This window comes from Bufo bufo, chromosome 1, assembly GCF_905171765.1.
Source record: "Bufo bufo chromosome 1, aBufBuf1.1, whole genome shotgun sequence".
Taxonomy (NCBI): domain Eukaryota; kingdom Metazoa; phylum Chordata; class Amphibia; order Anura; family Bufonidae; genus Bufo; species Bufo bufo.
Window position 1 is genome coordinate 237,318,575 of NC_053389.1, and position 72,089 is coordinate 237,390,663.

Consider the following 72,089-nt stretch of genomic DNA (forward strand, 5'->3'; position numbering starts at 1 on the left):
AGACTTCTCTGACCTGATGTGAGGTGGATGCTGGACGTGTCCGATCATCATTTCATCTGATGAGAGTTTTAGTTTTAGCTGGTGGCACTGAGGTGGCAGCTGATGGCACTGGGGTGGCAGCTGGTGGCACTGAGAGTGCAGCTGATGGCACTGGGGGAGCCTAATGGCACTGGGATGGCAGCTGGTGGCACTGGGGGGGGGCAGCTAATGGCACTGGGGGGGGCAGCTGGTGGCACTGGGGGGGGCAGCTGGTGGCACGGAGGGGAAGCTGGTGGCACTGAGGGATAGTGGAGCTGATGGTACTGGGGGGAACTGATGCACTTGGGCTGATCGCACAGTGGGGAACGAAGGGTGTTGGGGACTGATGGCAGGGGGTCTGGTGAGTTTTTTTTAAAGGAAAACAGTCTATTAATTCATTTTTTTCTTATTAAATTACTCGATTAATTGTAAAAATAATTGGTAGAATACTCGATTACTAAAATAATCGTTTACTGCAGCCCTAGTATGATGAGGAGGACTGTTTACATACAAATTCTAATTGAACCAGGAGATTTATTGGGGGATTCATGGATCAAACACCCGTTGTGAATTTTGGCATTAAGGTCCTTGTTAGAGAACAGCAAGTTGTGCAAAAAACTACTGAAACATTGAACAGTTGGACATGTGCACTCAGAAGTTTAGAGAAGGTCACATTAAGTTCACCTGTAAAAGTTAGAGAGCAATTTAGGTTCATCTTGAAATTTCACCCACAAGCCAAATATCTCTAACTTTTTGTTAGTAGTGTATATATTCTATATAATGCAGAACTCCAATACCTCCAATATAATGTAGGACTCCTATATAAAGAATTACTCCTAGATCCTGTGTATAATGTAGGACTCGTATCTCGTACATATAAAGCAGGGCTCCCATATTCCCCATATAATATAGGATTCCTATATCCCCTATATCAGGGATGGCCAACCTGAGGCTCTCCAGCTGTTGCAAAACTACAAATCCCAGCATGCCCAGACTTCCTACAGCTATCAGCCTACAGCAGGGCATGGTGGGAGTTGTAGTTTTACAACAGCTGGAGAGCCGCAGGTTAGCCATGCCTGCCCTATACAGTATAATGCAGGTTTCCTTTATAATTTCAAAATCTTTTATTCTCCCCTATATAACACAGACCTCTTATATCATTCAGGAGATCCACTATATGATGATGCTCCTCTGATACCTGTGAGGAGCACATGTCAATCAGCTCTTATTTTTGGTGACTTTGCCTTCGGTATCTGGGCCTTTGGCAGCAAGAAACTCTGTGTCCTCCTTGTCTGCCAGGAGAAGATGGACAGATGGTCAGCTCTGCGTCCGACTGCTGAATCTGCTTTATCACTTGGCTATTAAGGAGAATGCGAACAGAAGGGCAGCTGAACTCCCTGCGCCCGGAAGACATTAGCCCGCTGGCCCAGGGATCCGGAGCCCACGTTAACGTCTGTTCCTGGTCTCTGGAGCGGCCGCCGTGACACAACTCACTGGGCCACAAGGTCATACGCTAAATGCTGACATAAACTGCAGCCATATCTCTGCCAGTCTAATGACTGTCATTAAGACGCCTCGTAAAATACAAAATGGTTTAATTAAACTGGAAAAGTCTCAAGAAAAAGAGAAGATCCAATCCTGATATTCCACATGTGAGATGAAATATTTACCCCCTCGGGACGGTTCTGGTTTTACAGAAATACAGCGCTCCTGATATATTCTAGCCAATACCACATTTTTGCAGCTCTACATTGTGTTATTCCTCCTGGAAATATATAAAAAAAACTGACAACTGGGTATTAGAGTTGTCAATGAGGAGGATTACTGCAGAGTCTGACACTGTCCAGTTAGCGCTAAGAATATTGCCCTGTGTAGAGACACACCCTACTGGCAAAAAGGGGGATGGGTAACACCCAGCTGTTAATTTATGTATGCATTTCCAGGAGTAATAACAGAGCACATGCACAACAGAGAATTCTAAAATGTTCCCCAGTTATTATTTAGTGGCAAATGGAAGTGCAAAACCAAACAGCAGAGATGACAGAAACTGTTTACTCGCTGTATAATGAAAGGTTCTGCAACTTCCATATACACTGTATTTTGTGTTTCAACTTCTCACCATTTTCAAGACCTCTGCATATTGCCAATGAATGGAAACACCATAGAGCCTAGAAACTAGTCTAGCTGCACAAAGCTCCCTCCTTTGCTGTATCAGTGCAGGTAAAATGTATAGTCCAGGGTGTTAAGCTCCCAAAAGATTTTCTAGGTTGAAGACAATCTTTTTTAAAAAATCGCTTCATTGAACACATAAAGTCAAATACAATGTCTTTCAGGTTCGAATATAACCTTATAATGTACATCAGCATAATAAAAATAAGTTGTATAAGAGAAAATAAACAGGAAATAAATAAAAAAAACATTCAACACCTGTGCCGTGTGGGGAGATTCATTCCCATCTCTAGAGGGAAGGACCATATGGCAAGAATAGTGGTAGCAATGATAACAGAGGTGGAACATCTAGATCTGTTGATTCCTATCTCTTCTATCCTGTTAAACATTACAAGTGTCTAGTCTGTTCCGCTTGCAATGCCTCTGTCAATCTGCGAGCAGAGTAAAGTGTTTGTGTAGATGAGCACCATACACCCCACACCTTTTGGAATTTAGGTATACAGCCTCTGTTTTTGAACACTATATTCTCATACGGGATCACAGTGTTGGCCAATAGTTTCCATTGTGTTAGTGTGGGTGCTCTGTCTCCTATCCATCTAATGGCTATCGCCTTTCGTGCCAAAAATAGGGTTTCTCTCAAAAATACCCTGGTATGATGGGAGTATAGGATCTCGTCCAGAATACCAAAGAGGCAAACCTTGGGATGAAGTGGTACTGTACACCTCAACAGGTCTGTGAGTAGAGTCACCACCTCCTCCCAAATTTTTTTTACATATGGGCAAGCCCATATAAGATGCCCAAAATCTTCATTTTCTGATGCACATCTATGGCACCTGGAGTGGGCAAGCCTGCCCATCCGGTGCAGCCTCAGTGGGGATAAATAGCTTCGATGTATTATGCATAGTTGTATGAATTTATTGTTTATGGCTGGCGATACTAGTGTAGGAGATTCTAGAATTTCCTCATTGTCTTCATCAGACAAATCTGGGATTACTATCCTCCATTTTGACAGTGCCTGCATCGGGTTACCTCTTAGTTTGACACATAGGAGATGGGTGTAAAGTGCCGATATAAAGCCACGCGGGCCTTGAGAGCGTATGACTCCAATCATCGGAAATGTGGACAATAGGACTGGGGTATCACGATAGTGTGTTTGCATAGCATGTCGAATTTGCAGAAACCTAGAAAATGCATTCCTGGGTAACTCGTTTCTGCGACTCAGAGACTCAAAATCATTAAAGACGTTATCATTGTACAAGTCCCCCACGCTCCTTCCAAAATGCACCATCCTGCAGTAACATCAGATCAGGAAACATGGGGTTATCCCAGACCGGGGTCTCCACCAGATCAGACCCAACTTTATGTAAGTGTTTACACGCCGACCATACTTGAACAGCCACCCTGTGAATAGGTAGCAGCCTACGGGGAAACAATTTAGGTTGTTCTAGAACTGGCCATAGAGTAGTGAGATCTAAGTATTTAGCAAGATGACGCTCTTGTCTGCACAGAGTGCCAGTTGGTAATAACCAGGACTTTATATTTCTCAGTTGCCCAGTTAGGTAATATAGGTATATATCTGCTAAAGACATGCCACCTTCCTTCTTAGGATGCGTCAAGTTTAGTATAGACAACTTCGGTCTATTTGTACCCCAAATGAAAGGTGACATTAAGGATGCGAGTTTCTGAAAGAATGTCTTTGGGACCACATAGGGGGCGTGTTGCAATATATACAGGCATTTGGGTAGGATAATAAATTTTATTAAATTAATTCTCCCAGATACTGAGAGTGGTAGCCCTCTCCATACCCTAATATGTGGAAGGAGGCGGCATCCTTGGTTATATATATACCCAGGTATTTATAGCTAGGCACCACGGGTAGTTCTCCCTGGGGGAATGCATCGTCTAGTGAGTATAGGGGACACAAGGTCGATTTGGACCAGTTAATCCTCAGTCCAGAATACTGGCTAAATGCTTCAATTATAGAGATTGCTCTGGGGAGTGTGGATTCTGTCTGAGACATAAATAACACCATGTCATCAGCATATAAGCCGACCCTATCCTCCTGCTCTCCTATGCATATTCCATGAAATTGTGGGTCTATTCTGATTCGCATAGCCAACGGCTCTATGGCCAAGGCGAACAGTAGCAGCGACAGAGGACATCCCTGTCACGTACCTCGCCCTAAGCTGAAGCTATCGGACATCAACCCATTGACCAATATACCTACCTTGGGATGTTTGTATAACATAGCTATCCATTGGATAAAATTTGGGCCAAATCCAAATTTTTGAAGAACCTGAAATAGATAGGGCCACTCAACGGAGTTGAACGCCTTTGCGGTGTCGAGAGATGCTAATGCCCAGCGTTCCCCTTTCTGTAATCCAATTTGATTTACTACCTGTACCCGTCTGATATTATCAGTGGTAGATCTACCGGGCAAGAATCCAGACTGATCCGATTGAACCAACATGCTAGCCACTTTTCCAAGGCGCATGGCCAGAATCTTTGCTATGATTTTATAATCGATATTCAATAAAGATATCGGTCGATGCGATCCACACTCATCTGGATCCTTGCCCGGTTTAAGGAGAATCACTATAGTGGCGTCATAAAGAGATGGTGGCAAGCAGCCTTTATGAAACGCGTCCTCATACATACGGATTAGTAATGGGTTGATGTGAGCAGCATATTTAACATAAACCTCTAGAGGCAGTCCGTCAGGACCGGGTGATTTACCCCTAGCTAGTTGTGTTATAGCATCCGCTAATTCCTGAGTGGATATAGGGGCTTCTAAGCCACCTACCGCCTCCTGTGGCAGTGTGGGGAATACCAGATCATCAAGATACTGTGTGACCTCATCTATCTCGTAATTTACTTTAGTCTCATATATATCTTTATAGTACTCTTGAAACCTACCAGCTATAGGTTCAGGGTCTGATAACATCTGACCATCTGAGGCCTTGATACGTAGTACCGTCGGGGATGCCTGATTTTGTCTGACTATATGAGCGAGCAATTTACTAGATTGATTGCCCATTTCGAAGTATCTTTGTTTTGTGAAGAACATTTTACGTTGGGCTTTCTCTTTAAGCAGGGTCAGGTACTGACTCCCCAGGGATAACCAAGATTCCCTATTCAAATCAGTGGGGTCAGCAATATATGCTGCTTCTAGTCTAGAGCATTCCGCTGCCAGTCATTCTTCCTGTCTAGCTGCCGATTTTCTTGATGAAAGATATGGTGTATCTCAGGCATCCCCTAAGGTATGCTTTCATAGTCTCCCAAAGTAATGAGTAGTCTGTGACATCTCCATGCCCCTCTATAAAGACTTTCAACTGGTCAGAAATGCGATCAGAAGGTCTAAACATGGACAGCCAGAAAGGATTTATCCGTGTTGAGCGTCTGATCCCATCTCCTCCCATCCGCAACACCAGTTGTATTCGGGAATGATCGGATATGCCCCTCGGTCCATATTCTATACAATATGTCAGTGAGCACATAGGTGAATTACCAAAGGCGTAATCTATTCGTGCATTGTGGCTAGTCGAGTGGCACGAATATTGTTCAGTGTCTAGTGTCAGGGTATTTAAGTCGCCACATGTCCATCCATCCCACCTCCCCCATCAATGCGGCCAGAGACTTAGCACTACTAAGGCGGTTATCGGAGGCCTCAGCCAAGTGGAATCTATCAAAGTCCTTGACTAAGGTCATATTAAAGTCAGGTTGAAGACAATCTTAAGAAACCTCAGCTGTGAGAACGATTGAGACTGTAGCAGAGTTATTAGAGGTCAACTGCTAAAATAAAAGGTGTAATTTAGTCCTTCTCAGTGACATCTAATATACAGTTGCAAGAAAAAGTATGTGAACCCTTTGGAATGATATGGATTTCTGCACAAATTGGTCAAAAAATGTGATCTAATCTTCATCTAAGTCACAATAATAGACAATCACAGTCTGCTTAAACTAATAACACACAAAGAATTAAATGTTACCATGTTTTTATTGAACACACCATGTAAACATTCACAGTGCAGATGGAAAAAGTATGTGAACCCTTGGATTTAATAACTAGTTGAACCTCCTTTGGCAGCAATAACTTCAACCAAACGTTTCCTGTAGTTGCAGATCAGACGTGCACAACGGTCAGGAGTAATTCTTGACCATTCCTCTTTACAGAACTGTTTCAGCAATATTTTTGGGATGTCTGGTGTGAATCGCTTTCTTGAGGTCATGCCACAACATCTCAATCGGGTTGAGGTCAGGACTCTGACTGGGCCACTCCAGAAGGCATATTTTCTTCTGTTTAAGCCATTCTTTTGTTGATTTACTTCTATGCTTTGGGTAGTTGTCCTGTTGCAACATCCATCTTCTGTTTAGCTTCAGCTGGTGGACAGATGGCCTTAAGTTCTCCTGCAAAATCTCTTGATAAACTTGGGAATTCATTTTTCCTTCGATGATAGCAATCCAAAGCAGCCCCAATCCATGATGCCCCCACCACCATACTTCACAGTTGGGATGAGGTTTTGATGTTGGTGTGCTGTGCCTCTTTTTCTCCACACATAGTGTTGTGTGTTTCTTCCAAACAACTCAACTTTAGTTTCATCTGTCCACAGAATATTTTGCCAGTACGTCGTTTTAGCCTATAGAGCTGCGGACATGCACGGCTAGATCGCCGCTAGCATGTCCGCAATATACCTGTCCCATAGCGCTGTGTGCTTTTATTGTGTTTAAAAAATGATTTTATAGTTATGTAAATGAGCCTGGTAAGGAGCCCAAGGGGCTGTACGAACCTTCTTGGAGCTCAGCCACGCCTCTCGCATCGCGAGATTACGGCGTGGCTGGGCTCCAAGAAGGTTTACATAACTATAAAATCATTTTTTAAACACAATAAAAGCACACAGCGCTATGGGACAGGTATATTGCGGACATGCTAGCGACGATCTAGCTGTGCATGTCCGCAGCTCTATAGGCTAAAACAAGGTGACAGAATCCCTTTAAAGGAACTCTGTCACCAGGATAATTGCTATTTAAGTAAAGCCATGGCCTAATAGCACTTAGTACATCATTTCTAGATGTGCCTTTGTTCCAGCAATAGATGTTTTTATCCTCTGAAAATCCAGTTTATTTGGTATGCAAATGAGCCAGTAAGGTGCCCAGGGGGGCATCACTCTTGCAGGAAGGAGCCCAGACACGCCCCCAGCCACAATGTGTCCACCCTCAAAAGACTTAAAACCCCGCCCCCAGGTCCCGCTAAGCCATGCCCCTGATCTGTGTAGGCCACACACGCTCCCACTCCTCATCCGACGCGGATTGAAAAAATGAAGGTAAAAATCAACTTCTGTCAGCTGCAGGGGTGGGAGGGAGGGAGATTTTCTCCCTGCAGCTTACACTCAGACAGCACAGTGCTGCTGTCTTAGGCTCCATTCAGACATCCGTAGTGCATTGCAGATCTGCAAGTTGCGTATCCGCAATACACCCGGCCGGCACCCCCATAGAAATGCCTATTCTTTTCTGCACTTGCGAACAAGAATAGGACATGCTCTATTTTTTTCCGGAGCTGCGGACCAGAAGATCGGGGCCACGCTCCGGAAATGCGGATGAGGACAGCACACTGTGTGCTGTCTGCATCTCTTCCGTCCCCATAGAGAATAAATGGGTCTGCACCTGTTCATAATTGCGGAACGGATGCGGATCCATTCTACAGACGTGTGAATGGATCCTTAAAGTGAGCTGTTCAAAAGAACACGCCCCCGATCAGGTTAGGCCATGCCCCCTTCCACTCATCAACCGACTGAGATTGAAAAAATGAAGTTAAAAATCAACTTCTAGGTCGCGCTAAGCCACGTCCATATCTGGTTAGGCCATGCCCCCTCCACTCCACAGCCAACAGGGATTGAAAAAATGAAGGTAAAAATCAACTTCTGTCAGCTGCAGGGCTGGGAGGGACGGTGACTTTCTCCCTGCAGCTCACGCTCAGACAGCATGGTGCTGCTGTCTTAGAGTGAGCTGTTTAAAAGGACACGCTCCCGATCCAGTAAAAGCCACTGTTAAGGGGTGGGCCCCTGTGGAGGTCACTGTCAAGGGGGTGGTATGCTCTGAAAGTCACTGTTAAAGTGGAAGGCTGCTGTAAAGGTCAAAGTTAAGGGGGTGGCCTGATGTGGAGGTCCAATTTTAAGTGACGGGCCACTGTGGGGGGTGGGGGGGTCAGTGTCTACGGGTGGGGGGCTGTGGAGGTCACTGTTTTGGTGGTGGGGTGCTGTAGATGTCATTATTATAGTGGATAGTGTTGATAACTTTTAACGACACAAACAAACATTAAATGAAATAGATTAAATACACCCGAGCGAACCTGGGTCCTTCTGCTAATTATACATAAATGCTGCAGTGGCTTGAGTCGTTGGATGGGTTGCGTTGGCTGAATGGCGCCACCATGTGCTGTTGTGGGGAAACCACTATCCCTGCAGCATAGTCTCAGTTCAACAATATGCCACTATTTCTCATCTGCTCTCTCATCTGACCATTCTGTCATTATTCCTGTCCACCTGATTTAATCAATGATACAGTGCACATGACGGGGACGCATGGTGGCTTCTATAAAATAGTCCATGGATGACACCACATGACTTGGTTTGTGATGTTCTGGCTCAGCGCCTGCAGGTGCGGCTGATAATGGCTGACAGGAGAGAGCGATGTTGTGACATAATTCTGCTATCAGAGCAGCGCACCTGCATGTCTCCAACCTCTCACTGTCCTGAGCGTGAGATGTCTGAGCCATTATTTCCATCCTCTGCTCCTGGAATTTACTTTCCTAAAATAATTCAAATTATTTCCGAGCCATCGCTGTGATGACTTCTTCATTGTGTAGACAGATCTAAGAGGAACAATAGAAGCAAAAGTGAAATTTAAAGGTAATTTTGCAAAATTCTGTTTGATCTTAGCTTTAAAAAACGTTTCCTCTGAAAGGCAATGCAATCCTTCATTTATGTTTATGTGGTATATCCTCAGGGGTGGTACATCAGAACCTCACTCATTTGCCCTCACTTAGCTCCACCTCTTATGCCCTGCCCATGACTAGCAGATACGGCACCACACAGTCCAGGCCCTACACAATATACAAAAGGGAAAGCTTCTTCAAGGTGATCTCAAATATTATTTTGTTAACCTTACTAGAACTAAAAAGGGTTTCCAGACTCAACAAAACAAGACTACCCCCTTCCAACAACAGTACCACAACTTGTCCACAGGATATCTTTTGGGGTACAGCTCTGCCCTATTCACTTCAATGGAACTGAGCAGAGATACCAGACACAACTCATGGACAGGTGTGGTGCGTTTTTTTTAAAGCCATGTTTATGTGATCCTGGGCAACCCATTTAAATCCTTCTCATGGGCCTGCAGTCAGCTAAGTCTGTATAGTTATTTCCCAGCATTTCTTTTAAACCTCTGACACCCAGTGTGGCATTTCATGGACTGTATATGCCCATCCAAATTCTTTTCACTATGGATCCTCAGGGGCGGGGCTTGACGTTTTGTCACAGTGCATGTCTTTTTAGAAGCTTTAGATGCTAAAAGTAGTTAGTTAAATCAATGCGTGGGGAATCTCTGTGACTACACCTGTAGGAGCTGTGACACAGATTTCCAAGAAACAGGATAGGGTAAGGGCGGGTTCACATCAGCGTTATGCCTTTCCGTTATAACATAGTTATAATGGAAAATAACGGAATCCATAACACTGAATGGAGGCATTCCGTTTTGATCCCTCATAATACAAATCTATGGGCAGCATAACGGATCCATTATGCAGAAGTCCAGTCCTGAATAACGGAAACCAGGACGGATCCGTTATGCTACCTATAGACTTGTATTATAACGGAATGCAAAACGGAAGCTTTTAAAAGGCATTCCGTTTTGCTTTCTGTCATAATAGAAGTCTATGGGAATCATAACGGATCTGTCCGCTTCCCGTTATGCAGAACGGACAAAAAAGTCCTGTCCACAGGACTTTGTTTTCCGTCTTGCTTAACGGGAACCAGACAGATCCGTTATGATTCTCATAGACTTCTATTATGAACACCTATAGAAGAATACCAGACCGCATGATATAAATATTATATTTTATTAAACATATAGAAATAAATAACAATAAAAGCAAGTGCAGGGAAAAGGCGACATCACGGAGGGGTGCACAATGGTGCTAATTCATGCTGCTACAATATTAATATAAAAATATGTAAAGTGCAAGTGCTAACAAGACCAGTGCTAAGATTACCAAGCAGTCCATTACCCATACGGTGCCCTCCTCCATGATGTCACCTTTTCCCTGCTCCTGCTTCTATGTTTAATAAAATATAATATTTATATCATGCTGTCCGGTATTCTTCTATAGACGTTTGTGTTCGATTTTGGACCATAGGCATGCGTATGATTGATTATATTTGATAGTTATTCTCTTGCGGTATTGTGCCTTTATTTTATTTTCTTTTGGTATAGACTCCTATTATGGCAGATCAAAACGGAATGCCTCTTAGGGTCCATTCACACGTCCGCACATTGCTCGCACTATAATAGCAATTGCGGACAAGAATAGGACATGTTCTATTTTTTTGCGGAAAAGGAAGCAGACGGATGCGGACCCATTTTGCGGACGTGTGAATGGACCCTTAAAGGCTTCCGTTTTGACTTCCGTCTTATGGACTCTGTTATTTTCCGTTATAACCATGTTATATAACGGAAAGCCATAACGGAATACATAACGCTGATGTAAACCCACCCTGCTTAGACAGTACTGAGATCTGTATGCAGATCAGATTTTTTTTTTTAGGGAGAGCTGAAAGGGAGCAGTTCAACAAAATTAACAGCTGAACGAGCAAAGTATGAGCTCAAACTGTGAACAACTGGCAGCGAGCGGAGCCTGGGCCCCAGCACCTGCAAGATATACATTATACAGTGAGGAATGAAGCATTAACATACCCCATTATACAAAAGCTGAGATCTGTGTCAGCCATTCATTACTTGTCCCTACGTACGACAGACCTGGATATTAGGTAGGTATGAAATTATGATTCGCAGCAAATAAATCAGCAGTGATGGCTGACAATAACATCGGCCAATCAGAGAGTGAGAAACAAGAAATGCCCATTTGCTGATTGGCTCAGAGTGTCTGGCAGAGGTGACCTGGGTCATTCTCACTATATTGTGAGAATGTCTAGGGGGGGTCACCTGCAGGATGTTCCACTCCTGCAGGCTTCCTCCTCCCATGGCGACATCAGGGGACCCGCACTACAACAGCGGAGATGACCTCCATCCATTATCTCGAATGTCGGTCTCCATTTGTTTCTTTCATCTAGTACTGTTGCAACACTGAACTCAAATCTCTCTGCTCAGACTTTAAACTGCTGTCTGATTGCATCTCATCCACTCGGCGGCATCATGTCAGCCCCGCGCAACGTGAATCTCTGCCGGCAACGCCAAGGGTTAATCCGTCCTGCCGTCAGGAACAATAGAAGGAAGACAGCTTTAAATGAATTCAGCTGAATATTTCATGGGCCACTCTCAGCCGCCCGCTCCAGTTGTCTCACTTGCTAAAAGGAAAGCTTAATCCAAAGTGACAACAACATCAGTTTCTATGTGTTCCAGTCACACGGAGCATGACTTCTTTATCATAAACACCATTTACATGGGCTGTCTGGCCAAGCGGAGCACCGGGGGAGCGTGACCGGGCCACGGCAACCATGAATACAGCACATGGCAGAATTAACCAGCAAATGAGAAACCTGACCCTGCCAGGGCCACGCCAATACAATGTTAAGTAAGAGAGTTCTGAGATGGTGAAGGCTCTTATATCACCGTCTGGAGAGCAAACCAGGGCAGTGCTGTTGATCGTACCAGGCAGGCTAGCAATTTACTTGCCTACTCTTCCAGATTGTCATTGAAATAGGATGTAACTCACAGAACCCACATAGGCTGCAGTGAGCCACCAAATGAGGAGGCTAGTTGGATATATAATCATCCTGCTTAGACTGGCATCAATAAGAGCTACATATGCAGCAGGCCCCTGAGGAGTCAATGCAGAGAATGGGAGAGGTAGTGGCCCTGATGAAGTGCTGTGTCACGGTGTCCTGCCTCATGCCGTTGCTCCCTGGGGTTTGGTGTAGTGAAAATGTAGATTGAAGAATCAGGCCAGAAGTAAACGTATAACAATCTCTCTTTACTTATGTGACACAGTGGGGGGTTGTGTCTGGCAAGGCAGGTATTTTCCTCCCAGCATGTGCGGCTGGGCTGGTTTCCAGCCAGGTGAGGTCAAATACCAGGCCGGAGTTTAAGTGCCAGTCCTGGTTTTGGCAGCAGCTGGCTGTCCTTAAATAGGCAGCTGGGCTCAGCAGAGATGTCTCTGTTTTTGGGATCTGAGGCTTGGTGCTGTGCTGGAGGGCTGAGAGCCGCACGCTAGGGAAACAGGCCCCCTAAAGCCTTCTGTGGACTACTGGAGGCAGAACTGCCAGCAAGGTGACTTGTGTTATATAAACTTTTCATTGTGCGTGAATTAACACCAAGACTGCAAAGTTAAGTGCTGTTTTGTGCAATTGCCTAAAGTGTGAATAAACACTGACGTTTTGAGTTAAGAACTTGTATTTTGCCTCTGTATTGCACCCGCTTACCCTATCTACCAGAGCGCAACCCCACACTTAGTGCAAAATATAACCTGTGGCACATCCAGCTGTAATAAGTATAAAGTGCAGTTTCTGGCATTAGTAAAGGAGGTGTGGTGGCTGGTTGGATGGCAGTAGATTGACACTAGCAAGCACTTGTGGATTTAGGTGTCCACTTTAGTACAAGTATAGAGAAATGGAGAACCGCACTCTAGAGGTGTTTCTGGTGCCAACAAGGGCTGGGTTAGCCACGATACATATAATAAGAATTGAGGCACTCAGATTGTTTAGCTTTGCATTTTCAGAAAATGTTTATTATTACAAGGGTTTTTCTATTCCAGTTGCCCAAATATCACATCACACTCAGAAAGCAAAAATTGACCGAACGTTTCGGTCCCAACGGACCTTCCTCAGTGGTCAAATTATCTGTGAGGCATGTGAAATGGATGGCAGGGCGCTGGATATATCATATCCAGCGCCCTGCCATCCATTTCACATGCCTCACAGATCATTTAACCACTGAGGAAGGTCCGTTGGGACCGAAACGTTCGGTCAATTTTTGCTTTCTGAGTGTGATGTAACATTTGGGCAACTGGAATAGAAAACCCTTGTATCAATAAACTTTTTCTGAAAATGCGAAGCTAAACAATCTGAGTGCCTCAATTCTCATTATATCCACTCTAGTACAGGCTTAAAGGGTTTCTGTCACCCTGCAAAACTCATTTTTTTTTTGGATAGTTAGATTGCTCATAGTGCGATATAGCAGAATATAATGCTCTTACTTACATTCATGCGGCCGATTCTTTATAAAACGAACTTTTATAATATGTAAATTCGGGCTCTACCAGCAAGTAGGGCGTCTACTTGCTGGTAGCTGCTGCAGAAATCCGCCCCCTCGCCGTGTTGATTGACAGGGCCAGCCGTGATCTCCTCCTCCGGCCGGCCCTGTCAGTAATTCAAAAATCGCGCGCCTCGCGTCATTCGGCGCAGGCGCTCTGAGATGAGGAGGCTCGTCTCCTCAGCACTCCCTCAGTACGCCTGCGCCGATGACGTCTTCTCTTTCGGTGATGTCATCGGCGCAGGCGCACTGAGGGAGTGCTGAGGATACGAGCCTCCTCATCTCAGAGCGCCTGCGCCGAATGACGCGAGGCGCGCGATTTTTGAATTACTGACAGGGCCGGCCGGAGGAGGAGATCACGGCTGGCCCTGTCAATCAACACGGCGAGGGGGCGGATTTCTGCAGCAGCTACCAGCAAGTAGACGCCCTACTTGCTGGTAGAGCCCGAATTTACATATTATAAAAGTTCGTTTTATAAAGAATCGGCCGCATGAATGTAAGTAAGAGCATTATATTCTGCTATATCGCACTATGAGCAATCTAACTATCCAAAAAAAAAAAAAATTAGTTTTGCAGGGTGACAGAAACCCTTTAAGGTCTGTCTGGCCTTGCAATGATTTAGGTAGGTGGTGGTGTGTGAACTGTAATCCCTCACCTTGCAGCAGTATCTTTAATGCTGATTATACCGTAGCTGTTCACTCGGCTGTCTTTCCTCTCAAGGATTTAAACGAGGCTGTTATTAGCTGTTATTTTTGCAGGTGAAGGATATCTGGTTCTTGAACTTCCCTCACAGGGGGAAAAAAATACGGTTCATGGCAGTGGGAGCTCAGCATGTGCCTCCACACTCCTCTACTATAAGAATAGGAACACTATGTACTTTCCTCTCTCTCTGTCTCTAGCTAGATTAGCACTCCTTCTCCTGGCAGACAGTACCAGCCCACTCCTACCAAGGGGGGAGGCACAGGGTGGTTAGCCCTGTTCCTGCCAACCATTCCTCCTCAGCTGGATTAAATGGCAAATAAATGAAAACGACATAACAGTACATATAAAACATTAACAATTGCAGATGCCTCCAGGTCTGGGGTACTGCTAATACACCTGTATATGACAGCTCCCCTTGTGGTAACTGCAAGAGTTCTATCAGTTCTATGGCTATAGGAAGGAAAGCACTCTGCCCACAGTATTGTTTACAGAAGTATACTACTAGCACTACTTAGGAGGGAACACTCTGCTAGCTCTGGTTCTAAAAAGGGCACTCTGCTTGTACTGTTTATGTGGAACACTCTGCTGATGCTGTATTAAGGAACCCTGTTGAAGCTGTTTATGGGACACTCATCTAGCACTGTTTAAGCAGAACCTTCAACTGGCACAGTTTTTGGTGCATTCTGCTGACAGTATTGTTTATTGGGGCACTCTGCTGACATTGTTTATGATGGGGCACTTAGCTTCTACTCAGGGCCAGAACAAAGGGTAGGCAATGGTAGACGACTGTAGGGAGCCTCCTTGCAGAAAAGAGTAATACAAGGATGTATTGCCCATCACATGTTCAATGTGTTTTGCTATAAATTGGCAAAACTACAATTAAACTGAGATGTACCTTTTACTGTTGAAGGACCTGTGGTCACATAAACATTCTGTGAAGGTCCTGAGCATAAACTGCTCTGTGTGTACAGGTTCTTCATTTGCTTAGAGCAGTGTTCCGGCCCGCAAAGCTGTGTCATGCGGCCCGTGCGACTCCCTGGAAAAAGTCTAAGGCGTACCAATAGCCTTATACTTTTTCCCCACATTCATCAGCGCAGTGAGCACTGTGAACAGCACAGGCAGCGTAGCGTTGCTGCCTGTGCCTGAAATAACCAATAACAAGTCTCCTTACAGCAAGGAGCTTTGTTATTGGTTGGTATGAGCATGCCAGAGCAATACAAGTTGGGTCAGGTTGGGGAAGCCGGCAGGAGCTGGATAGAGGAGGGGCCGGCTCCCGTGGTGGCTGTAGTAAGCAGAGCGGACTACGCTGCCCGAGGACCTTGGGCAACATGACAGGGCTGCTGGAGAAGTAAGGAGCGTGGACTCATGTGACTCCCTGTGACCCTGCTCCCCCCTCCTACTATCACCCCACTAGTGACCCTGCTCCTGCAATAGAGCCGGATTGAGGGTATGCACTCTGACGCCAATAATATGCAATGGCTAGGTCAGGTGTAAATGATAGTTAATAGTTTTGTTCGTGACACCAATTGCAGCGTGCGCCAGGTACTAACACAGGGCCCTTGACATTCCTAACTCACGTACCAGGTTAGGAATGTCAAAGTGGTGTAATGTCTCTGTATGGTATTAGTAATAGTGTCAAAGGTGTCTCCTACCTGGGTACGGCTGGACTCCTGGATCCTGGCTCACTTGCAATAAAATGAGTGTTGTGCTAGTAGGAGTAATTGAGTAACTTGCAGCAGTAATTGAGATCCAGACTTTGAATAAAGTTGAAACTTGTCTTTACTAGATGCAGCTTTCATCCAAGTGAGATACAGCATTAGTCTGAAGTCCCAGCAGGTATTGGCAATGTGTGGCAGGAATCTATCTTCTGCTCTATCATGTGCCTGGAGCTTTTGCAGGAAAGGGACATCTGCTTGTTGCTCTGTAATGTGGCAGGAATTTATCTTCTGCACTGACTATGTTCTGCTGTCTTGGGGACTGACATGCTGAGGAGGATTATGGCTTCTACTAGGGTCTCTGGAAGTTACTCACAGTTAACTTCACAGGGTATGCTTCTTCCTGGAATACTGGCGGTGGCTGCTTGCTTCTACCAGCTGAGGCTGCAAGGCTCAGGCTGGGGATGATGATCAATTGTCTCAGCCGAGACAAGATCCTGGCTTTGGATCCCTATATCTGTGAGCTCCTACACGCACATCCTTCCCCTAGCCGGGGTGGCTGGCACACTAACTCTAACTTCCTTCCCTCTCCATGAAGCAGGATATGGGCGCAGCCCATTTCTGCTCACAGAAGGTGGAGTTGAACTGGAATGTACTATTCCAGTTCAGAAACACTAAACTGTAGCTAAGTCCCTGCAAACACATTGCTGCTACCTGCTGGTGAACATAGAAATTACAGCAATATACATTTAGCAAGGCTTTTAATGCACATTTGTGAGAATATGATGTAAAATTACATTAGATGACCAGGTACAGTAAATACACTTAACAGGTTGTAGCGGGGTAAAAGAGTTTCGTAACACAACTCTGGGGTGCTACATTCCCGCTTACTTAGAGTTAAGCCGCCCTCGGCTTATGCTTAGGAGGGAGAGGAACCAGCTCTGGGGTACCCATATAAAATACAGAGTGCTGCATGTATTACACATATGAAGACATACATAGACAAGCATATAATGGCTATCCCAAGGTTCCTGCCCGCATGAGTAGGGTGTCCTAAGTAACAGTTTCCCTCTCTAGGTATAACCAGTGAACCAAGTAGTGCACTAAGCAAACATTACTCACTGACTTTGAAGTGTTCTGGCCTTTAAACACCAAAGAAAGCATGGGGGTGTCTTTACTCTGTAGTCCCACCATTATGTAATGCAATGCCCGCAAATGAAAGGGTGGCTTTATCCTGTATTCCCTTCCCTGCACCAAATTCTGAAAAATATGGCTTATAGCACGATCACTATGGTGACTATGAGTAGCTAAATTGTGGCTCTAAGGTTTGAGGCGCCATACCTTAGGCAAAGGCTCAGAAGGGGAGGTATTTAGCGTTTCCATACACTTTTGGCAATGTCACAGAAGGAGGGTAGTATAATCCCATGGAACTCCTGGAATAAACACGTCAGGATGGGAGCAATCCTGAACATATAACAAGCGGGAAGGAGGGGTCTATGACTTCTAACCATTCCTGAAGCAGCGGGGTTACCCGTGTAGTTACTAGACCTGCCTGGACTGACCACTTGATCCTACCTGGGTACCCGGGATATATGACTCCAGATGTAGGCCATTAGTATTAAGCGTCCACATAAAGGCAGTCCGTTTAAAGAGGTGAGAGAATAAGAGCTGTAAATTAAGGCATACTTGAGTAAGTTGCTACATTTCTGGTTAAGTGCAATGTTAGGTGCAATTATTACAAATAGTGCAGGAAGGTCACATTGCGGCACCTGGAAAAGAATACACACAATGGGCATGTAATACTTGAACGTTACATAACTTGTAAACTGGTACAATTAGTGCAAAATTATCACATAGAAATCACAAAGAGCTCAGGTATACGTTTGAGACTTTTCTTTGGGTGCAAGCTTTTTACGTTGCAGTAAACATTTTGAAAAATAGTGCAAATTTATTAATGCAAGGATAGGCTCAAATAAGGCTTGAGTCCTTTTGCTTGAAGTAGAATCCTCTGGAAACGGTAAAAAGTCAATTGTAATCCACAGGAATAAGAGAGTTAATTGTAATCCAATGGGAAATATAAAATGTCATAAAAAAGCACATAAAAGCAGCATAAATTTAGAACCGTATTTCCATAAGGTTATCAAGTAACCTGAGAAAGGGGGTAAAACGATGAGAACTTGGATGCAAGGGGTTAAATGATGATGGAGGGAGTCCTTACTATACATGACCATCAGGGTGAGGACGAAATAGGGCAACCTGTAAAGAGAAACCATTAAAACAATGCCAACGGGTCCTCACCCGTCAGGAACAGTCCACGACAAGGCTCCCAATAGTCCTTATTTTAAAAAAGGATGCATTTAGAGAAGGACATCCATGTCCTCCTCGCTGCTAGAGCTACTAAAGCGCATCAGGGGGCGCTCTTGCCTCTGGTAGCTCAGGGTTGCAGCAGTAGTGGTACGCCACTGCCCTCTAGTGGTGTCTTTTGTATTTGGCTGAGCAGACAGCCTGGTGAATGCAGCTGTGACATGCAAGCCGGGATCCCTAGCCGGTGCAGAGGCGGTTAATACCTCCGGCTGAAGGGGTTCTGGTAGGCAAACAGAGGGTGCCTGGGGCTGCTCCCAAGGTAACACATATGGCTGCACCCTGGGGTTGAATGTCAGCACTGAATTGTTGATTTGGCCCACCCGTAGTGTTGGTGGTGCAGCCAGGTCAGGGATGAGGGGCTCAGGTTCTGGCTGGAGCTGTTCTCTGAACCTCATCCGGCCGTCTCTCTGGGGTGACTTCAGGGGTTAAAGGTTTGGCTAGCAGGGTCACTCCGGCAGCAAATGGGCCTTGTATGGAGCACAGTCCCACTGCGTCTGGTCAGTTTAGGGTCTCCTGGTTGTGGGTCATCTATGACTTGTTTAACCCATTCTTCCACGGCTGATTTGTATTCCCAGGCCGTCTGGGCATGAGTGGTGATCTCCCATGGGACTTCTGGGTTAAGGCACCCCGCTCTGGCAGTAGTAGCACTGGGCGGCGGAGTGGAGGTTCTGGCCGCCTCCGCCGCACCAGAAGGTGTCCTTAGCGGAGCTGGCTTGGGCCTATTTGGGGTATCGGGACCCACAAGGAGCGTTGCAGGGGCAGCTACAGACCGGGCCTGGGCTTCAGGGAGCTCCTACCTGATGTCGCGGCCAGGCAGCCGATTCCGGTGCCTCCTGGTGATCATCGTGGGCTTCAGGTGCGTCTGCGGTGCAGGCTGGTCCAAGGCCTGGGCGACTGTGTCGGTTCACCTTGGGTTGGACGGCACTCCTCTTTGTCATTTGGTACGGTGCTCAATGGTAGTGGAAGTAATATAATAAAAGTAGACCACGGCACTCGTATTTGTAATTTTGAATATTATATTTTCATTTCATTTTTGATTTCATTATTTTCAACATCCAGGAGTAATAAATGCAAACTGGCCAACGTTTCGGTCCTAACACGGGACCTTGTCCATGGCCTGGGGTAGAGTAAATATAGTACATCAGGGTTTTTGGTACATAATCAATTCAATACATAATAAATTCAATAATCCTAGAAGTAGTTTGTAGTATTCGCATCAAAAAATATGTCTAAGATTTGTGTCTAACATATAGAGACACAGAGGATATGGAGAGAGTACACAGCAAAGTGGTTGCCATATTACACAGCACCATCTGTAGCAGAGTCACAGAGTGAGAATGCACAGATGTAAATCAGCAAATCAGCCAAAAGCAGCAGTGAGGACATCAGTAAACTTGGCACAGTCCTGTGATATGGAGATAGCATAGGATGCAGAGTAGCACAGGTCGGAGAAGATTCCAAGGGTCGGTTTGAGTGACATAACCTGTAGGGTATAGGGGGCATTGGTTACAATGTTCAACAGTGTTAAAGGGAACCTGTCACCTGGATTTTGGGTATAGAGCTGAGGACACGGCCTGCTAGATGGCCGCTAGCACATCCGCAATACCCAGTCCCTATAGCTCTGTGTGCTTTTATGGTGTAAAAAAAAAACAATTTGATACATATGCAAATGAACCCGAGATGAGTCCTGTCCTTGACTCATCTCACGTACAGGACTCATCTCAGGGTAATTTGCATATGTATCAAATCGTTTTTTTTACACAATAAAAGCACACAGAGCTATGGGGACTTGGTATTGCAGATGTGCTAGCGGCCATCTAGCAGCCCATGTCCTCAGCTCTATACACAAAATCCCGGTGACAGGTTCCCTTTAAGTAACACTTGCACAATATCAAGACCACCAGACACCAGGAGTCAGCATGGAGTATCATGCAGGGGCAGAATCAAAAGCCACTGCCTAATTTAGATCGTAATGCATAAGGATATAAGTAGACATATATATCAAGAAGCAGTCATATATACACATTCAAAGCAGTCTTATCCATAAGAAGTACCCAGCCGGACATGGCGTATTTACCTTAGTTACTTGCAGCATATTGCCTATGGGATGCCGGCAAGTACCGCTAGTGACGCTGTGCGTCATGCGTCACTGCGCCGCCGGCCCGTCATGCGCGTGACGTCACCTCGTCAATGCAAGAGACGTCACCGCGCCGGCGGCGTCGCAGTGCATGCGCAGAAGGCACGCCAGTAAGGAAACTGGCATAGGAGTGCTGGCATAGTGGTATGCAGGATAAAGGGAAGTACTGTGATCGCCATAAATGTAAGCATATATGAAAATATGGCGGCGATAGTACTCCTAAGGCACAATATATCCAGTGAGGTGTGATTAAGGTAATACACCATGTCTAGATATCAACAGGGTCAACATATGGATATTTAGAGCCACCATGTCGGGGGTTCAATGCCCCAAACTTCTACCAAGGGCATGTATATAGAACACTGAATTAAATTCTACCCAGGGCATGTATCCAGAATACTATATTATACGACTATGATATATCTCATACTACCTGGCTGAGACGGACTTTATGAGTCATTTTGTCTGTGGGAGGTAAAGGAGAAACATGATATTAATAAACATATCGACACAGGTTATACAAGTACAGGCATTAATATATAACTGTAGAAATATGAACATTACGATGATGTATTGTCCAATCTTATATATTCTCAAGTACGACAATATCCACCTGAGGTACGCTTATGGTACCATCATGACGTGCAAAAGTCAAAGTCCCTATTCATACCGTGTGGTGACAGGGTATTCAGTTCAAAGATCCAGAAGGATTTGCGTTGTTTAAGACGCGCAATCCATAGAAACATAGAATGTGTCGGCAGATAAGAACCATTTGGCCCATCTAGTCTGCCCAATATACTGAGTACTATGGATAGCCCCTGGCCCTATCTTATATGAAGGATGGCCTTATGCCTATCCCATACATGCTTAAACTCCTCCACTGTATTTGCAGCTGCCACTTCTGCAGGAAGGCTATTCCATGCATCCACTACTCTCTCAGTAAAGTAATACTTCCTGATATTACTTTTAAACCTTTGCCCCTCTAATTTAAAACTATGTCCTCTTGTAGCAGTTTTTCTTCTTTTAAATATTCTTTCCTCTTTTAACTTGTTGATTCCCTTTATGTATTTAAAAGTTTCTATCATATCCCCTCTGTCTCTTCTTTCTTCCAAGCTATACATGTTAAGGTCTTTTAATCTTTCCTGGTAAGTTTTATCCTGCAATCCATGTACCAGTTTAGTAGCTCTTCTCTGAACTCTCTCCAAAGTATCAATATCCTTCTGGAGATATGGTCTCCAGTACTGAGCACAATACTTCAAATGAGGTCTCACTAGTGCTCTGTAGAGCGGCATGAGCACCTCCCTCTTTCTACTGGTAATTCCTCTTGCTATACACCCAAGCATTCTGCTAGCATTTCCTGCTGCTCTGTGACATTGTCTGCCTACCTTTAAGTCTTCTGAATTAATAATCCCTAAATCCCTTTCCTCAGATACTGAGGTTAGGACTGTATCACTGATTTTATATTCTGCTCTTGGGTTTTTACGTCCCAGGTGCATTATCTTGCACTTATCAACATTAAATTTTAGTTGCCAGATTTTTGACCATTCCTCTAGTTTTCCTAAGTCCTTTTCCATTTGGTGTATTCCTCCAGGAACATCAACCCAGTTACAAATCTTTGTGTCATCAGCAAAAAGACACCTTACCATTGAGGCCTTCTGCAATTTCGCTGACAAAAATATTAAACAATATGGGTCCCAGAACAGATCTCTGAGGTACCCCACTGGTAACAAGACCTTGGTCTGAATATACTCCATTGACTACAACCCTCTGTTGCCTGTCCCTCAGCCACTGCCTAATCCATTCAACAATATGGGAGTCCAAGCCCAATGACTACACTTTATTGATAAGCCTTCTATGTGGGACAGTATCAAAAGCCTTACTAAAGTCTAGATAAGCGATGTCTACTGCACCTCCTCCATCTATTATTTTAGTCACCCAATCAAAAAAATCAATAAGATTAGTTTGACATGATCTCCCTGAAGTAAACCCATGCTGTTTTTCATCTTTCAATCCATGGGATTTTAGATGTTCCACAATCCTTTCCTTAAGTATGGTTTCCATTAATTTCCCCACTATTGATGTCAGGCTTACTGGCCTATAGTTGCCCGATTCCTCCCTACTACCTTTCTTGTGAATGGCACAACATTTGCTAATGTCCAATCTTCTGGGACGACTCCTGTTGCCAGTGATTGGTTAAATAAATCTGTTAATGGTTTTGCTAGTTCACCGCTGAGCTCTTTTAATAGCTTTGGGTGTATCCCATCAGGCCCCTGTGACTTATTTGTATTAATTTTAGACAGTTGACTTAGAACCTCTTCCTCCGGTTGCCGCCTCTTCTTCCTGCGGGTATTTGCTCCAAAATTTGAAATCTAAGCTGACTGATCTGGTGTTTTGCATAGATAAAATGATGTGGAATTGGTTGTTCAGTTCTATTGCATCGGATGTCGGATTTGTGTTTGGAGATCCGGTCGCGTACATTTTGGGTTGTTTCGCCCACATATGCTAGCCCGCAGGGACACTTGATTAAGTACACGACAAATGAAGAGTTACAGGTATAAAAACCCTTTGAGTAATATATTTTACCCGAACGGGGATGTGTGATTCGATTTCCTTTAATCACATTCGTGCACTGGGCGCAATGTAGACACGGATATGTACCTGTTTCTTTAGGGGCTAGGGTAGTTTGCTGTAATGTAGGTTTAAGTGGGCCTATGTCAGCATGTACGAGTTTGTCTTTGAGATTACATGGCCTCTTGTAGCACATACGGATAACATAGGTTGTTGGAATTCGGTAACCTCGGGGTAGGATTGTTGGAGGAGGGGCCAGTGCTTTTTGACTATCGATTGGATCTTAGGTACAAGGGGGTGGTAGGTCATCACTAAAGGGACACGTGGTGGAGATATGGTTTTCATTATTATAGGTTCTATGGACGTAGCTAATGAGAGTTCTTTTGTAAGTAGTATGGTGGGGTAACCCCTATCTTGGAATTTTTGAGCCATTTCTGTCAGGCGCTGTTCTATCAGGGTTGGATTTTCCACGACCCTAGTCACTCGTTTAAACTGTGAACGAGGTAAAGTTTTTTTATGTTCTTCGGGTGGCAACTAGAATAGTGTAACAAGGTGTTGCGATCGGTAGGTTTATTGTATAAATCGGTGGTGAGGGTACCTACCTCGGTTTTGAGGACAACCGTGTCCAAGAAGCTGATAGATAGTAGATCAGTGTGGGAGGTGAATGTGAGATCTGAATCCTGACTATTGATATATTCGGTAAATTTGGTGAATGAATTGGCATCTCCGCTCCAGATGCAGAACACGTCGTCGATATAACGATGCCACATTTTGACATGTGTCTGGAAGAGGGAATGTGGGTAGACCCAGTCTTCCTCAAATTTTTCCATAAACGCGTTTGCGTACGGTGGCGCTACGTTGGCCCCCATTGCTGTTCCCCGCTTCTGCATGTAAAAGTCATCACCGAACATGAAGTAATTGTTCTCGAGCACAAATCTTAAAAGCTCTGTGCAGAACATTTGTGTACTTGGAGAGTAATTAGATGTAGTCAGGAGTGCTGAAACGGCCTGGATGCCCTTGTCGTGTGAAATTGACGTGTAAAGGCTATTGACGTCTAATGTTACCAGTAGGTCTTCAGAAGTAATATTAGTGATGTTGAGAATAATGGATAAGAAGTGTGATGTGTCTAGTAGAAAGGAGCGTGTCTTTTTCACTAATGGGGTTAAGATTTTTTCTAGAAGGATTGACAGTGGGGACAGTATGGAATCCGTAGATGCCACGATGGGTCTGCCGGGTGGGTTAGTTAAGTTTTTGTGTATTTTTGGTAATGTGTAGAACACTGGGGTGACCGGATTTTCGTTGGTAAGGAATGTATAGGTAGCTTTGTCGATGGTGCCTATCTGGAGATGATAATAAAGAAAACTACAGATTTCTCTTTTAATACGAAAAAGGGGATTAAGTGTCCCCTTTTCGTATGTGGAGACATCCGCCAATTGTCGTCGGATTTCAGCTATGTAGGCTACAAAAATTGAAGACGGTCGGCACTCCTCTTGCAGAGTCGTGGTGCCCGTGTCCAGGGTATGAAAGCCCACTCACAATATGAAACAAAGGACCGGCACTTCACTGATGAACAAATCTGTGGCTTTATTGAAGCATGGAGGAAACAGCGTTGTTTCCTCCATGCTTCAATAAAGCCACAGATTTGTTCATCAGCTATGTAGGCTGTGGTATCCATTACCACAATGGCTACGCCTTTATCCGCTGGTTTAATGGTTATGGATTTGTCATCCTGGAGAAACCTGAGTGCCATGTGTTCTTCGCTTTTCAAATTCTGGGGAGTATGTATTATAACCTTTCTAAGGTCATTCACGTTCGTATTAATCTCTTGTTGTACGAGATTGATGATGGCCTCTGAAGCATGATAGTGTTTGGGGGGCATGAACTTACTTTTATTTGTGAGGTTTAGAGATTTAATGGAAAGCTCTGTGGTAGTAGTGGGTGCTGGAGTTGGTAGGGGCAGTGGCGACTGTATGGAGAAATGTGCTTTGAGTCTTATGGACCTATAGAATCTTTGAAGTTCTGGGCGACTGTGTCAGCGGCATCTTCTGAGGGAGCAGGCTTAGCATCAGCGGCCATCTTGGGGGATGTCTGGTCCGTGCGCTCGGCCGTCGCTGAGGAATCCATAGCCTCCAGGGTCTGGGGTGTAGTCGCGATGTCCTCCTCCGCAGGAGCGGGTTCGGAAACAGCAGCCTTCTCAGCTGGGTCAGTGACTGTCTCTTCCTTGGTTGCGGCATGCGCAGGCTCTGGGGACACTCCGAATGCACAGGGGCCAGCTCTCTTCACGAGCTGGGAAACCCGGATCTCAGGTACAGTGGGTTTGTAGACGAGTTCTCCCTGGATCGCCATCTGATCCCATTTAGGCGGAGGGAGCGCCATAATGCTTGTGTCTCCCTTCTCACTCAGCGCAGAGCATGAGGGTGGAGCACAGAGGGAGGAGTCTTCACTCCCTTGGCTCGCATTGCAAAGTTCTTGGTGGGCAGGCTTTAGAGTTCCCACTTCTAGGAGGGCGTAGTCATCATTTTCGCGCTCTTGAGAGGGCGTTCCTGATTTTTCCTGCTTCTGGGCATTTTGCAAATATGGCGAATTAACCCTTTGAGTGCTAGTGCGCACGTTTTAACGCTTTCTGGCACAGCAATAAAGTCAATTTTCAGGGTTTTGGCACAATCCTCAGATCTTGCAGTACTGTAAAACATGCAACTTGATCCTGTTGGCACACAATTGGATCCGGTTCTGTTGTAACAAGGATAGGCACACAATTCAATCCGATCCTGTTATGGCACACAATTCAGTTCGTATCCTGTTTGTGACGCCAAAAATGCAGTAGAGCCGGATTGGGGGTATGCACTCTGACGCCAATAATATGCAATGGCTAGGTCAGGTGTAAATGATAAATAATAGTTTTGTTCGTGACGCCAATTGCAGCGTGCGCAGGGTACTAACACAGTGCCCTTTAAGGTGTTGTAACTCACTTACCAGGTTAGGAATGCCAGAGTAGTGTAATGTCTCTGTATGGTAGTAGTAATAGTGTCAACGGTGTCTCCTACCTGGGTACGGTTGGACTCCTGGATCCTGGCTCACTTGCAATAAAATGAGTGTTGTGCTAGTAGGAGTAATTGAGTAACTTGTAGCAGTAATTGAGATCCAGACTTTGAATAAAGTTCAAACTTGTCTTTACTAGATGCAGCTTTCATCCAAGTGAGATACAGCATTAGTCTGAAGTCCCAGCAGGTATTGGCAATGTGTGGCAGGAATCTATCTTCTGCTCGATCATGTGCCTGGAGCTTTTGCAGGAAAGGGACGTCTGTTTAGTAGCTCTGTAATGTGGCAGGAATTTATCTTCTGCACTGACTATCTTCTGCTGTCTTGGGGACTGACTTGCTGAGGCGGATTATGGCTTCTCCTGGGGTCTCTGGACGTTACTCACAGTTAACTTCACAGGGTATGCTTCTTCCTGGAATACTGGAGGTGGCTGCTTGCTTCTACCAGCTGAGGCTGCAAGGCTCAGGCTGGGGATGATGATCAATTGTCTCAGCCGAGACAAGATCCTGGCTTTGGATCCCTATATCTGTGAGCTCCTACACGCACATCCTTCCCCTAGCCGGGGTGGCTGGCACACTAACTCTAACTTCCTTCCCTCTCCATGAGGCAGGATATGGGCGCAGCCCATTTCTGCTCACAGAAGGTGGAGTTGAACTGGAATGTACTATTCCAGTTCAGAAACACTAAACTGTAGCTAAGTCCCTGCAAACACATTGCTGCTACCTGCTGGTGAACATAGAAATTACAGCAATATACATTTAGCAAGGCTTTTAATGCACATTTGTGAGAATATGATGTAAAATTACATTAGATGACCAGGTAAATACACTTAACAGGTTGTAGCGGGGTAAAAGAGTTTCGTAACACAACTCTGGGGTGTTACACTCACCCCTCCTCCTGTCACCCCACTAGTGACCCTGCTTCCCCCTCCTCTTGTCACCCCACTAGTGACCCTGCTCCTTCCTCTTCCTGTCATCTTACTAGTGAACCTCCTTCCCCCTCCTCCTGTCACCCCACTAGTGACTCTGCTCCCCCTCCTCTTGTCACCTCAGTAGTGACCCTGCTCCCCCTCCTACTATCTCCCCACTAGTGTCCCTGCTCCCACCTCCTCCTGTCACCCCACTAGTGACCCTGCTTCCCTTTCTACCTGTCACCCTACTAGTGACCCTGCTTCCCCCTCCTCCTGTCATCTCACTAGTGAACCTTCTTCCTCCTCCTCCTGTCACCCCACTAGTGACCCTGCTCCCCCTTCCTCCTGTCACCTCACTATTGACCCTACTCCCCCCTCCTCCTGTCATCTCACTAGTGACCCTGCTTCCCCCTCCTCTTGTCACCTCACTAGTGACCCTGCTTCCCCCTCCTCTTGTCACCTCACTAGTGACCCTGCTTCCCCCTCCTCCTGTAACCCCACTATTGACCCTGCTCCCACTTCCTCCTGTCACCTCACTAGTGACCCTGCTTCCCCCTCCTTCTGTCACCCCACTAGTGACCCTGCTCCCCCTCCTCCTGTCAGCTCACTAGTGACCATTCTTCCCTCTCCTCCTGTCACCCCACAAGTGACCCTGCTCCCCCCTCCTCCTGTCACCGCACAGGGAAGAAGCTGAACAGAATCCACCAACTATGATGGGAGCTGTTCAGTTTCCGTTCGGGATCCTGTCTTTTTACCGGACAGAATCTGCAACAGAGGCTCCAAATGCAGCCTCCAATGCAGATTGGAAGGCCTACGCATTATGCATTATGCATTTTAGTAATGCTCACACGTGCCTCCTCACAGTGTTTGCATTTCTTTATGGCAAAGCTACCTGGTTCTGCCCCGTGAAATTTATACCATGTCTAGTGCGGCCCTCAGACTGGGCTGGCCACACTGGCTTAGGGTATCTGTATTTAGGAGGTCTAGGTGTGTACTTATTTAGGGGGTCTGAATTGTAAAGCGCTGCATATGGTGGCGCTATATAAGTAAGGATTATTATTATTATGGGGTCTGTATTTAGAGGAATTTGGGGTCTGTATTTACAGTATTTAGGGAATCTGTTCTGGGGTCTTTATTTATATGGTCTGCCATCAGTATTTCACTGGGTGGGGGTCTGTTCTTAGGTCTGTATTTATTTACGGTGTTCTCGGTACTGTATTTAGTAAGGTTGGGTCCATCATTATTTTGAGGGTGTATTTTTTGGAGGGTTTGTATTTTTTCTGGGGTTAATATTTATTTTGGAGACCTGGGGTTCATCTTTGATTAGGAGATCTGATGTCTGCAATTATTTTTAGGGTGTATATTTTGGGGTCAGATATGGAGTGCACATCTGTATTGTATGGTTAAGTCAGAGAAATCTATTTATTCTGAGGTGTATCTTTTTTAGGAGGTCTGGTCTGGGGTCTGTATTTATTTCATGTTCTGATTCTGTATTGTGTGGTGCATTCTGGGGTTCTTCTCAGGTCTGTATTTATTTTGGGTACTGTTTTTACTTGTCTTTTTATTCTGGGATTTGGTCTGGGTTTTTTATTCATTTTGGGGCATAAAGAAAGGTATATGCACTTGTGTTTGGAGTGGAGCTGGTTAGTGATGTTTGGGAGGATGGCCTATGTAAATGGTGGGCATACAGTATGTTTTCGCTGATGCTTATCGCTCTTCTTCTCATTATATTACAACCTGATTTTCCCACTCAAAACTGGCTGTCCATATAGCAGGATCCCTGCACTCTCAATTGTTGCCAGCCTAGTGAACAAGTGATTGGGGCACAGACAGAGATGGAGCCTGAGGAGGTGAGTAAACCACTGGACACCAGGTACATTACTGAAGCCAATGACTCCATCACCAGTCATTTCAAATTAATTTTACAGCTTTAGGATGGACGGGATGTGTACAATTTTCCTCATCTGCCTAGGGCATCAAAATTACGTGTCCTGCTTCCACTGTTTATTTATGGACTCTGCTGACAGGAACGTGGGTCATTCTACTGGCACTGTCTATCATGGGACCCTCCGCTGCCACTATTGTTTTTAAGGGGAACACTTTGCAGGCATCATTGTTTATGTGGGGTGCACTCTGTTGGAACTGTTTATGCAGCTTCCCACATATGTGTGTAAATGGGACACTTCAAACATTTGTAATTGCATTGTATAATATTTCCTATTTTCTGGCTGGCAATGTCATGACATATATTCTCCCCTAGGTGGTGCTGGCACCACATAATATTTAGTGGGGGGTGTCTAGCTTAGAGCAGAGTAGTGTAGAGAATGTAGAGAAGGAAGCTGGAGGAGGAAGAAGCAAGTCCATGGAGGAAGGAGACAGGCCAAATTCACCATGTAGCTGCTTCACTTTTCTCTGGGCCCTGATCAAGCCTAGAGAAGATATCTACAGAAGACAAGCACCAGACAGTGAGTCTATACACCAAGATGCAGAGAGCCTAGCGAGGGTATCAGCTAAAAAAGCTTATGGAACTCATTAGCACAAGCGACCAGGAGTAGCTTTCCGAGTGCCTGGACACAACTGGATGATTAAGGCCATAATTGTTATTATCCACTACACAAGCCTTCCAGGTCATAGTGGAAAAACCTATTTATAAGAGTATCCTGCAAATAATTAAGCAGATGTGTTTGCCTGCCACAAGGGAAATCGCCCTTAAAGGATAGCTCATAGTAACTATATATATCTTAGCATCTTTAGTGCCAGAGTGCTGTAAAGAGTGAATTTTGGGATTACCACCTGTATCCTTGCCTGTAAAGTATCAGCATTAGAAGAATCCCTCCATTGACAACTACCATTGCCTGATAATAGGATTACAAGTGAACTTATTATTACTTATGCAGCCAGCCAGGACCGCAGGGGGAACACGTGAGGTACACGGTGGGCCGATGAGCGGCCAAATAATAACACAGTTTGTCGGTTTACTCACGGTTAGCAGAAAGCCCCCCTGGGCTGGCAGCACGGTGTTGAGGAAGACAGCACCAAATCCTCCGGGACACACTCTGTGGTAGGGAAGCACCAGCCTAGATGGAGGTTGAGGAGCCCTTGGTGGCAGTGGTATTTAGGGCGCTTGTGGCGGCTGGGTCCCTTGGTGTTATTTGTCGTGATGCCAGTACCGTTAATGGTGGTACAACTGCAGCCAGCCAGTAGCGCAGGGGCAACACGTGAGGTGCACGGTGGACCGATGAGGGGTCAAGTAATAACACACAGTTCATCAGTTTACTCACGGTTAGCAGAAAGCCTCCCTGGGCTGGCAGCACAGTGTTGAGGTGGACAGCACGGAATCCTCCGGGGCACACTCTGTGGTAGGAAGCATCAGCCAAGATGGTGGTTGAGGTGCCCTTGATGTTAGGGGTGCTTAGGGTGCTTGTTGCGGCTGAGTCCCTTGATGGTCTTTGTCGTGACGCCAGTATGTTAATGGTGGTACAACCATAGGTAGTAATAATGAGGTAGACAGTGGTAAGATGCAACTCACAACTTTTACTGTTGTTGACTTTGGCTACAGAAGTACAGAATACAGTCTCTTGTTGGTATTAGAGTTAGTCTGCAGATCCACTGTTCCTAGGCTTTCTTAGGCCTTGATTCAGGCTGTGGTTATGGAGTACCTTATTCCTGTTGATGTGCTCAGTCCTATACCTTGTCTTTTCCCTCCAAGCTGAATATTGGGACAGGTAGCTAGTCTGTCTCTCAGAAGTATGGTGTGGCTGCCAGAAGCTATAAGTCCTCCACCATGCGCAAAGGTGTCTGTGGCCCTAAATAATGGCTATTATCACTGATGAATCTTTCTGATGCTTGTTTCTATTCCAGGGAGGCAAATTCTCACCTACTGGTCAGGGATGCAAGTATATAGTCCGGCCACAGAAGAAAAACGCTCTTCTGCGCCTCACACCTTGGTACTACCACATAGCGAAGTTGGCTCCACTCACTAATCTGTGGTGTGAAGTCTTCACTCTGCATTCTCATCTCTGTTTTAATTTGAATCCTCTCCTAATCTGTCTCACTAGGCCTGACCTGTAGGTATATAAAGAACCTAAGTGTTATCCCCATCTAGTGGTGGGATGTATAAATTACACCTAATTTGCCTGGTAACAGTGATTTTGCAGATAAGTTAGTACAAAGTCACATAACATAGCACAATACAATTTTTAGGGTAAAAAGTGCTTTTAAGCAGAGCCCACACAATGTAGTGGGACGCTGAACAACCAATGGTAAGAATGAAGTAGACAGTGGTAGGATACAACTCACAACTTTTACTGAAGTTGGTTCCAGTTGCGGCATATACATCCAGACAGTACAATACAGTGTTTTGCAATTTAGAGGAATTCTGTTGATCCACTGTTAATAGGTTTGGCTGGGTTTAGCTTAGCTTGAAGGTTCTGTATCAGTAGTTCTGGTAGGTGACTCTGCTTCAGGTCCCTAGTAAATCAGAGTTGTTTGGTGAGGATGCCTGTAATGCTTATTGGTATGCTTAGTCCTTTTGTTTCTGTATCTTACAAGCCCTTACACAGGTAGCTAATCTGTATTCTTCAAAGTATGGTGAGGCTGCCTGTAGCTAGATTGTCCTCCACCATGTGCAAAGGTGCCCATTGAGCCATTAGTAATGGCTGTTATCACCGATGTCTCTCTTTAGCTTGGTTATCTTCTTCCAGGGACGAAAAACGCTATCCTCTGGTTGTAGGATCTAGGATCTAAGAAGGTCACAGGAGGAAAACTCTCTCCTGCGCCTCATACCTTGGCTCTACCTCATTTCTGCATTTGCCTTCACCCACTAATCTGTGGTGTGTAGCCTCAGTTTAACAGACTGCTCCGCTCCTCTCATCTCCTCACTGTTCTCTACCTCAACTAAGCTGCTCCACCCCAAACTCTCCCACTAGGCCTGACCTAAGTATTTATATAACCTAAGTGCTATCCCCATCTAGTGGTGGGATGTATAAATTACACCAGACCAGCCTATGAACAGGGATACAACAGGTGTTGCAATACAAAATGACATGCAAGATGATAATGCCGTTTCACAGTAATTTTGCAGTTCCCACGTGTCCCGAGTGGGACGCTGCACTTATGCTATGCCAAACGCTTTCCATTGATGAACTGTACCAACTGTCCAGAGACTATTGATTTAGTAAATGTTCAACTGGTTTACAACAACCGACTCCTCATTCTTACTACTACTCTCAACATTTTCACCTAACGGTGCTGGCGTCACGAACACAGAGGCCCAGCCTCAAAAGCACCTTACACACCATTACCATAAAGGGCACCTCAACTTCTATCTGGCTGGTGTTCCCTGTAACCGAGAGTGCCCCGGAGGATTTCGTGCTGTCTTCCCATCCACTGCACTGCCGACCCCAAGAGACAACTAAACCGTGAGTACGATTATCCTTGACACCTTATCACTAGTACATTCACGCCCGCAACATCCTTAGGGAGTCCTGGCATGCTGCATTTATGTAGGATACTGATGCTTTACACCACTCCAGCTGCTGCTTGGTTTTGTGCACCACGATCTCAGGTTTGCGAAAACCTCAGTTCATCGAAACCTCAGTCCATGTTGCTCTTATTGGGGTGCAACCCACAAAATGCATTATAGTGCCTGCCATCCTTTATAATGACAGCACCCACGGGTGTCTGGAAGGAATATGGTGAACTTAAAGGTGGCCTCCTATTCGAATGTCATAGCGACAGTCACTAAGCACGCCATGTAGAACACTCTAATTGCACTACATTGGGGGAGGGCAAGAGGTCGCATGCGTTTGTAAGTGCCTGTTATATTAATAAGCTCTTAATATCTGTCACTTTTCAGCATTTCCTATATATCTACATATCACTGGGATCATAATGGATTACTAAATGTTATTTTTGTGGATTGCGGAGCTTTGTACGTAGATCTGTAATGTGCATGTAAGCCGCAATGTCTGATCTATAATAAGGAGTCTTGTATATAAAAGGCTTCTGGGAGTGCAGAGGTTGGTAGAACAGATGTGAACAAATTACCATAATTACACTTCTATGTATCAGCACATCCAGGGATTAAACAATCAGTGGAAATATGAAGGCGCGAAACGTGTCGGTCTCTCCGGTCTGAAAGTAGGCCACATCCCAGGTCCGCCTGGAGGGACGTTCCTGAGTACATAGCAGATTACTGCCTTAATGTCTCAAGTCGCAGATAAGCACATATAGAGGAGAAGATGCTGGGAGCAGATTAGTGGGGGTGGGGGAGTAGAATGTAAAAAACAAAAGTGAAATAATACTAATCATACGTCCTCCTAGATTTAATCTCTTCATAGTTGGAGTTAGTTTATTCTATAATGACCAGACTGGTCCAGGACGCTCTTACAATTCAGTGCCCTGGTGGAAGAGACTTATAGCTTGGTTCATCATGACCTTCCTCGGTTCAGGATTTAAACTCTAGAACTAAAGTAAAGACTGACACTAAAGCAACTGTGGTGGCATCATAATTCCACCTGACTGATGGAGACCATTTTGCCACCATAAATGCATGAGTGATTGTTATGGGTTATATTAACAGTGAGTCTATAGCGACCACAGGCCTAGTTATAAGGTGCTCCGAGAGAGAGGCAATTGCCAATGATTTCCTATGGAGCAGAGCTATTCCATAATGGACAAGTGGAGTTAAAATCGCCGCAGCCGCGTTACCGAATCCTCCTTGCGTTTAGAGCTCTGGGAAACCCTCTCAGATTTAATGGATGAAGAAGGGGCCGCTGTTCGGAGGAGATTGCCTTCAGACATATCAGGCCCAGAGGGGGAGTCACTTCAGGAAAATACCTGAAATCACAAGAGGATGTTTAGCTTAAAAGGAATCTCAGAATTCTGTCATCCGGAACAATTGAAGCAGAAATGGGATTAACCTAGAAAGCTCGCTGCCGGAGTAGGTGAAGTGATGGCATTGTTATCTGTCGCAAAGGTTCATAATCACTCCCTAAAGTTCCCCTCTTACGATAAAACACTCTGGTGGCAACATAGCGATGTTGAGATTTCGGGTAAGGCAGGCCACGGGACAGCAAGTCGCTCGGCACAAACATATGTGCGACTTGTCTGCAACTTGCTGACGCTCGACTATATTAGAGGCTGTGACAACACTGCAGAATCGCAGGCGAGTCATGTGCTGCACGTGACTTACATTAAAGCCGAAGAAGTAAAAGTCGCGCGCAACATGTGACTTGCGCCACATAATCCAGCATGTTTGTATTTCTTGCGACTGTCGCGTCGCAGTGGCAGGATGTCATGTGTCGCACGGTGACACCATTGGCAATCATTATCTGAAATGTCGCGAGTAGCCGTACCCTTAAACGTGTCCTTTTCCAGTGCAGTGATGGGGTAAATGGTGCAATATGGCGAATGTTTCATTCAACAATGGCTCAGGAACGTTCTTAAAAGAAATGGAGGTCGGTCATAGAGGATTCTCTAACCAGATAAGAACCCGACAGGACCAGTAACTGTACAATCCAGAGCTTATAATGGTGCTCTAACATTATAAGAGGAGCGGCTGCCATCATCCGTCTCCGTACAGCCTTGAAATGCATGGGCTCTGATGAGCCGAAGTCAGGTTTTCGCAAAGTATTGGAACCAAACTTGGCTTCGGTTCAAGCTTTAAAGAGGACCTTTCATGGGATTTTTCTAGTTTAATTAAATACATTTCTTGCGCTAATGCTGATGCCCTGGTTATTTTTTTTTAAATACCCCTCATAAGCCCCACTGTGCCCCCTGCTGTTTTCCCGCTCCGTATGTTAATCCTGAGCATGGGTACAGGGAGGAGAGACGCCGGGATTTCTCAATGGGCGTTGCTTCTCCTTGGCTGTAGCATGGTCCAATCACAGCGGAGAGCGCCAACTTCTCCCTGGCTGTGACGCTCTCCGCTGTGATTAGACCGCGTGAGCCCGTAATCTGAAGTTTTGAATGAAGTGACTTCGGATGTAGCATCGGAAGCTCGCTTCGCTAATCGCTAGTAGCTGTCATTGAGGGCAGGGAAGTTTCTGCCTTAATGAACTAACCTGAAATGGCTGATACCAGGGAGCAATACACTGGAAGCCCTTGTCCTACAATCAGACTCTCCTTAGCCTAAATCATAGATAACAGGGTTGAATAGACTGTATGGGTGAGTTCTCCACAGCGTGAAATGGCTGATACCAGGGAGCAATAGACTGTATTTATCTACACAGCACATAGAGATAGCACAGCTTTCCATCTCCTCTCCTGACATGTCTGTTTTAGAAACTTCTTGTATTTCTGGGGTAAAAACAATCCTGGATCATCTATTCCTATGGTTCTCTATTGTGCTACCCCTTTATTATTCCTGCTAGAAGCTATGAATAAATTACTAGCAGTCTGCAATGAAGGTCCAGATGGATGTTACCAGTTTGAGGTGTCCCTGCACAGTCTGACACTATTCAATCACTGCTGCCAAAGTCATACTTTGTGCCCCCCCCCCCCCCCCCACTTCTAGCAGGAATAATAAAGGAATGGCACATCATGGAGTCAAAAGAGTAGAATTATTATTACATGGGAACATAAGTAGTTACTAAAACTGACAAGTCAGGAGAGGTGACAGGTCCTCTTTCATAATGATTTATTCTCCTCCTCACAAATCCATTATAGGAGCTGTCAGTTCCTGTTCCACTTAAGATATCGATATCAGAATTAATCAGAATCCATTTAAAGTGACAGATCCAATTTATTGATCATCTTGAAAACTCTCCATACAGTATTTCAGTGCCAGCTTAGCATCATCAGTAATAACATTTATTGATTTTCATTTAAAGGGGTTTTACATGCAAACATCGCCTTCTCCTGAGAAAAAGGCATCACTTATACTGTGCGTAGGAACTAGTCTCAGCCCCATGAAAAATCCACAGGCAGCCTCGGACTGGGGTGCCTAAGCCCACCAGTAAAATTAATTCTGGGGGTCCACTGAAAAGCTACCTGCACATACTACCTTCTCACATAGCAACAGGCAGCAACATTAAGGGGTCCCTGCAGCGACTGTGAGAAGGCAGGATACTGGTGGGCTGCCTCTGTGCCTAAAAGCCTGCCAGAGACATGGCCAATGAGAAAATGGAACTCATAGGGTAAATAAGTACCCTATCTCCCAACTGTCCCGGATGTGGCGAGACAGTCCCAGATTTCAGGGGCTGTCCCGCGGTCCCAAAACGGCTGTCCGCTCCGCACGTCACCATTCACCTCAGCTGCCACTCCCCCACTTTCCACTAACCTCTTTCAGAGTCCTCCTCTGTCTGCAGTCACTGAAGGACCTGTGATGACTTCAGCAGGCAGAGCTCAGCAGTTGAAGGACCTGCGATGACCTCACGGCCATGTGATCAGTGCATGAAGAGGCGGAGCTTAGCAGTGGAGAGAAGTTCTGTGATTCAATGTAAGAGGCTCAGAACATGGGGTTTGCTGGGAGTTGTAGTTCTGACTGTGTATGGGGACACTCTCCATCTGACATTATGTATGAGGACACTCTCCATCTGACACTGTGTATGGGGACACTCTCCATCTGATACTATATAGGGGGACACTCTCCATCTGATACTATATAGGAGGACACTCTCCATCTGACACTATATAGGAGGACATTCTCCATCTGACACTATATGGGAGGACATTCTCCATCTGACACTCTACAGGGAGTGCAGAATTATTAGGCAAGTTGTATTTTTGAGGATTAATTTTATTATTGAACAACAACCATGTTCTCAATGAACCCAAAAAACTCATTAATATCAAAGCTGAATATTTTTGGAAGTAGTTTTTAGTTTGTTTTTAGTTTTAGCTATTTTAGGGGGATATCTGTGTGTGCAGGTGACTATTACTGTGCAAAATTATTAGGCAACTTAACAAAAAACAAATATATACCCATTTCAATTATTTATTTTTACCAGTGAAACCAATATAACATCTCAACATTCACAAATATACATTTCTGACATTCAAAAACAAAACAAAAACAAATCAGTGACCAATATAGCCACCTTTCTTTGCAAGGACACTCAAAAGCCTGCCATCCATGGATTCTGTCAGTGTTTTGATCTGTTCACCATCAACATTGCGTGCAGCAGCAACCACAGCCTCCCAGACACTGTTCAGAGAGGTGTACTGTTTTCCCTCCTTGTAAATCTCACATTTGATGATGGACCACAGGTTCTCAATGGGGTTCAGATCAGGTGAACAAGGAGGCCATGTCATTAGATTTTCTTCTTTTATACCCTTTCTTGCCAGCCACGCTTTGGAGTACTTGGACGCGATGATGGAGCATTGTCCTGCATGAAAATCATGTTTTTCTTGAAGGATGCAGACTTCTTCCTGTACCACTGCTTGAAGAAGGTGTCTTCCAGAAACTGGCAGTAGGACTGGGAGTTGAGCTTGACTCCATCCTCAACCCGAAAAGGCCCCACAAGCTCATCTTTGATGATACCAGCCCAAACCAGTACTCCACCTCCACCTTGCTGGCGTCTGAGTCGGACTGGAGCTCTCTGCCCTTTACCAATCCAGCCACGGGCCCATCCATCTGGCCCATCAAGACTCACTCTCATTTCATCAGTCCATAAAACCTTAGAAAAATCAGTCTTGAGATATTTCTTGGCCCAGTCTTGACGTTTCAGCTTGTGTGTCTTGTTCAGTGGTGGTCGTCTTTCAGCCTTTCTTACCTTGGCCATGTGTCTGAGTATTGCACACCTTGTGCTTTTGGGCACTCCAGTGATGTTGCAGCTCTGAAATATGGCCAAACTGGTGGCAAGTGGCATCTTGGCAGCTGCACGCTTGACTTTTCTCAGTTCATGGGCAGTTATTTTGCGCCTTGGTTTTTCCACACGCTTCTTGCGACCCTGTGGACTATTTTGAATGAAACGCTTGATTGTTCGATGATCACGCTTCAGAAGCTTTGCAATTTTAAGAGTGCTACATCCCTCTGCAAGATATCTCACTATTTTTGACTTTTCTGAGCCTGTCAAGTCCTTCTTTTGATCCATTTTGCCAAAGGAAAGGAAGTTGCCTAATAATTATGCACACCTAATATAGGGTGTTGATGTCATTAGACCACACCCCTTCTCATTACAGAGATGCACATCACCTAATATGCTTAATTGGTAGTAGGCTTTCGAGCCTATACAGCTTGGAGTAAGACAACATGCATAAAGAGGATGATGTGGTCAAAATACTCATTTGCCTAATAATTCTGCACACAGTGTATAGGGGGACACTCGCTATCTTACACTATATAGTAGGACACTCTCCATCTGACAGTATATAGGAGGACACTCTCTATCTTACACTATATAGGAGGAAACTCTCTATCTTACACTATATAGGAGGACACTCTACATCTGACAGTATATAGTTGGACACTCTCCATCTGACACTCTATAGGAGGACACTCTCCATCTGACACTATATAGTTGGACACTCTCCATCTGACACTATATAGGAGGATACTCTTCACCTGACACTGTGTATGGGGACACTCTCTATCTGACACTATATAGGATACAATACATCTGACACTATATAGTTGGACACTCTAAATCTGACAGTATACAGTTGCAAGAAAAAGTATGTGAACTCTTTGGAATTATATGGATTTCTGCACAAATTGGTCATAAAATGTGATCTGATCTTCATCTAAGTCACAACAATAGACAATCACAGTCTGCTTAAACTAATAACACACAAAGAATTAAATGTTACCATGTTTTTATTGAACACACCATGTAAACATTCACAGTGCAGGTGGAAAAAGTATGTGAACCCTTGGATTTAATAACTGGTTGAACCTCCTTTGGCAGCAATAACTTCAACCAAACGTTTCCTGTAGTTGCAGATCAGACGTGCACAACGGTCAGGAGTAATTATTGACCATTCCTCTTTACAGAACTGTTTCAGTTCAGCAATATTCTTGGGATGTCTGGTGTGAATCGCTTTCTTGAGATTATGCCACAGCATCTCAATCGGGTTGAGGTCAGGACTCTGACTGGGCCACTCCAGCAGGGGTATTTTCTTCTGTTTAAGCCATTCTGTTATTGATTTACTTCTATGCTTTGGGTCGTTGTCCTGTTGCAACACCCATCTTCTGTTGAGCTTCAGCTGGTGGACAGATGGCCTTCAGTTCTTCTGCAAAATGTCTTGATAAACTTGGGAATTAATTTTTCCTTCGATGATGGCAATCCGTCCAGGCCCTGACGCAGCAAAGCAGCCCCAAACCATGATGCCCCCACCACCATACTTCACAGTTGGGATGAGGTTTTGATGTTGGTGTGCTGTGCCTCTTTTTCTCTACACATAGTGTTGTGTGTTTCTTCCAAACAACTCAACTTTGGTTTCATCTGTCCACAGAATATTTTGCCAGTACTGCTGTGGAACATCCAGGTGCTCTGATGCAAACTGTAAATGTGCAGAAATGTTTTTTTTTGGACAGCAGTGGCTTCCTCTGTGGTATCCTCCCATGAAATCCATTCTTGTTTAGTGTTTTACGTATCGCAGATTCGCTAACAGGGATGTTAGCATATGCCAGAGACTTTTTGTAAGTCTTTAGCTGACACTCTAGGATTCTTCTTCACCTCATTGAGCAGTCTGCGTTGTGCTTTTGCAGTCATCTTTACAGGACGGCCACTCCTAGGGACAGTAGCAGCAGTGCTGAACTTTCTCCATTTATACACAATTTGTCTTACCGTAGACTGATGAACAGCAAGGCTTTTGGAGATACTTTTATAACCCTTTCCAGCTTTATGCAAGTCAACCATTCTTAATCGTAGGTCTTCTGAGAGCTCTTTTGTGCGAGGCATCATTCACATCAGGCAATGCTTCTTGTGAAAAGCAAACCCAGAACTGGTGTGTGTTTTTTATAGGGCAGGGCAGCTGTAACCAACACCTCAAATCTCATCTCATTGATTGGACTCCAGTTGGCTGACACCTCACTCCAATTAGCTCTTCAAGATGTCATTAGTCTAGGGGTTTGCATACTTTTTCCACCTGCACTGTGAATGTTTACATGGTGTGTTCAATAAAAACATGGTAACATTTAATTCTTTGTGTGTTATTAGTTTAAGCAGACTGTGATTGTCTATTGTTGTGACTTAGATGAAGATCAGATCACATTTTATGACCAATTTGTGCAGAAATCAATATCATTCCAAAGGGTTCACAAACTTTTTCTTGCAACTGTATAGGAGGACACTCTCTATCTTACACTATATAGGAGGAAACCCTCTATCTTACACTATATAGGAGGACACTCTACATCTGACAGTATATAGGAGGACACTGTCCATCTGACACTATATAGTTGGACACTCTCCATCTGACACTCTATAGGAGGACACTCTCCATCTGACACTATATAGTTGGACACTCTCTATCTTACACTATATAGGAGGACACTCTCCATCTGACACTATTTAGGGGGATACTCTCCATCTGACACTCTATAGGAGGACACTCTCCATCTGATACTATATAGGAGGACACTCTCCACCTGACACTGTATAGGAGGACACTCTCCATCTGACACTATATAGGACACAATACATCTGACACTATATAGTTGGACACTCTACATATGACACTATATAGTTGGACACTCTACATCTGACACTATATAGGAGGACACTCTCTATCTTACACTATATAGGAGGAAACTCTCTATCTTACACTATATAGGAGGACACTCTACATCTGACAGTATATAGGAGGACACTGTCCATCTGACACTATATAGTTGGACACTCTCCATCTGACACTCTATAGGAGGACACTCTCCATCTGATACTATATAGGAGGACACTCTCCACCTGACACTGTATAGGAGGACACTCTCCATCTGACACTATATAGGACACAATACATCTGACACTATATAGTTGGACACTCTACATCTGACACTATATAGTTGGACACTCTACATCTGACACTATATAGGAGGACACTCTCTATCTTACACTATATAGGAGGAAACTCTCTATCTTACACTATATAGGAGGACACTCTACATCTGACAGTATATAGGAGGACACTGTCCATCTGACACTATATAGTTGGACACTCTCCATCTGACACTCTATAGGAGGACACTCTCCATCTGACACTATATAGTTGGACACTCTCTATCTTACACTATATAGGAGGACACTCTCCATCTGACACTATTTAGGGGGATACTCTCCATCTGACACTCTATAGGAGGACACTCTCCATCTGATACTATATAGGAGGACACTCTCCACCTGACACTGTATAGGAGGACACTCTCCATCTGACACTATATAGGACACAATACATCTGACACTATATAGTTGGACACTCTACATCTGACACTATATAGTTGGACACTCTACATCTGACACTATATAGGAGGACACTCTATATCTTACACTATATAGGAGGAAACTCTCTATCTTACACTATATAGGAGGACACTCTACATCTGACACTCTATAGGAGGACACTCTCCATCTGACACTCTATAGGAGGACACTCTCCTTCTGACACTATATAGGGGGACACTCTCCATCTGAAACTCTATAGGAGGACACTCTACATCTGACACTATATAGTTGGACACTCTACATCTGACACTATATAGGAGGACACTCTCTATCTTACACTATATAGGAGGAAACTCTCTATCTTACACTATATAGGAGGACACTCTACATCTGACAGTATATAGGAGGACACTGTCCATCTGACACTATATAGTTGGACACTCTCCATCTGACACTCTATAGGAGGACACTCTCCATCTGACACTATATAGTTGGACACTCTCTATCTTACACTATATAGGAGGACACTCTCCATCTGACACTATTTAGGGGGATACTCTCCATCTGACACTCTATAGGAGGACACTCTCCATCTGATACTATATAGGAGGACACTCTCCACCTGACACTGTATAGGAGGACACTCTCCATCTGACACTATATAGGACACAATACATCTGACACTATATAGTTGGACACTCTACATCTGACACTATATAGTTGGACACTCTACATCTGACACTATATAGGAGGACACTCTATATCTTACACTATATAGGAGGAAACTCTCTATCTTACACTATATAGGAGGACACTCTACATCTGACACTCTATAGGAGGACACTCTCCATCTGACACTCTATAGGAGGACACTCTCCTTCTGACACTATATAGGGGGACACTCTCCATCTGAAACTCTATAGGAGGACACTCTCCATCTGACACTATATAGGGGACACTCTCCATCTGACACTCTATAGGAGGACACTCTCCATCTGACACTCTATAGGAGGACACTCTCCATCTGACACTATATAAGGGGACACTCTCCATCTGACAATATATAGGGGGACACTCTTCATCTGACACTATATAGGAGGACACTCTCCATCTGACACTCTAAAGGAGGACACTCTCCATCTGACACTATATAGTTGGACACTCTCCATCTGACACTCTATAGGAGGACACTCTCCATCTGACACTCTATAGGAGGACACTCTCCATCTGACACTCTATAGGAGGACACTCTCCATCTGACACTCTATAGGGGGACACTCTCCATCTGACACTCTATAGGAGGACACTCTCCATCTGACACTATATAGTTGGACACTCTCCATCTGACACTATATAGTTGGACACTCTCCACCTGACACTGTGTATGGGGACACTCTCCATCTCACACTATATAGGACACAATACATCTGACACTATATAGGAGGACACTCTCCATCGGACACTATATAGGGCACAATACATCTGACACTATATAGCAGGACAGTCTCCATCGGACACTATATAGGACACAATACATCTGACACTATATAGGAGGACACTCTCCATCATACACTATATAGGACACAATACATCTGACACAATATAGGAGGACACTCTCCATCTGACACTATGTGTGGGGCCTCTCTTCATTTGACACTATGTAATGACACACACTCTTTCGCTGAATGCATTTGGCCAGCTTTTAGAAAGTATAGAATCCCCCCTGACACTCTCCATAGGAGGACACTCTCCATCTGACACTCTATAGGAGGACACTCTCCCTCTGACACTATATAGGGGGACACTCTCCATCTGACACTCTATAGGAGGACATTCTCCATCTTACACTATATAGTTGGACACTCTCCATCTGACACTCTATAGGAGGACACTCTCCATCTGACACTCTATAGGAGGACACTCTCTATCTTACACTATATAGTAGGACACTCTCCATCTGACACTATATGGGAGGACACTCTCCATCTGACACTATATAGGAGGATACTCTCCACCTGACACTGTGTATGGGGACACTCTCTATCTGACACTATATAGGACACAATACATCTGACACTATATAGTTGGACACTCTACATCTGACAGTATATAGGAGGACACTCTCTATCTTACACTATATAGGAGGACACTCTACATCTGACAGTATATAGGAGGACACTGTCCATCTGACACTATATAGTTGGACACTCTACATCTGACACTCTATAGGAGGACACTCTCTATCTGACACTATATAGTTGGACACTCTCTATCTTACACTATATAGGAGGACACTCTCCATCTGACACTAATTAGGGGGATACTCTCCATCTGACACTCTATAGGAGGACACTCTCCATCTGACACTATATAGGGGGACACTCTCCATCTGACACTATATAGTTGGACACTCTCCATCTGACACTATATAGGAGGACACTCTCCATCTTACACTCTATAGGAGGACACTCTCCATCTGACACTATATAGTTGGACACTCTCCATCTGACACTCTATAGGAGGACACTCTCCATCTGACACTCTATAGGAGGACACTCTCCATCTGACACTATATAGGGGGACACTCTCCATCTGACACTCTATAGGAGGACACTCTCCATCTGACACTATATAGTTGGACACTCTCCATCTGACACTATATAGTTGGACACTCTCCATCTGACACTATATAGGAGGACACTCTCCACCTGACACTGTGTATGGGGACACTCTCCATCTGACACTATATAGGACACAATACATCTGACACTATATAGGAGGACACTCTCCATCGGACACTATATAGGGCACAATACATCTGACACTATATAGGAGGACAGTCTCCATCGGACACTATATAGGACACAATACATCTGACACTATATAGGAGGACACTCTCCATCGGACACTATATAGGACACAATACATCTGACACTATATAGGAGGACACTCTCCATCATACACTATATAGGACATAATAAATCTGACACTATATAGGAGGACACTCTCCATCTGACACTATGTGTGGGGCCTCTCTTCATTTGACACTATGTAATGACACACACTCTTTCGCTGAATGCATTTGGCCAGCTTTTAGAAAGTATAGAATCCCCCCTGACACTCTCCATAGGAGGACACTCTCCATCTGACACTCTATAGGAGGACACTCTCCCTCTGACACTATATAGGGGGACACTCTCCATCTGACACTCTATAGGAGGACACTCTCCATCTGACACTATATAGTTGGACACTCTCCATCTGACACTCTATAGGAGGACACTCTCCATCTGACACTCTATAGGAGGACACTCTCCATCTGACACTATATAGGAGGACACTCTCCATCTGACACTATACAGGAGGACACTCTCCACCTGACACTGTATATGACACAATACATCTGACACTATATAGTTGGACACTCTCCATCTGACACTATATAGGACACAATACATCTGACACTATATAGTTGGACACTCTACATCTGACATTATATAGTTGGACACTCTACATCTGACACTATATAGTTGGACACTCTACATCTGACACTATATAGGAGGACACTCTCTATCTTACACTATATAGGAGGACACTCTCCATCTGACACTATATAGGGGGACACTCACCATCTGACACTCTATAGGAGGACACTCTCCATCTGACACTATATAGTTGGACACTCTCCATCTGACACTATATAGGGGGACACTCTCCATCTGACACTCTATAGGAGGACACTCTCCATCTGACACTCTATAGGAGGACACTCTCCATCTGACACTCTATAGGAGGACACTCTCCATCTGACACTATATAGGGGGACACTCACCATCTGACATTCTATAGGAGGACACTCTCCATCTGACACTATATAGTTGGACACTCTCCATCTGACACTCTATAGGAGGACACTCTCCATCTGACACTCTATAGTTGGACACTCTCCATCTGACACTCTATAGTGTCAGATGGAGAGTGTCCTCCTATAGAGTGTCAGATGGAGAGTGTCCAACTATATAGTGTCAGATGGAGAGTGTCCCCCTATATAGTTGGACACTCTCCATCTGACACTCTATAGGAGGACACTCTCCATCTGACACTCTATAGGAGGACAATCTCCATCTGACACTCTATCGGAGGACACTCTCCATCTGACACTATATAGGGGGATACTCTCCATCTGACACTCTATAGGAGGACACTCTCCATCTGACACTGTATAGGACACAGTACATCTGACACTATATAGTTGGACACTCTCCATCTGACAATATATAGTTGGACACTCTACATCTGACACTCTATAGGAGGACACTCTACATCTGACACTATATAGGAGGACACTCTCTATCTTACACTATATAGGAGGAAACTCTCCTTCTGACACTATTTAGGAGGACACTCTCCATCTGACACTCTATAGTGTCAGATGGAGAGTGTCCTCCTATAGAGTGTCAGATGGAGAGTGTCCAACTATATAGTGTCAGATGGAGAGTGTCCTCCTATATAGTTGGACACTCTCCATCTGACACTCTATAGGAGGACACTCTCCATCTGACACTCTATAGGAGGACACTCTCCAGCTGACACTATATAGGGGGACACTCACCATCTGACACTCTATAGGAGGACACTCTCCATCTGACACTATATAGTTGGACACTCTCCATCTGACACTATATAGTTGGACACTCTCCATCTGACACTATATAGGACACAATACATCTGACACTATATTGGAGGACACTCTCTATCTTACACTATATAGGAGGAAACTCTCTATCTTACACTATATAGTTGGACACTCTACATCTGACACTATATAGGAGGACACTCTCTATCTTACACTATATAGGAGGACACTCTACACCTGACACTGTGTATCGGGACACTCTCCATCTGACACTATATAGGACACAATACATCTGACACTATATAGGAGGAAACTCTCTATCTTACACTATATAGTTGGACACTCTACATCTGACACTATATAGTTGGACACTCTACATCTGACACTATATAGGAGGACACTCTCTATCTTACACTATATAGGAGGACACTCTACATCTGACACTATATAGGGGGACACTCTCCATCTGACACTCTATAGGAGGACACTCTCCATCTGACACTCTATAGGATGACACTCTCCATCTGACACTATATAGTTGGACACTCTCCATCTGACACTATATAGGAGGACACTCTCCACCTGACACTGTGTATGGGGACACTCTCCATCGGACACTATATAGGACACAATATATCTGACACTATATAGGAGGACATTCTCCATCGGACACTATATAGGACACAATACATCTGACACTATATAGGAGGACACTCTCCATCTGACACTATATAGGAGGACACTCTCCATCGGACACTATATAGGACACAATACATCTGACACAATATATGAGGACACTCTCCATCTGACACTATATAGGAGGACACTCTCCATCTGACACTATATAGGACACAATACATCTGACACTATATAGGAGGTCACTCTCCATCTGACACTATATAGGACACAATACATCTGACACTATATAGGAGGACACTCTCCATCTGACACTATATAGGACACAATACATCTGATACTATATAGGAGGACACTCTCCATCTGACACTATATAGGAGGACACTCTCCATCTGACACTATATAGGACACAATACATCTGATACTATATAGGAGGACACTCTCCATCTGACACTATATAGGAGGACACTCTCCATCTGACACTATATAGGAGGACACTCTCCATCGGACACTATATAGGACACAATACATCTGACACAATATATGAGGACACTCTCCATCTGACACTATATAGGAGGACACTCTCCATCTGACACTATATAGGACACAATACATCTGACACTATATAGGAGGACACTCTCCATCTGACACTATATAGGACACAATACATCTGAAACTATATAGGAGGACACTCTCCATCTGACACTATGTGTGGGGCCTCTCTTCATTTGACACTATGTAATGACACACACTCTTTCGCTGAATGCATTTGGCCAGCTTTTAGAAAGTATAGAATCCCCCTGACAGTCTGATGATGCTGGAAAGGGGGGGGGGGGGGGGGGGTTATAAAAAGTGACTGGTGTAAAGTAGAACTACCTTAGTTGCCCATAGCAACCAATCAGATTCCACATTTCATTTTCATAGCTCCATTGTAAAATGAGAGGTTGCTATGGGCAACTAAGCCAGTTCTACTTTGAACCAGTTTAATAAATCTCCTCCAGTTTTTTCTCTACTTCTACATGGTTTGAGGAATGGCGGGTGACGAACAATATTATTTCCTGGCGTCGTTGATAGGGGTGCACCTATGTGCCTTGTTTCCAAGCCTTTGTTGGACCTGGAATAGATGGATGATGAATGCTGTGCGATTTCTGATGGCGGTCCTATCTGGCCTCCAGCTTAGCTGCAGATACTCTTTCGAGGTGGCGGGGTCTCTTTAAGAGTGGCGGGGGACAGGAGCGGAGCGCGGCTCTCAGCAGTTAGTATAACACAGCTGTGCGCTGTTTATGCTAAGACTACAATAAAAAAGCTTTAAAATGGGAGATGTCAGAAGCCACTTCTCTTTATTTACACGATTTCCCGGGCGTTCTGTCACACAGAACATTCATCTGCCGCAACCGCAGATTAAAATATCACCGCTCAAAATAGGAGCCAAGCGGAAGGAGATTCATCATCCGCCCATTAATACATGGAAATACAGTAATGGCGGCTCTATGCTCATTAAAGTTATGTGGAACTCTAGGAAATCTCGCTAGGTACTGTAATCCACAGCACAGGTCAGATGTGCACAGAATAAAGAGCAACTCTGCTTCTACCTATCCTGACCGACTTCATCTCTTCTACTCTAGTCACAGCTAAGGCAACAGTTTTGCTCATTTCAGGTGATCTGCCCCCTGTGGGTTCAGCCTTTGATCAGAGCATGCTCTGCAGTATAGTGTGGGTCAGGGTAGTGCAGTGGTCTCCAGTATAAAGCTTTGCAATGTCTGAAGAGCCGCAGGTTGAAGAGTATTGGTCTACGGCCTGGCAGAGGGTAGGAGCCTCTGGGTGACCAGGTGACAAGAAAAGCTGAACTTGAGAGCAAACATGGATGGCAAGGGTAGAAGCTAAAGAAACAGAAGGCAGTAGAAGCAGAAGAGAGTGACTGCACCCAGTGACTGCACAGTAGCAAAGCTCCCAACCGTTCCGAAACCGGTGGGACAGTCTCGAATTTCAGTGGCTGTCCCGTGGTCCGGAATGACTGAGGTATGTCCCTATCCCAGCTAATTGTAATGGTTCCTTTGTCTAACCTGGTGAAGGGGAACTGTTTTATCCCCGAAACGCGTTGTTCTTTTATATACATGTGCGCTTTCTTCAAATAAAGAAGAATTTTTTAACTGGATATCACGACCGGCTCCTCCAGTGAATTTGCGCCTAAAAAGATCCTTTTCCATTGATTGTAATGGTGAAGCCACCCTGCTTCATCATTCCTCTTAGCGGCCGGCGCTCCCTAGCAGCAGCATGATGTGCTGTCACACATTGTGCTACAGGCTTGTGTGGGAGGAGGCTATGGACTCCGTCTACACTTGCTCTGCAAGCGCGATGTGTAGCAGTGGCGTCGCCAGGGGGGGGCCAGAGGGGGCCACGGCCCCCCCTACATCATGCTGTGCCCCCCCCATGTGCCCCCCCAACTAAAATGCCCCCCCTCCCCCCTAAGTGAGCCACCGCCGCCGCCGGGCACAGGGAGATGAGCACTTCCATTGCGCTCATCTCCATTGTAATCTGCCTGACATGCCTGTGCCAGCGGAGGTGCAGGGGAGGGAGAGGCGTGTCCCTTCCCCTTCCTCTGATAGGCTGCAGGCACTACGCCTGCGCCGGCCTCTGATAGGCTGCCGGCCGAGCGATGACGTCATCGCGCCGCCTGAGCCTTACAGCGCGGGACACAGGAAGAGTCTGCATCGCATCGCTGACACTGAGGTAAGTATAAGTGTTTTTTTTTTTTTACAATAGTGTTACTGGCACATTGGGGGGCTTATTACAATGGGGGGGCTTATTACAATGGGGGGCTTATTACAATGGAGGGACTTATTACAATGGGGGGGAACTTAAAACTGGCACATGATGATGGGGGGGACTTAATACTGGCACATGATGGGGGGGACTTAATACTGCCACATGATGGGGGGGCCTTAATACTGGCACATGGGGGCGCTTAATACTGGCACATGATGGGGGGGCTTAATACTGGCACGTAATGGGGGGGCTTATTACTAGCACGTAATGGGGGGGCTTATTACTGGCACGTGATGGGGGGCTTATTACTGGCACATTGGGGGGCTTATTACTGGCACGTGATGGGGGGCTTATTACTGGCACGTGATGGAGGCTTATTACTGGCACGTGATGGGGGGCTTATTACTGGCACGTGATGGGGGCTTATTACTGGCACGTGATGGGGGCTTCTTACTGGCACGTAATGGGGGGGCTTATTACTGGCACGTGATGGGGGGCTTATTACTGGCACGTGATGGGGGGCTTATTACTGGCACGTGATGGGGGCTTATTACTGGCACTTGATGGGGGCTTATTACTGGCACGTAATGGGGGGGCTTATTACTGGCACGTGATGGGGGGCTTATTACTGGCACGTGATTGGGGGCTTATTACTAGCACGTAATGGGGGGCTTATTACTAGCACGTAATGGGGGGCTTATTACTGGCACGTGATGGGGGCTCTTGTTACTGGCACGTGATGGGGGCTTATTACTGGCACATTGGGGGGCTCTTGTTACTGGCAGTGGCACGTTATTGAGGGCACTTATTGCTGGCACATTATTGGTGGGCACTATAGGGGCATCTACTGAGGCCACAAAGAAGGGGTGTTTTATATGGAGGGCTCTGTACAGTAACATTTTATACTGGGACACATTATGGTGGGTACTATGGAGAAGGGGAGACAGGAGTACTATGGAGTCATCTACGTGGGGCACTAAGAAGGAGTATTTTATACTTGCAAATTATGGGGGACACTGAGGGCATCTACTGGGGCACGATATATGGGGCATTTTATACTGGTACATTATGGGGGGCACTAGCAGGAAGGGGGGAGAGGAGCACTATGGAGGCATTTACTGGGGCACTATATAGGGGTATTTTATACTGGCACATTATGGGGGACATTAGCTCAACTGGGGGCATAAGGGGGTATGTTTTGCACATTATAAGGAGAATTATTTTTACTGGGGGGGGCATAATGGTGGGCTTTATTTATTACTCCCCCATGGTATGACCCCCTAGTAGCAGCACCAGCCTCCCCCTGCTCTGCTATCCCTCTGCCCCTTCTCCAAATCCTTATTATGAAATCTTTCTCATTAGGATAAAACACAACATCAGCTCCGCCGAGCCCCCGGCCAAAGTGTGGAAGTGGTGTCCAAGATCCCCAAGGGCCATGCCAAGTAACTGTAAGTGTTCATGTGAAATATGTTTATTTTATTTTATATATGTACACTCCTGTGAGAGGCGGGGAGGGAGATCTGTGGACAGGGGCGTAGCTAGAAATGCATGGGCCCCATAGCAAAAAAAAATTATGGGCCCCACTCCCCCGTGCCATCCACAGATCCCCCTCCCCTAAATAGTGCCATCCACAGATCCCCTTCCCCTAAATAGTGCCATCCACAGATCCCCCTCCTTTAAATAGTGCCATCCACAGATCCCTCTCCCCTAAATAGTTCCATCCACAGATCCTCCTCCCCTAAACAGTGCCATCAACAGATCCCCCCTCCCCTAAACAGTGCCATACACAGATCCCCCTCCCCTAAACAGTGCCATCCACAGATCCCTCTCCCCTAAACAGTGCCATCCACAGATCCCTCTCCCCTAAACAGTGCCATCCACAGATCCCCCTCCCCTAAATAGTGCCATCCACAGATCCCCTCCCCTAAATAGTGCCATCCACAGATCCCCCTCCCCTAAACAGTGCCATCCACAGATCCCTCTCCCCTAAACAGTGCCGTCCACAGATCCCCCTCCCCTAAATAGTGCCATCAACAGATCCCCCTCCCCTAAATAGTGCCATACACAGATCCCCCTCCCCTAAATAGTGTCATCCACATATCCCTCTCCCCTAAATAGTGCCATCCACAGATCCCCCTCCCCTAAATAGTGCCATCCACAGATCCCCCTCCCCTAAATAGTGCCATCCACAGATCCCCCTCCCCTAAATAGTGCCATCCACAGATCCCCCTCCCCTAAATAGTGCCATCCACAGATCCCCCTCCCCTAAACAGTGCCATCCACAGATCCCTCTCCCCTAAACAGTGCCGTCCACAGATCCCCCTCCACTAAACAGTGCCGTCCACAGATCCCCCTCCCCTAAATAGTGCCATCCACAGATCCCCCTCCCCTAAATAGTGCCATCCACAGATCCCCCTCCCCTAAATAGTGCCATCCACAGATCCCCCTCCCCTAAATAGTGCCATCCACAGATCCCCCTCCCTTAAATAATGCCATCCACAGATCCCCCTCCCCTAAATAGTGCCATCCACAGATCCCTCTCCCCTAAACAGTGCCATCCACAGATCCCCCTCCCCTAAACAGTGCCATCCACAGATCCCCCTCCCCTAAATAGTGCCATCAACAGATCACCCTCCCCTAAACAGTGCCATCCACAGATCCCCCTCCCCTAAATAGTGCCATCAACAGATCCCCCTCCCCTAAACAGTGCCATCCACAGATCCACCTCCCCTAAATAGTGCCATCACACATTTAAAAAGAAAGGATATATCCCAAATATAAACTATCTATTTATCTATATAGGGGACCAACAATGAGGAGAACTGCATATATTCATCTAAACTTCTTTTTTTTTGGTCACTTTTATATATATTTTTTATATTTCGGATATATCCTTTCTTTTTAAATGTGTGATGTAATTTTTGGGGGATCTTAAATAAGCGGTTATATAATACTATAAAAATGTCCCCAATATCTCTAGGCCCCTCACAGTGAATATACTTACCCCGCTCCCTGCGCAGCTCCTGTTCCCCGCTCTGCCAATGCAGCTCCTCCCCGTGCGCGGATGAAGACATCCGGTGTCGGGTTGGGGGGGGGGTAGCAGCCAATGGCAGACGGGGACGAGCCTCCCTAGCATCACCTGCTATGCTAGGAGACGCAGAGAGGGGTAAGTACACTGCTCAAAAAAATAAAGGGAACACTTAAACAACACAATGTAACTCCAAGTCAATCACACTTCTGTAAAATCAAACTGTCCACTTAGGAAGCAACACTGAGTGACAATCAATTTCACATGCTGTTGTGCAAATGGGATAGACAACAGGTGGAAATTATAGGCAATTAGCAAGACACCCCAATAAAGGAGTGGTTCTGCAGGTGGTGACCACAGACCACTTCTCAGTTCCTATGCTTCCTGGCTGATGTTTTGGTCACTTTTGAATGCTGGCGGTGCTTTCACTCTAGTGGTAGCATGAGACGGAGTCTACAACCCACACAAGTGGCTCAGGTAGTGCAGCTTATCCAGGATGGCACATCAATGCGAGCTGTGGCCAGAAGGTTTGCTGTGTCTGTCAGCGTAGTGTCCAGAGCATGGAGGCGCTACCAGGAGACAGGCCAGTACATCAGGAGACGTGGAGGAGGCCGTAGGAGGGCAACAACCCAGCAGCAGGACCGCTACCTCCGCCTTTGTGCAAGGAGGAACAGGAGGAGCACTGCCAGAGCCCTGCAAAATGACCTCCAGCAGGCCACAAATGTGCATGTGTCTGCTCAAACGGTCAGAAACAGACTCCATGAGGGTGATATGAGGGCCCGACGTCCACAGGTGGGGGTTGTGCTTACAGCCCAACACCGTGCAGGACGTTTGGCATTTGCCAGAGAACACCAAGATTGGCAAATTCGCCACTGGCGCCCTGTGCTCTTCACAGATGAAAGCAGGTTCACACTGAGCACATGTGACAGACGTGACAGAGTCTGGAGACGCCGTGGAGAACGTTCTGCTGCCTGCAACATCCTCCAGCATGACCGGTTTGGCATTGGGTCAGTAATGGTGTGGGGTGGCATTTCTTTGGAGGGCCGCACAGCCCTCCATGTGCTCGCCAGAGGTAGCCTGACTGCCATTAGGTACCGAGATGAGATCCTCAGACCCCTTGTGAGACCATATGCTGGTGCGGTTGGCCCTGGGTTCCTCCTAATGCAAGACAATGCTAGACCTCATGTGGCTGGAGTGTGTCAGCAGTTCCTGCAAGACGAAGGCATTGATGCTATGGACTGGCCCGCCCGTTCCCCAGACCTGAATCCAATTGAGCACATCTGGGACATCATGTCTCGCTCTATCCACCAACGTCACGTTGCACCACAGACTGTCCAGGAGTTGGCAGATGCTTTAGTCTAGGTCTGGGAGGAGATCCCTCAGGAGACCGTCCGCCACCTCATCAGGAGCATGCACAGGCGTTGTAGGGAGGTCATACAGGCACATGGAGGCCACACACACTACTGAGCCTCATTTTGACTTGTTTTAAGGACATTACATCAAAGTTGGATCAGCCTGTAGTGTGTTTTTCCACTTTAATTTTGAGGGTGACTCCAAATCCAGACCTCCATGGGTTGAAAAATTTGATTTCCATTTTTTTTTATTTTTGTGTGATTTTGTTGTCAGCACATTCAACTATGTAAAGAACAAAGTATTTCAGAAGAATATTTAATTAACTCAGATCTAGGATGTGTTATTTTTGTGTTCCCTTTATTTTTTTGAGCAGTGTATATTCACTGTGATGTGTTATGAACAATAGTATTATTAAAGGATTGATATAATAGATGTAAGACTCTTCATATAATTCCAGATGGTAGAGTGCCTGTCATTTCGTCCTTGTTTTGGTATATTATAATTGCCATTGGGTTGGCCTAAAGACAGTGCACCTGAGTCCAGTTATGCTTTGTGAGGAGTTTTATGCGTGGCCTAGTACTATTACAATTTGCCACGGCACGCTATGCGTGCCGCACATATTGTCCCTCTTTGCAATTTTCAAAAATTCGGTGGTATGCAGTAGTGAGAAGCAGCACCCAGTGACTGCACAGGAGGAAGAGACTGCACAGGAGGAAGAGACTGCACACAAAATGACTGCACAGGAGGAAGAGACTGCACAGGAGGAAGAGACTGCACACAATATGACTGCACAGGAGGAAGAGACTGCACAAAATGACTGCACAGGAGGAAGAGACTGCACAAAATGACTGCACAGGAGGAAGAGACTGCACACAATATGACTGCACAGGAGGAAGAGACTGCACAAATGACTGCACAGGAGGAAGAGACTGCACACCATGACTGCACAGGAGGAAGAGACTGCACACAATATGACTGCACAGGAGGAGGAGACTGCACACCATGACTGCACAGGAGGAAGAGACTGCACACCATGACTGCACAGGAGGAAGAGACTGCACACAATATGACTGCACAGGAGGAAGAGACTGCACAAATGACTGCACAGGAGGAAGAGACTGCACACCATGACTGCACAGGAGGAAGAGACTGCACACAATGACTGCACAGGAGGAAGAGACTGCACAAAATGACTGTACAGGAGGAAGAGACTGCACACAATGACTGCACAGGAGGAAGAGACTGCACACCATGACTGCACAGGAGGAAGAGACTGCACACAATTTGACTGCACAGGAGGAAGAGACTGCACAAAATGACTGCACAGGAGGAAGAGAATGCACACAATATGACTGCACAGGAGGAAGAGACTGCACAAAATAAGACTGCACAGGAGGAAGAGACGGCACACAACATGACTGCACAGGATGATCAGGAAGGGACTGTGCACAATGACTGCACAGGAGGAAGAGACTGCACACCATGACTGCACAGGAGGAAGAGACTGCACGCAATATGACTGCACAGGAGGGTCAGGAAGAGACTGCACAGGAGGAAGAGACTGCACAAATGACTGCACAGGAGGAAGAGACTGCACACCATGACTGCACAGGAGGAAGAGACTGCACACAATATGACTGCACAGGAGGAGGAGACTGCACACCATGACTGCACAGGAGGAAGAGACTGCACACCATGACTGCACAGAAGGAAGAGACTGCACACAATATGACTGCACAGGAGGAAGAGACTGCACAAATGACTGCACAGGAGGAAGAGACTGCACACCATGACTGCACAGGAGGAAGAGACTGCACACAATGACTGCACAGGAGGAAGAGACTGCACAAAATGACTGTACAGGAGGAAGAGACTGCACACAATGACTGCACAGGAGGAAGAGACTGCACACAATTTGACTGCACAGGAGGAAGAGACTGCACAAAATGACTGCACAGGAGGAAGAGAATGCACACAATATGACTGCACAGGAGGAAGAGACTGCACAAAATAAGACTGCACAGGAGGAAGAGACGGCACACAACATGACTGCACAGGATGATCAGGAAGGGACTGTGCACAATGACTGCACAGGAGGAAGAGACTGCACACCATGACTGCACAGGAGGAAGAGACTGCACGCAATATGACTGCACAGGAGGGTCAGGAAGAGACTGCACAGGAGGAAGAGACTGCACAGGAGGAGGAGACTGCACAAAATGACTGCACAGGAGGAAGAGACTGCACACCATGACTGCACCACAGGAGGAAGAGACTGCACACCATGACTGCACAGGAGGAAGAGACTGCACAAAATGACTGCGCAGGAGGAAGAGACTGCACAAAATGACTGCACAAGAGGAAGAGACTGCACACCATGACTGCACAGGAGGAAGAGACTGCACAGGAGGAAGAGACTGCACAAAATGACTGCGCAGGAGGAAGAGACTGCACAAAATGACTGCAAAAGAGGAAGAGACTGCACACCATGACTGCACAGGAGGAAGAGACTGCACACCATGACTGCACAGGAGGAAGAGACTGAACACAATATGACTGCACAGGAGGATCAGGAAGAGACTGCGCACAATGACCGCACAAGAGGAAGTGATTGCGCAGGAGGAAGAGACTGCACATATTGATAGCACAGGAGGAAGAGATTGCACACAGGATGAAAAGACTGCATATAGTCACTGCACAGGAGGAAAAGATGACCGCACAAGAAAAAGAGACTGCAGACATAGCGCCTGCACTGGAGGATGAGACTGCCCACGGTGACTGCACAGGAGAAAGAGACTGAAGCCAGTGGCTGCACAGGAAGGAGTGCCCATTTGTGGGGTGCACATTATAAATGACATTACCTGGGTGTGTTATAGCGCCCCCGTTGGTGACTGGATGCATGCCTCAGGTGGATGTTTTGTCTCATTACACATTTATAAAATCCCTTCACCTCGTGTCTCTGGCGGCGTATTATTATCAGCTTCTGTCACCTCTTACAGCCGCCCGCACATCTCCTATTCTTCACCGCTATTACTACGCGCTGTCGTCTACTTAACACCGCGTTGTCTTTTTTCTAGGCAGAAACCATTTAGCGTCCATCTTCCAAGTTACGGCACCAAACTATTTTTAGCCCATTTTCAACATTAAAACCTGAGATCTGTCATTTTGCTTGTTTTTTTTCTCTGCCTCGGATTGCTGAGGTGAAAATGATCGATAAAATGCAATCTTCTCCCCTGCCTCGTGTTTACACATTATTTTTCTTACACATGCAATAAAGATTTTTATGCCCAATTTCACTTCCACAGAACTGCCGCTCCATTCACTAGATCCGCGTTGTCGAGAAGACAGCCTCCCACGAAATACTGGAGCCGTTCTCTCGGCCACATCTTTGTGGGGATTTATAGGTCTTTCTTTCCGGAGGCTCTGTAACATGTTTTACCAATGGATTCATCTAATATAGTCTCCCTGCCCCCCCCCCCCACAATCCTATTCTGCTGTCTGGGAGAAACCAATAGCTCTGTTCATCCTGAGCCTCCTGCTTCATGAACAGAATACCAGAACTTCAGTGCGGACTGACAGACAGGAAAGTAGCACAGAGGGAGCAGGTGAATGGAGCTTTCAGTAACAATGCTGATAGACAGGTCGTTCAGGGTGTGTGGAAAGCTGGGTGACACGGTCATTTTAATGGCAGCCATGCATTATTGTCACCCATGTAGAGACTAGAATACCTCTTGAATAGGATAATGACTCAGGGGGTTACATTTCTAGGTCATCTTTTATTTCAGGGGAGGAGGGTGCTGGTCTATTGTCTCGTACGTGTCTTCTTGGCGTCCTTAGCGCGTTCACATTTCTGTATAGAGCTCATCTGGCAGCCATGTTTGTTTCCATTGTCTTGGATTCAGAATAGATTTGAATTCAGAAATCATCTTTGTATTGAGTCCCAGAGCAACATAAATGGAGGTATTTATTTCAGGAGATTAGGCTACCACAGCGTTCCTCCTAAAAGCTAAAACATCCAAGAAAATAAGTTTCTTCACTATATTTCTTCCTGGGAAAGCTGGGTGACAAAAGCATCGTCATTACACTCCCTACAGGTGCTGTCACCTAGCCCTACTATACAAGACAGCCAAACCATATCCTATATCACTGCATACATTCAGGAGCCCAGGAAAGCTGAGTGATGACTACTGTGGGGGATGTGATGTCACCTAGCTTTTCCAGGAACAGTTATGACCGGTTTATTAGGACTTTTGGCGCTCTAAATTCATGTGCAGCGAAAGAACTCCTCCTGAATCCTCTTGTCATCTTCTCCATTGTGTGAGGTGCGACATTTCCACCTGCCACGAAAATAGGTACAAAGTGGAATGAATGAATTATCACTACCGACGGCTCCGGATCATCATTCTCTTCCTGCAGCAGATTATTCAGTGTTGTGTTCTGCACACACAAAAAGACATACAGAACTATACACCTTAATATCCACTATAGACATACGCACAACCAAGGTCACACTCAACTGTATACATATGCACAACCAACTATATTTATACATTCACTCATAGACAGACACAACTACACACACACACAACCAAAGATACCTGTAAATATACACAATAATACACATACTCACAACCAAAATATACTGTAAATATACACAACTACACACAACCAAAGATACCTGTAAATATACACAATTATACACACACACAACCAAAGACATATACACAACTATACATATACACTCAACCAACTATGCTTATACACTCTCATAGACAGAGAAGTATTACACATACACACACAACCAAAGATATATACACACACACACAACCAAGGACACACACAACTATATACATATACACAACCAACTATAATTATACATTCACTCATAGACAGACACAACTACACACACAACCAAAAGATACACTGTAAATATACACAATTATACACACACACAACCAAAATATACTGTAAATATACACAACTACACACACGCAACCAAAGATACACTGTAAATATACACAATTATACACATGCACGCAACCAAAATATACTGTAAATATACACAATTATACACACAAAGATACACTGTAAATATACACAATTATACACACACAACCAGAGATACACTGTAAATATACACAATTATACACACACACAACCAAAGACATATACACAACTATACATATACACTCAACCAACTATGCTTATACACTCTCATAGACAGAGAAGTATTACACATATACACACAACCAAAGATATATACACACACACACAACCAAGGACACACACAACTATATACATATACACAACCAACTATAATTATACATTCACTCATAGACAGACACAACTACACACACAACCAAAAGATACACTGTAAATATACACAATTATACACACACACAACCAAAATATACTGTAAATATACACAACTACACACACGCAACCAAAGATACACTGTAAATATACACAATTATACACATGCACACAACCAAAATATACTGTAAATATACACAATTATACACACACACAACCAAAGATACACTGTAAATATACACAATTATACACATACACACAACCAAAATATACTGTAAATATACACAATTATACACACACAACCAAAGATACACTGTAAATATACACAATTATACACATACACACAACCAAAGACATACACAACCAAAATATACTGTAAATATGCACAATTATACACACCCACAACCAAAGACATACACAACTATACATATACACTCAACCAACTTTGCGTATACAATCTCATAGACAGAGAAGTATACACATACACACACAACCAAAGATATACAGTACACATACACACAACCAATTATACACATACACACATCCAAAGACAGACACAACTATACACATACACACAACCAAAGACAGACACAACTATACACATGCACACAACTAAAGACAGACACAACTATACACATACACACAACCAAAGACAGACACAACTATACACATACACACAACCAAAGACAGACACAACTATACACATGCACACAACTAAAGACAGACACAACTATACACATACACACAACCAAAGACAGACACAACTATACACATACACACAACCAAAGACAGACACAACTATACACATGCACACAACTAAAGACAGACACAACTATACACATACACACAACCAAAGACAGACACAACTATACACATGCACACAACTAAAGACAGACACAACTATACACATACACACAACCAAAGACAGACACAACTATACACATGCACACAACTAAAGACAGACACAACTATACACATGCACACAACTAAAGACAGACACAACTATATACATACAAACAACCAACTATACACACAACTAAGGACATGTACAAATACACAAATATACACAACCAACTATACTCATACACTCAAACCAAAGACAGACCCAACTACATACATACATTCAACTATACTTATACACTCACCCATAGACATTCATAACTATACACATACACACAACTGACTATACTCTAAAGGCCTCCATACACATTAGACACTTTACACTCTCATGTATATGGGAAGCTCCCAACTCTCCCCTGACAGAAGATGTGAATATTTTTGGCTGATCCTTTTGTTCTCCCAGGAAATAAGCCATCACCAAAAGTGTCTGACAGTGGCTATCTTCCCATTGAATACTCATACATTTTCGGGGAAACCGAATGTCTATTTGTAAGGGTAAGTGAGTTAGCACTGGTGCCTAGCAGCGCTGGGGTCCTAGGTTCGAATCCGACCATCTGCATGGAGTTTGTATGTGCTCCCCATGTTTGGGTGGGTTTCCTCCGGGTACTCCGGTTTCCTCCCACACTCCAAAGACATACTGATAGGGACCTTAGATTGTGAGCCCCATTGGGGACAGTTGGATGGTAATGTCTGTAAAGTGCTGCGGAATATAGTAGTATATAAGTGCATAAAATAAATAATAAATAAGATACCTGTTGACCAAAAGTTCGTCTGACTGCTATTAAATGTGTATGACGGCATTACGCTCAACCAAAGACAGACACAACTTTACAGATACATTCAATCAACTATACTCTGACAGTCAACCAAAGACAGAGACAACTATACACATACATGCAACCAACCGTACTCAAATATTCAAGAACTCATTTGTTTTGTCCTCTGCCCTGCCCTGCAATGGTTGGTCATGGGCATTGTCATCGTCATGATCGTCAGCTGTGCCACATCTAGTGTCAATCTTGTCCTCTAGCTCTGCCTGTGAAAACTCTGTGTCTTCCTCTACCACCACCAACTCCTCCTCATCGTTCTCTCGTTCTAGTCCTAGCTCCTCATCCTCTTTTGCTTCTTTCTGTACTTGTGAGTCCCCAACATCAACATGGCGGCAAGCAAAATGTGGAAGCTGTTCCCTTGTTGCATCTGTCTGTGTGAGAGTTTGCTCCAATCTAAATATCAGGCTGATGATATTGATAATGCTGCTCTTGCTCCCTGCTTCTTCGAAGGGCCTGAGTACATGACGTGTGTCTCTGATGAGCTGCCACTGCCTGAGCTAAAAAAAACAATAATACATGCTCCCTGCTGTGTTGGCCTGGCGCATGATGTAATCATTGACCGCTTAACAATGCTCGTATAGACGCTTCAGCTGGAATGTCACAGATCAAACAGTGTAAAGGCGGACAGTTAAGTTACTGCACACACTGGATAGCATTGTTAGCCAAATAAGAATGGCTGAGAACTGCACATACTTTCCAGGACATGGTTAGCCTCTACTGCAAGCCCCTATACTTTAAAAAAAAATGTTGCACCACCAAATTTATGACATGCTCCATAAAGGCTGTATGTGTTATATTCCCCAAATGCAGTGTAGCCACGATGGTCCTGCCATTGTCTCTGACTACATTTCCCATTCGTAGCTGGTACGGAGATATCGTGCGGGAAATTTGCTACTTGATTCACACTGTATGGCTTCTCTAGCCCAGGCTCAACAATTGGAAGACAGCATGGCAACGCTTCAGATGAAAGGAGTGAGGGGGAGTAGAAGCAATGCTCTACCCTGTTTCTATTTGGGATGGGAAGATGTCAATTGAAGGGAACATAGGAACCAGACCTGCACAACCGTGGAGGTGTCAGTTGTACCTAGCCTTATTGTGGTGCATCATTGCCAATGTTAAGGAAAACACTGAGCCAGTGGACCATGTGCTGTCCTTGGCCATAATTGGTATTCCATATGTCATTAGGAGCAACCCACGTTCTCCGCCACATGAGAATGCAAAGCAAGGATGGCTTTTTTTTTTTTTTTTTTCAGAAATAATGGTGGTTACTGGTTAGGTATCCTCTATCGAGGCTGTACACAGTACACACACCATCAATTGCCTGTAGGCAACAGAATCCACTAAGTGATATGACAGCAACTGATGTAGGCAACAGAATCCACTAAGTGATATGACAGCAACTGAACCGCCTTCAAATTAGTCATGTTAGAGGTCATATGATGCCACCTCATGTGCTGAAGGAGAGCCATAGTTCCTACATTTGTGCTTGAACTGCCATGCGTATACACTGCAATGGTTTAGTTGGACAGTAATGTACTGAAAAATTCCCACATTGGAGAGGCTTGCACAAAGCCACCACCAGCAATGCTTGCCATATTTCTGCCACCACCACCTGAACTTGCCCTAGGTTTGGGCTTTTAAGCTTTCCAATGGCAGCAGTGTCACTTGTCACTGAGCTAATGATGGTAGAAGCCGATATGCTCAATTGTTAATCACCGTCACTACCATACTTCTCTGTTGGCATCATCACCTCTTTATCACCCTCTTTATCTGGTACTTGCTCCGAGTATTACTACCCTAACCTAAATCTCCTCCTCATGGCAGTCCAAATACTGACGGTTTTCATACTCATGAACAGAAGAACTATCTTAAATATCTTCCTTATTACCTGGGATGTTGTAGATAACAGAAATGAAATGCTTCTATCGGCCTCAAATTAACTGTTATGGGGTAGGAACAGGGGGGCATGCTGAACACTGTCTTAAAGGCATGTGCAGTAAGTCCCTGAGGAGCCAGTGCAGAGGATAGGTGTTGTAGTGGTCCTGATGAGATATGTCACAGTGTACTGTCTCAGGCCATCACTCCCCGGGGATCGGGTCAGTAAAAGAGTTCATTGAAGAATTAGGCCTGAAGTAAATGTACAGTCTCTCTGGAAAAAGACAAAAGTCCATCAAGTCCAACCTGCAATCCTGCTATATTGATCCAGGGGAAGACAAAATAATCCTTCCTGACTCCAGGTATGGTAATATCCAACATCCATCACCGAGTAGGGTGGTGTGGGGATAGGTGCAGCCAATATTGGCTGCACCCACGTCCCCCGTCGATGGATGTTGTTTTCTGCAGGCAGGCAAGATGTGATCTGGGAGGAAACCAGCATCGGGGACCAGGTAAGTATGGTCAGTGTCGCGGGTCCAGCCATTGTAGGGCGGTATTCAGTCTTGGATAACCCCATTAACACTATTTGACCTTATTTATTGATTGATACCAATATCACAACCCATGTTCTATACATATTTATAATGTCATATGTAATGCTTTTATGATGGCATGTGTATCGTGGTATGTGTGCCTTCCCATCATTAATTTCCTTATTTTTGTATTTTAATTGACATATTTTCTAATATAGATTAATTTATATATATATATATATATATATATATATATATATACATATACATACTAGCAGAAGGACCTGGCTTCGCACGGGTATATTTAATCTATTTCATTTAATGTTTGTGTGTGTCGTTAAAAGATTTCGACAGTATCCCCCATAACAGTGACCTCTACAGTACCCCGCCCCTTCAACAGTGACCTCCACAGTCCCCACCCCTTAACACTGACCCCCCCACAATGCCCCGCCACCTTAAAATGGGACCTCCACAGCAGCCCACCCCCTTAACTTTGACCTTCACAGCAGCTCGCCCCTTTAACAGTGAGTTTCACAGCACTCCACTCCCTTGACAGTGACCTCCTCAGGGGCCCGCCCCCTTAACAGTGACCTCCATAGGGGACCGTCCCCTTATCTGTAAATTCCACTGTTCCCTGCCCCCTTAACAGAAACCTCCACAGCACCCTGCCGCTTTAATGCTAGCGCTACATGACGACATGTGTCGTGCAACATTTTGTCTCAACAATTTTTATAATGATAGGTTATGGTGTTGCACTGTGACATGCTGCGACTGCAACACGACGGTCCCAAAAAATCAATCCAAGATGGATTTTTCTGCCACTGTCGCAGTCGCAGCATGTTGCAGTGCAACACCATAGACTATCATTATAAAAATTGTTGCGCAGCATTGGTGCGACATCAATGTTGCGACATCAATGTTGTGCAACACATGTAGCAGTGTAGTTGTGCCCTATGTTTCGTGCGACTCATTGTCGTCGCGCAGCCCTAGCCTAAAGCTGAACTACAGCAGTGAAGAAAAATGGCTGGGTTGTTATGGAAACCTGGAGTAAAACTGTGTGTATGTGGAGACTAAAGGCCTATGAGCTTCTATTGGCTTATAAGGGACATGTGACCGTGTGTATGGCAGTTAGGATATGATTGAAAGACTTGCAGGCTTCTATTGGCTAATTCAGGTCATTTTTTGGGAATATCTCAAAAACGGTACGTCCTAGAGAGCTAAAACCTTCCCGGACACCTGATGTACCTGCGTGCCAAATTTGGTGAAGATCGGTCCAGTCGTTTGGTTGCACATAAAGAACAGAAACGGACGGACAGACAGAAACTCATTTTGTATATATATAAGAGATATATTTTTATATTCTTGACAGTGTACAATGTTGTATTGTGTTGGAGGTGTTAGTTTATGGGTAACAACTGCCCTCAACTTTTTTCTGACAGAGCCCGTTCAAAAACGGTTTGTTGACTTTTATGTGTATGGGGGCTTTGAGACACCTAAGGATTTACAGAAGCACTGTAAGACACTGACAACACCAAAAACAGATAGACACACATGAATAGAGAAAAAGATAAAATCATGTGCATTTATATGCGTGCACTGACATGCAGAGGTTAACACTCATAAATCTACATGCACATACACACAGGCAGGTAAGGTGATGTATTTGTATGATAGTGTATTCCACCAACTTGTATGAATTACTGTATTTTTCAACCCATAATACGCATTCCAATTTCCCCCCCAAAAGGGGGGAAAATGCCCCAGTGTCTTATGGGGCGAATACTAAATCTATTATAGAAGCGCTCGTTAGTACCAGAGGACCAGGAAGCGGTCAAGGCTCTGTACTCACTGCTTCTTGGTCCTCAGCTGTCGGCTGAGCACAGCGTGAGGGCGCTCCATGACTTCACGCTGTGCGTGTCGGTTCACAGCACAGCCGGCGGCAGGATGAAGAGGATCGCGCTGGAGGAGAGGAGTAGCGGCGTCTGAGGGGCTGATATGAGGCAATAGGGGCTGGTGAGAGGCATTGGGCTCTTATCTGAAGTCTGATTGGGGGGGTCATTCACATTGGGGTCTGAGCTGAGGTCTGATTCGGGTCTTATTTACATTGGGGGTCTTATTGTGGCTGTCAGCTGAGGTCTGATTAACATTGAGGGTCTGATTGGTGGTCTGAAGTCTCATGAAAAATATGTTTTTCTTATTGTCCTCCTCTAAAACCTAGATGCGTCTTATGGGCCGGTGCGTCTTATAGGGAAAAAAATACGGTAGTTACAGTTTTCCCACTTGCTCTTCCTCACTTGCCAATGTAACGCTCTGATCTGAACACATAGGCCGTGATTTATCAAAGTCAGAGTGTACTACACTGGCCTTGATAAGTTGCAGGCCTCGTCCGAAATCACCTGCCTCCTCAGGCTCTCCGTGCTCCAGAATGAAATGTATTGCAGCTCAGAGTTGCCATACATTTTTATCATTAGTTACGCCAGTTTCTGGCGTAAATGATGAATTAACGGGGGCTGATGGCCCCGCCCTCCCCATGCCCCCTGCCACAGACATGGCAAGGAAAAGTCACGTATCCACCGACTTTGTGACTTTTCTAGTGGCAGACTAGTGTTAATGATACATTTCCCCCATAGTAGCAATAATAAGTGATATAAGTCTGACCATCACCGCTGAGACTGCTCATTTTTATTTGCCTGATCTAGCGGTACGAGATGGAAGAATGATAGAGCCTCTCTGCAATTGCTTATAGGCAGTCGCTTTATATAAATGGGCCGCCTTCAGTGATGTGTAAGCACTTTCGGCTGCACATGTGAAATGTGTGCTGACCTCGAAGGGGAATATCCAGAATGTATTGTACTAACATTTATGTATCAAGTTTCTTCTAGAAGTATCTGAATGTATGAAAGGCCCGTTGTGTATACACAGAGAACAATGACAAATGTCTAACACTAACCAGGCCCAGAACAAGCCACCGCCAGCGACAGCAGATTAATGGTGGTTTAAATGAGCAGTGAGTATAGGAAAAATAACAGGGAATCTCCACTTCCTGCAGCGAGGTAGAAGATGGTGCCCATAAATGGGATCAGGTGTCTGCAGTGACTGAGCGATTCCAGTCTCTGTGGACATATTAATGTACGATATCAGCACTGCCAAAGATTCTACTACAGTCTTATATAATGCACACATGTAAATAATGGGAAACTCAGGGGGATCAGCAAAAAAATATTATATTGATTAAATATTGATGCCCCTGGCCACCATGTGTCCTGCTCCTCCTGACAAGGGCAACAACCCATCTAGTAAGGACATATAGTGCCCCTCATAGTGCCCTCAGTATGTATAGTGCTCCTCTGTAGTGCCCCAAGATATATGATGGCGCCCATAGTGCCCCCAGTTTATATAATGCCCCTCTGTAGTGCCCCCAGGACATATGATGGCCCCCACAGTACCCCCAGTATATATAATGCCCCTTTGTAGTGCCCCAGGATATATATTATCCCCTATAGTCCCTCCAGTATATATACCGTAATGCCCTCCCATCCCCGGTAGTGCCGACAAATCCAAAAAACTAAAACAAAAATACCTCATCAAAAGTCATGCAGTGAACGTTTGGTCCGCACTGGAGGTAGCAGGACCTGACTCCCCCAGCATGATTATGTGACATCACGATGCTAGGAGTGTCAGGTCCTGCTGCCTCCCATACTGAAAGGTCCTACTGCGCCACTCATGTACGCGTTTGAACAGTTGTTAGATGGGTGCACTTCTGTCTAAATGTGCACAGACCCATTTAATTCAGTGGGATCCAACTGGCCGTCAAAATGGCCAAATAAGGGACATGTCTTGTTTTTTGATGTCTGTTGCCTTGTTTTTTGATGCCTTTAAAAAATATGAATGGCCCTATTGATTTTAATGGTTCTGAAAATGGTTGTGTGAATGGACCCTTATGTCTGTCGACATTTTCAGGAAAAAAAGTCCAGCAGGTAGGACTTTTTTGTCTGGTAAAATGGTAAACCCCATTATAGTCAAAGGGGTCCACCTGGAGCTGTTAGTTTCAATTATGTGCTGGCACATAACTATTTTCAGTATACCTCAATACTACTAGTATACCCCCATATAACCAGTACACATCCATATACCAGTACACCTGCATATAACCACACAGACTTCTATATGAGGAGAATGCCTCCCAAAATCCGTTAAGGTCTTATCATCATATTGCATGTGTTCTTGTTTCCCTGTCTCCTGTATGACGATTTGGAATATTTCTTCTGTCTGTACATTCTGCTGTATGTAAATACCGTGTGGAGTGTGAATGAGGCCCCGGGGAGACGGTAAGACATGGCAACGCAGCCTGACAACTGACCCGTGTGAGCTGTTAATGATGAGTCACATTTACTAATTCAGTAAAATGCGTCGCTCGAGGAACTAGGACACAATGCAAGCAGCTGACAAGTGGAGTGAAAAATCTCCTCTATATCAGTGTTTGACAGAAGAGATGAATGCGTGCATCACCATCCAGTGTATAAACGCTTCATTCCTTGTCTCAGCTTGTCAACCTGTCAGTACAGCTAATAACCGCCAGGAGACATGGCGCAGGAGATAGACGAGAGTGTGTCTATGTACCAGGCAAATGGGATACATTGGGATACATTGTATCAGTACCAGAAGACAAAGCCAGTAGGGGGCGTCTTTATGGATTGTCATATCCCTGACTCAGATGTTACTTACTTACACATAAATCAGAAGCAGAGAAAATGACAAGTTCAGAAAATCAAATACAAGATGTCAAATATACACGGCCAGTGACAGCTGTACATTATATATTATATACCAGGAGATGTCAGGTTATACCAGCATGGTTAATTTATCACTATATAAAAAATGTATAACATACCAGTTGTACATGAATCATTATATAATTGAAGATGCCCAGGTTATACCAACATGTTCCATATCACGATATACAAGAGAATGTATAAGGTAAACCAGCTGTACATATATAATTATATACAGAAGATGCCCAGGTTATACCAGTATGCTCCATATCACTATGTACAATAAGATGTATAACTTATACCAGCTGTACATATATAATTATATACAGAAGATGCCCAGGTTATACCAGCATGGTCCATATCACTATATACAAGAAGATGTATAACTTATACCAGCTGCACATATATAATTATATACAGAAGATGCCCAGGTTATACCAGTATGCTCCATATCACTATATACAAGATGATGTATAACTTATACCAGCTGTACATATATAATTATATACAGGAGATGCCCAGGTTATACCAGCATGGTCCATATCACTATATACAAGATGTATAATAATAATTTATACCAGCTGTACATATATAATTATATACAGATTATACCCAGGCTATACCAGCATGGTCCATATCACTATATACAAGAAGATGTATAACTTATACCAGCTGCACATATATAATTATATACAGAAGATACCCAGGTTATACCAGCATGCACCATATCACTATATACAAGAAGATGTATCACTTATACCAGCTGTACATATACTGTATAAGTATATACAGAAGATTCCCAGGTTATACCAGCATGCTCCATATCACTATATACAAGAAGATGTATAACTTATACCAGCTGTACATATATAATTATATACAGAAGATGCCCAGGTTATACCAGCATGCTCCATATCACTATATACAAGAAGATGTATAACTTATACCAGCTGTACATATATAATTATATACAGAAGATGCCCAGGTTATACCAGCATGCTCCATAGCACTAGTCTATATAAAAGAAGATGTATAACTTATACCAGCTGTACATATATAATTATATACAGAAGATTCCCAGGTTATACCAGCATGCTCCATATCACTATATACAAGAAGATATATAACTTATACCAGCTGTACATATATAATTATATACAGGAGATTCCCAGGTTATACCAGCATGCTTCCTATCACTATATACAAGATGATGTATAACTTATACCAGCTGTACATATAGAATTATATACAGAAAATGCCCAGGTTATACCAGCATGCTCCATAGCACTAGTCTATATAAAAGAAGATGTATAACTTATACCAGCTGTACATATATAATTATATACAGAAGATGCCCAGGTTATACCAGCATGCTCCATATCACTAGTCTATATAAAAGAAGATGTATAACTTATACCAGCTGTACGAATATAATTATATACAGAAGATGCCCAGGTTATACCAGCATGCTCCATAGCACTAGTCTATATAAAAGAAGATGTATAACTTATACCAGCTGTACATATATAATTATATACAGAAGATGCCCAGGTTATACCCGCATGCTCCCAGGTTATACCAGCATGCTCCATATCACTAGTCTATATACAAGAAGATGTATAAATTATACCAGCTATACATATATAATTATATACAGAAGATGTAGGATTATTGTGTAGATTTTTGTGCAGTTTATATGGCAATTCTGGTATTCTGCACCCTATGTTCCCTGTGTAGTTGTCAGTCTCGTATTGATTATGAATCAATTGTTGCAGTGTATATTTAGCGCCTCTTTTTGGTGAGGCATTGTTCATGCTCAGGTCAGGCAGATGATAATTAGTTGTGTTGTTGCGTTCGATGAAAGACGTTTGCAGCAACCTGAGAGATTTTTGGCTCTTGGTTACTGAAGTTAACAGGAAGGTTCACTGTACTCAGAGGTTACACTCCTCTCTAATGTGATCGTTCCAGGGAGAGCAATGTCTGCTCATTTGGATCAATTCTGGTGCATTTTGTTAAAGGGAAAGCACTCAGACTGGTTTACAAGACTTCGTCATGTTGTTTTCTGATTTTGGGAATAATTTCCTCCATGTAGACAATGCAGTCTCATCCAGTAACTAAACTGGGGGGCCACCCAGAACAGACCACTGGGACTACTCCAGAACAGACCAGATCACCTAACCAGATGACAGTGGTACTATGGAACATTCATTATTTAATAATAATCCATTCGTGATGAGCTACAGCAGACAGTGTGCCTACTGGTTAGACTCATCATTACATGCAGCGCTATCAAAGGACTAAAGAAGAAATTAAAGAGGTGTTCTACCTATAGAATTTTATGACCTGGCTGACAATGAAGAGTGGGGGTATCACAATGCACTGTCCACATTCTAGCAGTGCTTGGGGTTACCCCGGTATATTTACATTTTAGATTGTTTCTGATAGGTCTTGAACCCAGGACCTTCTGTATGGGTGGGACAGAAACTCTAAGTGAACTACTGACTAAAATCCTTAAAAGTATTCTTCCTATCGATAATATGCTGGTATCTACAGATTCAGTATCTGACAAATATCTCACAAAAAATATTTTGAAAATGTTCTACTATATCTTTTCATGAAACAACACTGAATATATATGACACCTAAGATACAATGTAAAGTAGTCAGTGTACAGCTTGTATAACAGTGTAAATTTGGTGTGCCCTCAAAATAACTCAACACACAGCCATTAATGTCTAAATCTCTGGCGACAAAAGTGAGCACACCCCTAGATGAAAATGGGCAAAATGTGCCCAAAGTGTGAATATTTTGTGTGGCCACCATTATTTTCAGCACTGTCTTAACTCTCTTAGGCATGGAGTTCACTAGAGCTTCACAGGTTGCCCCTGGAATCCTCTTCCACTTAGTCTTATCAGACCACAGGACATGGTTCCAGTAATCCATGTCCTTAGTCTGCTTGTCTCCAGCAAACTGTTTGTGCATCATCTTTAGAAGAGACTTCCTTCTGGGACGACAGCCATCCAGACCAATCTGATGCAGTGTGCGGCTTATGGTCTGAGCACTGAGAGGAACCTGTCTTGTTAGACCGCTGTATGGTCTTGGCCACTGTGCTGCAGCTCAGTTTCAGGGTGTTGACAGTCTTCTTATAGCCTAGGCCATCTTTATGTAGAGCAACAATTCTTTTTTTCAGATCCTCAGAGAGTTCTTTGCCATGAGGTGCCATGGTGAACTTCCAGTGACCAGTATTAGAGAGTATGAGAGCGATAACACCAAATTTAACACACCTGCTCCCCATTCACACCTGAGACCTTGTAACACTAAAGAGTCACATGACACCGGGGAGGGAATATGGCTAATTGGGCTGTGTGTTAAGTTATGTTGAGGGCACACCACATTTACACTGTTATACAAGCTGTACACTGACTACTTTACATTGTATCAAAGTGTCATATTTATAAAAATGTTAGGGGTGTACTCACTTTTTTGAGGTACTCTACATCTCTATATATTAGATTATACAGTCCTGATCAAAAGTTTAAGACCACTTGAAAAATGGCAAAAAATCATATTTAGCATGGCTGGATCTTAACAAGGTTCCAAGTAGAGCTTCAACATGCAACAAGAAGAAATGGGAGTGAGACAAAACATTTTTTGAGCATTCAATTAATTGAAAATAATGATTAAACTGAAACAGGCTGTTTTTCAGCTGATCCAAATTTTAGGACCACATGCCTTTAAAAGGCCAAATCTGTGCAAAGATGTGGATTCATTGTCATTTTCTGTCAGGTAGTCACACGTTGTGATGGCAAAGGCAAAAAAACTCTCCCTTTTTGAACGTGGTCGGGTTGTTGAACTGCATAAGCTGCCAGGCGGAGGCTTCTGCCCAGTAGTGAGCCCGGTGACATCACCGGCACTGATGGGCAGGCTTTAGCGCTGCCCTAGCCTGTAAAACAGAAGCCTCCGCCCAGCAATGTACTATTGTAAATAAAAAAGCCCTTGCCCTGAGCGATCCAGTGCAGGTCAAGGGAGCGCATCAGAGCAGAACATGCTCCGATGCTAACATCAGGGTGGCTGCCT